We start from the raw sequence: 66,717 nt of genomic DNA, 5'->3' as shown, positions 1-66,717 counted from the left end.
TCCCGGCCGGCGCGCATCCCGCCCCGTACCTCCACGTGACCCGCCCCCGCCAATGTGCGCGCCGCGCGCGCGGACCCGGATCAGGAAGCGCGCGGGCTGGTGATGGATGCTGCTGTCCCACTTCAGCCGAAGGGAGGGAGCTGGCGCTTTGGTCCTCCAACCCCCCAACTTTGAGTGCCGCTGGCAGTTCGGGGCCCACAGGCTTCTGGTTCTCTCGCATGCCGGGACCGAGCCCTACGCCTGCCCTGGTCTAGGCCTCGGGGCAGCCATGCGACCGCGGCCCAGCGCTGACCTCGGGCCCCAGGCTTGGAGTCCTCCAGAGTTCGAGGCCGCCTAGGGGAGGGAATGGCGTGGGGACCAAGGCGAGGGGGGTGATATTCCGTTTTTCATCCTGGCCCCGGAATAAAACGAATGGAGCCAACAGACCGGTTTCTCACCAACTTATTCCTTCTCCACATCGTGCTCACCGCATCCGCGCCCGTTGTACCTTGTTTGAGAAGTCAGGCAGGAGCCAAAAAGGGTGGGTGGGTAAGCAGCTGAGGGAAATCGGCCCCTAGATTTGAAACAAGACTACTCCAACACAACCGGATGAGCAGTTTTTTTTTTTTTTTCCTTTTAGAAGCAGAATTGATTTGATTATTTCCCTAAGAAAAACAAGAATTTCCTAATAGCGTCTCATTTGATGGAAGTGTCAATTCAGAATTAAATATGCTCGAATGTAGTAGGTGCGATTGTGAGAGAGAAAGTGGCCCAAGGGTGGGGATAGAAGCGACGATGCCTTCACAAAATCCACCATTGAGACCAACAATTTCCTACTTCAGAACAATCTCCAAGCAAAAACAAGCTAAGGATAGCACAGGCATTGTGCCGACGGGTCTTTTCCCTCTAAGAATTTTGTTTTGTCGTCGGGTGTTGCTTTTCCAGGCTGTATCTGACTTTAAAGTTATATTTAAAAGATAATCTATAATTTCTGAATTGCTGAAAATTACCATATTAACGATGTCAGTAGCTCTGGAAAGTGGAGAGAGAGGGCTGTTGCCTGCCATTTGGTAATTGAAATTTGATGGGTAAACTAATTACGCCATTATTAACAAATAAATTACTTATTAATTCCACCGAATGTTGATCTTTGAAGTAAATACTGATGCCTTACTCGAAGTATGTACTTTCCCTTTCCTTTTCTGAGTAATAGACACACCTAGATGCTCTTTTAAGCCTAGATTAAAGCAGTGCAAAGTACCATAGTCACCATTCTAAAAATACATTCATACTGGCATGCAAAGCAAGTATTTTTCAGCTGGTGCACCTTGGTTGATTTTTCAAAGAGCAATATAAACAGCCTTCTCACAACAGTCTAGAACGCAGACAAGGAAAGTTACAGCCTAAGCCTGGAGACACTTCAAAAGGAATGTCAATTCTATCTTCATTTATATGGGTTACTCATATGAGTTACTAAATGCTGGAATATATCCATTTGATGGATAGTCTTTAATGCCTGGCCACATAAAGCCTATTATATGGGACTAATCTTTAATTTAGGAAAAGAGGTTAAAAAAGGGATCATGTTAGCTTTCTAGCTGCAGTCATCCTGAAGTGGTACAAAGAGGTTTTCCACATTTGAAGAGAGTTGTCCATTGACATGGGGCATCCTAAAAATTTTTACAAATGAAACCTAAGCCACAGACAGAAATCAACACTGAGTGTAATCTTTAGACATCCTCTTTAGACTCAAGGGAAATATCTAGCCTGTGATAGAACTGCCTAAACTAATATCTCTGTACCACAAGGAAAAATAATATATACATATGTATACTATATAACATGAATAATATATACATACATAAAGTAATTAGCAAAACTGCTCACTGAGCTTCAGGGAAGGAAAAACCTGACAAGGAAATGTTGCCTCCCTCCTTGTGTCATCAGACTAGGGTTTAACCATGTCTGTTCAATATTATTTACAGACACTAAAACACAAAATTCATGTTGTTTAGCCTCAGAACCTTCTACCCAGTTTCTATTTAAAAGTATTAAGGAGGCTCAGGCACTGTTTTGTATATGGTTAACCTAAACGAGTTAACTGCACCTCTGTTTTGTGTGGCTCTATTCCTTTAGGAAGATGGGCTTACACAGAATCCCCCCAAGGCCTGTAACTTGTCTTTGTGGTTCCTATCATAAACACAAATGGAGCCAGGACCACCAAGTGTTATCTCGCACACCGACATTTTGACATTTTACTGCAAGATTTATGGCTGTAATAAACAATCTCAGTACCTTTTTTGATCCTTCCACAATCTCTCTTTGCAAGCCATAGCATCATTCCACTGAATGAAATAATCTTTTGAAAAAACAAACAAAAAAATCTCTTGCCTTCACACGAGATTCAAGACACCAACATAAAGCCAGGAAGAAACTAACTCAATTAATAAATAAACTGAAGTTTACCGGCAGAATCTTGCCCAAAAGAAGATGGGATGCCCTGAAATCAAGCAGAGTGGGAACATACAAATCTTCGCACACCAACTGGCTCCAGTCCCAAGCACGGTGAAAGCGTTATCCTTTTCTTGGGAAACTGGTAAGCATATGTCCTCATTTCCATGTGCAGGGATAACATATATTCCTAACGAAAGCTTTCTTAAAATCCCATTAAGTGAAATAACTTTTCATCATGTCCTCAAATCCCAAATGGAGAAGGGAAGCAAAGGGAGTCCGAGGGAGAGGGAGGGTGAGAGGGAGGCAGTGTTTTGCAGCTTAGTTTGAATTTGATTTGAATTATTTTGAATATATTTGGAACAGCCTTCCCTCTTGAATGCAACCCTGTCCTAAGTTTCAAAGTGACCGAACAGTGACACCGTGTGCATTTTGTTTCTTATTAATCTTACACATTGACAGTCTTTGTTAAATCACAAGGCGCGCCCTTCACCAGCCGACATTTTCATATTTGTTAGACGCGCTGACCTGAAGTTCACCTCGGCCTTGGACTTTGCGCTTCTAAAAGGTCTATACAGTGCCTTTTAGAGAGCAGGGTGCTTTGCCCAGGTTACTCCTTCTCAGGGAAAATCAAGGCTGGGGGCGGGGGTGAGGGGGAAGCAAAGGAAATGTAAACGTTATGGAATGTATTGACTGTATTTGTCCTTTGTTCTCTAGAGCTAGAGTCCCTCAGACTGACTGTTCGCTATCTGAAGCACGTCTCTGGAGCGCTCAGGAGAAAGACTGAATTTCAGAATGCCTGATGGTGGCATTTGAGGGCTTCCCCTCCACCTATACTCGATAGGATTTTGGAGAAGCAATACTTTATCAGCCATTTGATAATCAATTGTTTGGGGGTAATTTCCTTAACAGTAGTTTATACTAATGAACACAACCCAGGCGTAAGGCATAAGAAACTCATATTTGGATTAGATATAAATTTTAACCAGGGTTGTGTCAGAGGCCTAAAGATTAATATCCCCCAAATTAAAAAAAGTAAGCACTCTAAAAGTGATAACTTCTGCAGGTACCTTTTCTTTGACTTGAAAAACTAGCTAAGAGGTGTCTGTAGTTTTTTGAAGCTGACATGTTCCTAAGGTGTGGCACGTTCTTAACCAATAACAAGGTTTTCTAAAAGAGACACATAATTGTCTTTGTGAGGAATACAGGGGGTTTCTGCTTTCTTCATCTCACTGGCCCAGATGTGGTGAAGTGCTCGCTGCTGTAACAGCAGTCACCACGGTTGTTCCCTTTCCTCTGTTCTCATCTGGCATAACCCCATTTGGCTTCAAGCTCTTGGCCAGAGTGAAAACTTTACACATTGCACAGTGGAAACAATCTGACTACTTCCAGGAAGGCAATGTTTGGGAAATATTTGCTTTATACCACTGAAGTTACCTGGCACCAGCAAATCCAATCAAGCAGATTATAGTGGGATGATCTTAAATGTCCCTGCAAAGATCTATATTCTGAGTAGTTGAATTAGCTTATCTCCAAAGTTAAAAGAAAAACCTAGAGGAAAAAATTTCATCTTTCTCTTCTGCTTCCCTTCATAGATTACTTGAAGATCAATACATAGAAAAGGAAACCATGTCCCCCAGAAAATAGATGCTAATAGCACCAGCACTTAAGGTTAATATAGGTGCATGAAAAATAAAATATTGTTTAGCTCTCCAGCTGCAACGCACACACGAGGCATGGTTCCAGTTGGCTTCCCTCACACACTATTCCCTTTCTTTCCTATTCTCCTGCCCTCCCTCCTTAGCTTGCTTCCCCTCTCCTTAGCTTTTATTCCAAATGTATTGTTAAGGAGTATTTTCTGGAGAACAGAAGTCTGTCACAGTGATCTCATGAAGTGATCTGGCATTTGTGGATCTCACCTTCCAAATGGCATATTATTTACAGTTTATTCACCCATAAATTGTAGCATTTCTCTTCCGTTCAATGTAGGGGTAACAATAAGCATAAAGAAAAACGTTTGACAACAGGAATGTTTTCCTGGTACCAATAAGCACTTTCTCATTGGTGGGGAGGTAGGGGCTTCCACTTTCTTTCTCCCCTTCCCAGCTCTTAGCATTTAGTGAGTGGAAGTTTCAGAAAGAAAGCATTCTGTGCTTGAAAATGGCAGAGGATACATTTTGCAAGCAGTGCCTGTGTTTGCCCTTGTTTTCACACACTTTTTAGGGATCATTATAGGTACTAAAAAGGAAAAAAAAAATTAGCCCATCAACATCACAGTTTTCAAAGAGAGGAAGTTTCCTTCTCCATTCTTTTCCCTTTGAAGGTATGATGGAACATTGGCAACTTCCTACATAATTTTTTTAAAGGTCCACTGAGTTTTCAGCTTTTTTATTTTGAGACAAACCCACAAATTCCTGGATTCTCCAGCATCTAAGTGTTGGTGTTTCAATAATCTATGCCTATTTACCTGCTGCTGTTCCCTTAGAATGGGAGTGATAATTCAAGATGAAATACAGCATGTATTACTCTTGAAAAGAGGAATTTTCTATCCTTTCCTTCGTAATTGAGGTCATTCAGCCACTAGGGTTCACCTGGAGTCCATACCGTGATACACGCGTCACTCCGAGCCATTTTATCTTTTGTGCTGATAGTCAAGATCGCAGCTCTAACATTGACATCAAACTCTGTCTGGGCAGATGACTAAGAGTGCTGCACAACGTAAACTTTTGACCCTCAACTTTTTGACCTGCAGTTACAACCACAAAGATCCACAAATCTATGCCTCTTCTTTCAAGGGAAGTGCCCTCCACAACCGGAGGAGCCCAGGGATGCCCTGCTTCTGCCACTGCCTTTTGGAACAAGAGGGCGAATTGGATATTTTTGTGTGTTTTTAACTGTATTTCCTGTCGAATCGGCCTCCTGCCCCCTTTTGTCATCACTTAAATAGGAATGAGATTATTTTAAAATCACTCATCATTACATTTACTAGGAAAATTTGGAGCAGAAGACTTTTTCGAGGGGACCCTCGCAAAAAGTGAAAGAAAAAAGAAGATGGGGAGAAAACAGGGAATGGAAGCTGGAGACTTTTCCTTTATTTAAAAATAAAGACGCAGCCCTAATTGTTGGGAGAGCTGGCCCAGGCAGGAGAGTTGACTGTGAACTTGTACTAAAGCGTGCTCTGCTGGCGATTCCTAGGGTGTGCAGATTTATCTTCTCTGCATTTACTTAACCCGGCAGTGAACTGCACGGGCGTCATTTGTTAGGCGATGACAGACTTCACCTCCAGCAAGGGCTGCTTCACAAAATCGCAATAATTACCCAATAACCTTCATAACAAATATTATTATTGAAAAGACCGGTTTGTGGGGAGGGGAACTAGTGGGGGAAAGGCAGCTTTCTTTGCAGGAAAAACACCAAATAAAACAGACCTAGGCAGACCTTCCAGTCCTGGGGTTTAGAATGGCTAGGACTGTGGCTCGCCTCTCCTATGTGGGTGGGAGCCTAGGCAGACCCCCTCAGCCCAGTCTGGAAGCCCCGTGTATAGTTTTGTCATTGTCTAGAAAAACGTTCTGCCTTAGAAGCCAAAGGGATGGCGCCCACAATGTTCTGCACTCTCCATGGTGGGCAAACCTCAGACAGACACCAGAGTGAAGGTGGGAGAGAGGCTTTGAAGGGCATCTTTTAAGCTAAAAGAATTGTTTTCCTCTTTAATAGCCTATCTTTCAGGATGTAATTTGCTCTCCCCTCATTAATTGTTTGGATATAATACTCTTCACGTCTCAACAACTGAACATGACTCCATTTCTAGTAGAAATTTCTGCGTTGTTCTCTCAGAATGCCAACAATGAAGCAGGGGGAAAGAGTTGGGGGGTGGGAAGGAATCTTGGCATAATGTTGTGAAATTAGACCATGGAAACCCTAACAAACCCCTAAGTAAGTGTGACCAGAAGCTTCCTATTATATTTATAGTTCAGGAAATATTGTCTCTTCAGCCTGTAGAAACAAATGGGCCCCGGCACATTTCCGATGCCTTCTCCTTTTACAAGGCTAGGATCACAGACAGACACTGCAGCCATCGGCTGAGGCTAGATGTCTTCATAAAACCCTCAGTGTGGCAGAGATTTTTTTCCTAGGTAAGTTCCTCTGCAAAAACAACCCCAAGAGAATGCACAAGAAAAAAACAACTTTATCTACAAAACAAGCAGATAACCAGCCATCCTCTTTATGATGCTTCCTATGAAAATAGGAAGAAAAAAAATTCCTCCGATACCGCTCACATAGGTCTGACTGGATGCTCTATTTTTTAAAGTCGTTTAACCCCATGTGCGTTGGCCTGCTCTCTTAAACTCTAAAGTTTTATGATAATTACAATAGACAGAATTAAGCAAGCTGACAATATTTATAGCCCATATTTTTTCTTAATGCATGGGAAAGATTTCCCCAGACTGTGTGATACTGGTCCAGAGCCTTTCTGCCCATTCCCACACCCCAGGGTGGGATGTGATCACGAAGTGGTATGGACACTTCCTCCAGGCAAGTTACCTAAATGAACCTGTCAGGAGCACTATCCCTCTTTTTTCTGCCAATAATTTTACTCACCAAGAAATCACTCATGCAGGATCACCAAATAAGTAACTAAAGTAAAACCTTAACCCAGTGTTTTCCATTAAAGAACCCGAAACTCAGAGCAGCAGAACAAAGATTCCAGAATTCTCACAAACACATAAGAGAACCCAAACAAAGTTAATATTCTGGTTCTGACTAAGATACAGACCCATCTCCCTAAGTGCTGAACTATCAATGCTCACTTTAATAGGTTACACGAAAGGACTTCAGAGATTTGCCTTCCCACTACTCAAAAGGAGTGGGACTTGTGGGAGGGTTTCAATTTTTCAAAAAACTTCTGAGGTTTTGCTTTCTGGACCTCTGAGTTTGGGGACATCTGTTGGACTTAGGTTGAGTGAAAGTGGCCTCTGCACAAGAAAATTTGTGGAAATTCCAAATTACACATTAAATGTTTGCACTTGAAGGACTTGACTTTACAGTCAGCACTTGCAGAAAACTTCCCTAAGGAGAAAAGCATTTGGAGACAGAATATCCCAATTTCTGTTTCATTTCTGGACTGGGGGATTTGGCTTAGTTCTTCATCCAGGATGGGGAAAGTCTACTAAATCCCTTGTGGGTCCCCATTCAGAGAAAAGACCCAGGACAGGCCCCAGGGTCCCCAGTCATGGCTTTGCCACTGAAGAATGTAGGGGGTTGGGTCCAGAAAGGGTGGCTGAAACCAAGCTGCAACTGTACCCAGGAAAAATTTATCTCACCCATTGGTGCAATATTGGGAACTGTTGGAAACCATAGATTATGTAAATTTCCTGGGATCAAACAGAAAGAGCAGCTAACAAAAGAAAGGCGGAAGTCTCCTACTGACAAACGACCAATTTCTCCCCTAAGCTACCCTTTATGATGTGTGAGGAAAAACAACCTAATGGCTCTGGGGGCTTTTAAGTTGGGCCTTGAAGACACTTCGATTTCCCCCCAAACTTCAGGGCACAGTTTGCAACAGAGAGTTTGCCTGTATGTTGAGGGGGAATAAATTTCTCTAATCTTAAGTGTTATCTAGGGAGATGGCTAAGTTGCCTTTTGAGGGTCCTGTGCCTGGATGGTTTAATCCTGCAAAGGAGGAAAGGAAAAGGAAAGAAGAGAGGGCGAAGAAAGGCGAGGCGGAAGAAAAGAAAGCGCTGTAACTCCTTTCATTTAGACTGGGGATTCAAAGACTAAAGTTAAATCCGGCCATAAAGTTTATTGCTTTAGACTCACAGGCGGGTGAGAACAATCTCACCGAAATAAAAAGAACGTGCAGGCAAACAAGGTTCAGGGCCTCATCCCGAGTGTGTGTCGGGGGGAGGGGATACTGAGCCCTCCCCTCAGGTGGGGACCTGTGGTCCCCAGCGTCCCGCGGATGCCCGCGGCCTGGACTCGGCCTGGCAACCCTGGGGCCCAGCCTGGAGGTGTGCCCCGCCGGCCCCTGCCACCCTCGGGCTCTCCCGAGCCGGCCTGCGACCCGGCCCCGAAGGCCGTCGCCTCGATTCAATGCTGCCAAATGACCCCGGCCCGCGAAGACGTATTGCCACAGCCCCGTAAGGAATCCCGCCAGAGTTCTCCTCGGCCCTGCTCGGCCTTTTCTTTCAAACTCCCCAGCGCGCCCGGCCGCAGCGCGGCCTCGGCGCCCGCGGCCCGCGCCCCCCGGGGCTCCCAGCCCCCACCCAGGGCTCCGCAGACCCCGCAGAGCCCGGGCCGCCAGTCCCGGGATGGAGGCGACCCTGCCCAGTCTCCGCATGCAGGCCCACTAACACACAAAAATCATCTTTTTGCACGCTGGGGAGAGCAGCGGAAGTCATTAACATCCGCGCTGGTGCAGCAATTAAAGTTAGGCCTGGGGATGCGGCGCGGCCACCGGCGCCTTGCACCGTGGTGCCTCCGAAGCTAGCTCCTGGCTCTCCTCATTTGAGCCGAGGGAAAGTCTGCTCTCCCCTTTGGAATTCTGAGGCAACCCCAGAGTTAACTGAACCAGAGAGAGAAAGAAAGATGGAGAAAGAAAGTTTTCAGAGTACAAATAAACTTGAAAGCGCTCAGGGGACGAGCTTACCTTAACTCGGAGGTAGCCATTTTTCAGAGAGTTTTGAGAACTTGTGGTTTGGACACTTCTGGACCTAAAATTGACAATTTGAATGACCAGGCAGCACACGTAGCCTGCAAAAGAGTCAAATGGAGTCCAGCGTCAGTGAGATTATATGTTATGTGGTATATAATGTTGGATGTCAACTCCCCAAAACCATAAAACTTACTTTAATGGCCCCACGTGACGTTTTATAGCCAGTGAGCCGATCTGTCTGTGCTATGGATGATTTTACGATCTAATTCATAGACAAAACCCTATTCATTTGGCACCCAAATGTCATATAGCCGGAACTGGGGCTTATAAAGTTTACTGTTTTATAACTTTTAAAAGGAAAGACGGCATCAGTGTAAGCAGTCGGTAAATGTGCAAATCTCTAGTTGCTGCTTTAGCTGCTCTGAGGAGTTTCCCACTCGAGCTAGGATGGGGTAAGTACCTTCCATTTGTAGCAAATTAATTGTAGCAAAAGAAGCCAACTGGGTTCAGGAGGGTGAGGAGTGGGAAAGGGTGCTTGGGTGGTTTAGGGGTAAAGGGTCTGGGGGCCACAGCTTGACACAGCAGCCTTTTCAGCAAGTGGAGGCCTAGGATGGCCTTCAGAGAGAGGCAGCAACTGTGTGGGCCCCTGAGGGCCGCTAACAAAGCCCTAGGTATTTTCTTTTTCTTTTCGTACCCAGCCAGTTAACTTGGTTTCCTCAGAAATGGGCAGGTCAATCTCGGGCTTTGCAAGCACCTAAGGCTTTTCTACCTCCTGCCCTGAACTCTCTGCTGGGTCAGAGTTAGGGAGGCCGAGGGTCAGGCTGCTGATTTGAGGTCCCCTTGCACAAGAAGGCTGCTCAGGTAGCCAGAGACTCACTGCCTCCCCACATCAAACAGACAGAAGAGCAGAAAGAGCCGCTTGCTATTTGGCACAAACCAGACCAAGAGAACTTACAATAGAAAGTTTATTTTTTGTTTCCAGTCAGTATTTTTTCCTTAAAAACAAATACCAAAAAAAAAAAAAAAAAAGCTGATCACAGTTTGCTTAAACAGCCAGACTTGGACAATATTTGTAACTTTGTTCACAAAAACATACATCACTGAAGCTGCGCTTATAAGAGCCACTTCCAGAGTTCGTGCAAAGGGTCCTACAAAGGCACGCAGGGACACACCGCTCAGAGTCACAGTTTTCGTCACAGAGTCACTAGTCACTACACGTCGAACAAGTTAAGTTGTGTCTCATCAAGTCACCTCTACAACAGCATTAATTACACAAGGAATATAGGTAGTTTGAATAAAAATATCTTTAACAGCTTGGAGCTATTGAGACAGGGACACTTCCACTCACATGCACAGTTAAACAACTGGAGTGCAACACACAACATTGGCACTAAACGAGGTCGAAGGGGGACTTTTTGTGTGTTTTTTCTCTTTTCTTTTTTGTTATAGTTACTTCAAGTAACACAGCTTGCTTCATATAAATAAGTTAAAACATCTATTTTTTTTTTCAAGACAAAGCCATTCAGGACAAAGAGATGAACAGAAAGCATATCTACTTATACAGGCGCTATAATGGCAATAAACAGGCTCATGATTAAAAGATGAATTAGAGCAACGAGAACAGGGCTTCTTCACAGAAGGAACACAAGGGAATTTCAGAAAGTCACCTTAGTACTGACACTACGCGGGATCCGCTAATACTGCTCAGTACTTTAAACGCTCAAATACTCAGGGGCGGAAGGCCCCTCCCGCCGCCGCCATGCTCATGCTTTTCAGCTTATTATCTTTTTTCCACTTCATTCTCCGGTTTTGGAACCAGATTTTAATTTGTCTCTCCGAGAGGCAAAGAGCATGTGCTATTTCAATCCTTCTTCGGCGGGTCAGATAGCGGTTGAAGTGGAACTCCTTCTCCAGCTCCAGGGTCTGGTAGCGCGTGTAGGCCGTTCGGGCCCTTTTGCCTTCCGGGCCGCCTATGTTGTCTGCAACAGAAAAGTCAGCGGTTTAGCCACCCACTCCTCAGCCTCTGGCTACCAAAAAGTCTGCCAGCTGGAACTGCCAGGGTCCTGGACAGGGAACAGGGGAAAAAAGCTCAACAAGTCCTCCCTCCTCGGGGGGGGGGCCCCCCCCCCCCCCCCTCCTTCCCTCTTCCTTCCTAGAGAGAAAACAATACGGTTTGGACTCTGGGAACAATCGGCCTATCCGAGGTTGAAGCCGCTCCCCGGAGGATCGCCCGGCTTTTCCCCGTCCCTCTCTTGCCCTTCGGACCTGCCTCTGGCGTCCCGAGGCAGGGCACAGCCCTCTCAGGCTGCCCGACACTCAGACACCCACCAAAGCAAGGCCCTTTTCTGTGCGCCCAAGTGGCCTCCAGGTCACCCTCAAAGTTCCAGCCCCGCGAGGCGCCTCCTATTCCAGCCTGCACGCTTGGGGCGCCTGCTTTCTTTTTTTTCCCTTCTTCTTCCCTTTCCTTTCCTGCTCTTCCTCCTGCGCCCAAACTTCAGAATCTCGCCAGCTCTCGCCTCGATGATCCTCCCCTCCAAGCCCCTTTTCGGGGACTCTTAATTAGTAACGCTGTTTCCCCAGCGTAGCCCTCCTCATAAATTATCCTCCCTGACAAGCCCGATTCACGGCCCCTACTACCATCCTCTACCCCTCTGCTCCCAGCTCGACTGGCCTGACCCGTCAGTGCGTTCCGAGGCGCTGGGGTTCGATATGTTTTTGTTTTTGTTTTTGCCCCTCTTTCAACGTCTAAACTTGCCTGGCCAACGGCTCTCTTCTCCCCCACCCCCCATTCGTGAGCGCCCAGCGCTGCAAAGAGAAGGAGGAAGAAGGAAGGCAGGGGAAGGAGAACGGCGGGGAGAGGCTCCACCGGGCTGGGAGAGGGGAAACCAGAAGAAAGACCGGGAGAGAGAGGGCGGTAAAAGAGATGGGAGGGGGACCGAGAGTCGCACCCCCGCGGCTGGATTTAGGAAAAGGCTGGCTTTACCATGACTTATATGCAGCTTGCGCATCCAGGGGTAGATCTGGGGTTGGGCGGGTGGCGCCGGGCTCGGCTCGCTCTGCGCGCTCGCCTGCTCGCTGCTGGCGGGGGCGTCCTCCTCGGCTCCGGACGCCGTGCCAACCCCCTCTCTGCTGCTGATGTGGGTGCTGCCGGCGTTGGCCGAGGCGCCGCTGGAGTTGCCCAGGGAGTTTTTCCCGCCGTGGTGGCTGTCGCTGCCGGGCGAAGGGGCCACGGCGGAGCAGGGTAGCGGGTCGGGCGGAGGCGAGTGCGTGGACGTGGCCGGCTGGCTGTACCTGGGCTCGGCGGGCGCCGCGCTGGCGCCGGCCGCGTAGCTGCGGGCGCGCTCCCCGGAGCCAAAGTGGCCGGAGCCCGAGCGGCCGACGCTGAGATCCATGCCATTGTAGCCGTAGCCGTACCTGCCGGAGTGCATGCTCGCCGAGTCCCTGAATTGCTCGCTCACGGAACTATGATCTCCATAATTATGCAACTGGTAGTCCGGGCCATTTGGATAGCGACCGCAAAATGAGTTTACAAAATAAGAGCTCATTTGTTTTTTGATATGTGTGCTTGATTTGTGGCTCGCGGTCGTTTGTGCGTCTATAGCACCCTTGCACAATTTATGATGAATTATGGAAATGACTGGGACATGTACTTGGTTCCCTCCTACGTAGGCACCCAAATATGGGGTACGACTTCGAATCACGTGCTTTTGTTGTCCAGTCGTAAATCCTGCCTGATGACCTCTAGAGGTAAACTCGTGCACTAATGGGGGAGTTGGGTGGAGGCGAGAGGGGTGGCGCGCGCGCCCCAGGCGCGTGCCCGCCGCCCGCCGCCGTCGTTCAGTTGGACTCGAGCGCCACCCGCTGGAGGCAGAGCGCATCGCTCCGCTTCCGACCCAGGGCTGCGAGGGCCGGGGTCGAATTGAGGTTACAGCCCATTATGGCAAAATTATTGCATTTCCCTCGCAGTTCCATTAGGATGTACCAATTGTGAGGCCGTCAGCTGCCGATCGCGTGCCCGGCGAGGATGCAGAGGACTGGGGGAAGATGGTGACTTGAATTTTATTTACAACAACTTTATTTCCCCGCTGTGTAGCCCCTCTTGTTTTTGTGGCGAGATTGGGGTCGGTTCTGCCCGTCGTGCCGACAGCTCTGAAATTTGAAAATACAGATATCACCTTCGGGGAAGCGGGGGGTGGCCATTTAGCCAATTGGAGAAATAAATCCTACCCGCAGCAGCAGTTACAATTATGGCTCTGTTTTTTCGAGCGCGTGAGGGGCAGTGTTCCTGCCGCTCTTAAATGACAGGCGTCTATTAAAGATAGCTTTTGTGTAGTGTTTCTCCGAGGCGAGGTCAAATTTCATACACTTTTATAACCAGAGTCGATTTTTCTTGCATGTAAATATGGTTCTCCTGTCATTAGTTTGCTACTTGATTTGCTTTGAGTATCCAGCTTGGAGAATCTTCACCACCCAGTCCCTTTCCTCCAGCCAACCCGGCCCCAAGTCGGAGGGTTCTCCGTGAACCCAGAGAGTGGGCCCAGGCTCCTCACAGCCACAGAAGCTGTTTGGGGCTGGGGATACGTGGGCCGAATTGTTAGGGTCTTGCTTAGACCTCCAGGAGTAAAATGAGGGCCCTAATGAAAGCATTTTGTGGCAATGCCTAGTACCTCCGTGGTTATCTTTCTGGGTTCTGAAAGACGAAAGTAAATCACAAATATAGCCTGAAGGCGAGGCGGGGGACTCTCCCCGCTGGAGGCCAAGCATCTCAGGCGCCCCTGGCACGTTTGAAAACCAGGACTCTCGCGGCTCCCATGGCTCTGGGCCGTCTCCTTAGGTCCTGAAAGCTGTTGTGGTGGCAGCGCCGGCGCTATCGGAGGCGGGGAGCCGGAATCCGGAGCTCAGAGCCTTCGGGGAGCCCAGTCGCTTCCAGGGCTGTGAAGTTCCATCCGTGCCCAGGTTGGCTCGGCTGGGCTAAGGCTGTTTCTTTTCCACGGAAGGTTGCGCGCGGGGCTGAGAGACAAGGCTCTCTCGGTCCCCCTTTGTTCCTAGCGCGTCTTCCTGTCTGGGGACGGCCTGGAAGGCCACGGCAGAGCTGGGGCCCCAGACTTTAGGCCCCCTCTTCCCAGTGGTCGGGGTTGATTTGGTGATCAAGATCTCTGGGACTTGGCGAGGAACTGAGGCGGAAACGCCCAGACACCAAAACGGGCTCGGTCCCCGGGTTCTTTCCTCTCCAGCAACCCCGCGACCCGAGCTCAGGGGCGTGCAGAAGCGCTAATACAAGAGCCGGGGACGGATTCGGGGCGGGCCCGGAGATCCGGATCCGGCTTGGGCAGCCTGGGAGATCGGGACTGTGTGTGCAGTGCGCCTCGCTCTACCGCTGGGATTGGCTGCGTGGGATTTTTTTTTTTTTTTTCTTGTAAGAAATAAATGCTGAGGCGTTTGCAAAGCGCCGGGCTCCCCTGAAGCTTCGAAAGCCCCCCGGATGAGAGCAGGCGGGAAGAAAAGTTGGGGAGCAGGCGAAGGCAAGGGGGCAAAGCCAAGGGAGGTTGCGGCGCGGGCCTGGTCCCTGCCCAGGCGTCTATTCGCCTGCCTTTGCCTCAGCGTCCTCCCCGCTGGGTTGTGTGGAATTGATGAGTTTATTTTCCTTTTTCCACTTCATGCGGCGGTTCTGGAACCAGATCTTGATCTGGCGCTCGGTGAGGCAGAGCGCGTTGGCTATTTCGATGCGGCGGCGCCGCGTCAGGTAGCGGTTGAAATGGAACTCCTTCTCCAGCTCCAGCGTCTGGTAGCGCGTGTAGGTCTGGCGGCCTCGGCGCCCGTGACTCCCATACACAGCACCTGCGGGCAGAAATGGCCGGACGCCAGTAAGCCAGGATCCAGGCAGCCTGACCAGTCAACCCTGAGCCCCGCGCCCTGGCCTCTGGGGCTGGAAACCACCTGCCTCTCCCACTATGTCTGGGGCCAAAAGCGGACTGGATGGGAGAAGATTATTTCATACCAAGCGAGATATTTTCCACCTAAAACGACTTAGGGTGGGAAATGATTGTTTTTGCAAAATCTGCTCAGTAAAAATATTACAAGAAAAAAGAACAGAACAGCTTTCTTAAATCTGGGCACCTAAGTCTGTTTTGTGGGGGTAAAGTGTGTGTCTGGAAATGATGGGTATGGAAGCCTGTGAGTAGTGTACACACTCCGAATTCACACACTGACCTCTGTGGAGTTATTACTGTGGTCAGCACTTCAGGACACAATATACTTTCTGGAAATTTTTAAATGGTCAGCCCTCTTCGCAAATGCCTTCCCATTGTATGGCCCTTCTGAGAAAAGCAGAGCTCTTGAAAACACAAATGAATTTTAAAGCAAAAGACTGTAAGTTTTAAAATCCGCAGTAGGCTTCGTCCTTCTCCAAGAATTCCCTGTGGAGTTTTTGGAAATCAGGGGCAAAGAGATGGAGATATGGGCCATCTGGGGCTTCTAGAATGTAGGGCTGTGATGGGCTATCTATTCTGATGCCAAAAAGACCCATGGGTTGGGGACTCCCCCAAGTTGAGTGTGTGAGACTCAGGCAGGGCCTCAGAAGGAGGCAGAAGTTGGCTGTGAGTGAGCAGTTGAGTGGAGGGGGGAGGAGGGAAGGGAGGAGACAGCGAAAAAATCCTGATGCTGGGGATGTGGCCCTCCAAGGCTTTGGGGAGACACTGCAAGGGTCCAAACGAGGGCCTCTTTCTAGATGGGTTTCTGAAGGGCAGAAAGGTGAGGAGACAGTGAGGGAAAGAGGCATTCTCAGAACGGGTGCAGAAGGCCATCACGACTACGGGGACTGAGCTGGGTATTACCAGGGTGCAGGGTGGGCAGGCACACTCTCCCATCCAGCCTTGCTCTCTCTTCAGATTGCCCCTGTCACTGGGTCTCACATAGCATGGAGTGACCCCCCCACACACACGCTCCCCTAAGGTGTCACCTTACATGGGCACTGGGGCCCTGCCTTCACTCTTTCACAGCTTGATTGTCCCATTGGGAATGGGTTGGGTTTTTTATTAAAAAAAAAACAAAAAACTCTTTTTTAAAAACCAAAGAAACTTTGTTCATTCTTTCCTCCTTTCTTTCTATGTCCTCTTTCTACTCTGTCTCCTCCTTCCTTCTTTCCCTGCCTCCTTCCCCCTCTCCCTCCACTCTTTGAGGGGCTGCAGGGAAACACCTTACCCGCGCAGGAGTTCATCCGCTGCATCCAGGGGTAAACAGGGCTCGTGTACTTCCGGTCGGTGCCTTCGTCATGGAGGGCTTTGCCCGGCACGCTGCTGCTGTCGGGTTTGTACTGCTGCTCGGGAGAAAAGTGCAGGTAGTCCCCGGGGCCCCTCTGTTTGCCACTGCCCGAGGGCGAGGCGCCACTGAGGTCCTTATCAGAATAGAAACATGAGGCCCCGTACTCGTAGGATGCCCGGTTGCAGGCCAGGACCGAGTTGGACTGTTGGTAGAAACAAGGTGAGGTGTACGTCTTGTCCGGGAGGCTCGACGTCCCGTACGAGGCCGGGAAGGGCCTCAGCGCGTCATAGCCGGCCGGATAGAGGGGCAGCTGGCCCAAGAAGGAGTCCTGGCCGCTGGGCAGGCTCCCGGGGAAAGTGGGATTCACAAAATAGGAACTCATTTGCGCGCCCCTCTGCAGGACTGTGATTTGTTGTGTATTAGTACATCTGGCTATAACTATTAGTAGTCATCGAACTGGTTTGTTTCTGGATGGCCGAACGCCAAAAGCGACAGCAGCAAATCGCACCAGCTGACGCGGCGGCGGCCAATGGGAGCGAGCGCCGGAGCCCGCTCCCCGGGGACCGCGGCGACCGAGGCAGCAAAGTTACAAACAGCCCCCAGTCCGCCCGCCCGCCGCCCGCCCGCCCGGCAGATTGATGGGCGCGCACGACCAACCCGCCGGGCTCTCTCCCCCAACGCCGGCGGCGGGCACAGCCCGGGCAGGGCCGTGCGGATCGGCCCGTGGTAGGGGCACCGGTGTCCTGGCCGCCGCAAAGGCCCAAACAGGCCCGCTCTTTCCCCCTTCCCTTTTGCCTTGTTGGATTTTGCTGGTTTTTCTCTCCAAACAGGAAACCTGACAGCCCCGCGCCGGGAGGGGCGGTGACAAGGATGGCTGTACCCCGGCGGGCCTGCCCTACCGGCAGGGCCCTGAGTTTGCCCCTCCCCCTGCACTCCTCTCCCCGTGGGTGCGGGTTACTGAGATGGAGAAGGGATCTGAGAAACCAGGCCTTCGCCCCAGTTCTCTCCTACGCCTTAGGAATCGGTGCATCATCTCCTTCTCTCTTTCCTCACTCCCACCAAGGGCCTGGGCCTCGCCACCAAAGGGAAAGGCTCACCTCGAGCCAGCCAGGACTAGGATCAGTCTAGTCTCTTCCCCTGCTGGCCCCCTACTCCCACGTACAACATGTCTCCTTTGAGTCCTCCTTACAATGGCCAGCGATTGCATGGCCTCAAAGTGCACGCACACACAGGCACACACACACAAGCTGTGAGCCCCGCTCTGGCTGCCTCTGAACCCAGGAACGCAGAGGCTGGAAACCACTGGTTTCAACAAGAAAGGAAACTACAGAGGAATAGCTGTGAGACTGAGTTCCAAAGCCAGCCCTAGGACCTGCTCCCCTCTTGCGCTCCGCGCTGGCTGGCAGAGATGAGACAGATCCAGATGTGGAGTCTCTGCCCTCATTTCAGAGTTGCTAGTGACCCACGGAGCCTGGCTCAACCCAGCAGAGAGGGCAGCTCTGCTGACCCAAGGTGGTGGCAATAACGAATATGATTGGTTTCTCGGTCACCTGTCCAAAGGGCACTGTCCTGGATATCCCCTTTTCCTGCCTTTTCTGGGACTTTGGGGGAACCTGCCACCCACTGTGGCTCCAGAACCAGAAACAGTTGTCTCCCCAGCTCCAGAAATTATCTGAATTGCGTTTACCACAGTCGCAGGCCTGGCCTTCCCCAGACAGGACATGAAAAGCCTGTCCTGGACTGTGCTCTCTTGCCTGAGAGCTGTGCCTTCAAGATAGTTGACTTTTACAGCGCATAGATCAATCTCATTTTGTAAAATGTGGTATCTTTCCAGTGGCATTTTTACAACTGTATTTGTTAGGCTTGTAAAACCCTTGAATTAGCTTTAAAGTCCTCAATTCTGTGGAGCTTGAAGAAAGACTTATTTATATGATTTGGCTGAATTTCCGGAGAGTGTTTATAAGATCTGTAAAACTGGTGAATACAGGCTGATGGGGTTCAGAACTTGGAGGGGGGGTGACAAAGGCCCCCTAGGAATCTGGCAACGACTTCCTTAATCTCTTCCTTGCTTTTCAATTTTTTCCTCACTTCCCCCAAGGAAAAAATTTTGAGAAAAAATTGGGCTCTGATTGGCCTCCCCAGAGACTACGGTGCATCTTTGAAATCAGCTGCTGCCCATTGGATGGGGGCTGCACCCAGAAGCCTTCTGCCTGTGCCCCAATCAATTGAACCTGGGAAAGTTTCTCTTTTGAATATATAAATAAGGGCCTAGTAAGAGAGGATATAATTTTAACTTGCCCTCAAATTTCTTTAGGAAAAGGATCTGATAGGTGAAAATTAAAACTCGAGAGTCGAAATTTTTAAAGGGATTTTTAAAAAGCTGTGTTAGAAGAAAATGTTTGAGTTCTTTAAACAACGCCATCAGATGACAGTGATTTCAAGCAAGTTATTAAGACAAAAATAACCATTTGGAGATGTTGATAAATGTTTATATTTATCATTTCTGCTTTATTCCTCTAGGTTCCACATAGTGTTGGGGCTGGGGGCAATTGACTACTATTATTAGTATCTGTTATGGTTTGACCTGGATTCTCGATGTAATCATTGTCTCGATCAACAAAATATTTGATCTGTCAGCTAACAGCAAAAACAGGGTATTTCTAGCTTCTGTAGGCACTAAGATGGAAAAAATATATTACACTGAAATCTCTAGGTGTTAGCCAAAGCTGGTACATATCATGTTGGCAGCTGCTCAATTTATTTCTCCAACCAGCATTAGCTGCATATATATATATATATATATATATACACACACACACAGAGAGCGCTCCTTTCAGGCAAGAATAGAAGCCCCAGACGCTGGAGGGAGCCTCTCCTGGGAAGGTGAGAATGGCCACCAGGGCTCTTTCCTCGGTCAAAGCCACACAGAAAACCCACTTACCTTTCAGCTGCTCTTCAAGACGGACGGGATGAGGAGCAGAGCCTCACACTTCGCCCTTTCCCTGGGCTGCCCACTGAGCTCCTCGACCTCCGCGGGTGTGGAGGGAGGCCTGCTGTCGTGCGGCGGGCTCCTTCGGGGCCCCCGCGTCCACTGGACTCGCTGGCCCAGGCCAGAGCCCATAGCACACAGGTGCGGCTTCTGCCTGTCACAGGCCCTCCCGTGGAGCCAAAGTCCGCCTTCCTTGCCATAGCCAGTCAGGCCTGCAGGCCCCAGGACTACTAGTGATAGCTCCAATTTCTAAATCCCAAAGCGGGCGCGCGTTTCCCGAAACCAGCGTGCACCCCCGGGGCGCCTTGGAACGCGCAGTTTGGAGAAGCAGCCATGACGTGCCAGGCGGCCTGTGCGACCAGTCTCCGTGGTTGCTGGGTGGGAGCAGGACCCGAGTCTAGTCAGGCGTCCAGCTCCCGTCAAGGGCGGTCAAGGCGGGGGAGGTTCCCGGCCAGTCAGGCCCTGGGAGGCCGCCCTTGAGGTCCTCCCTCGCCCCCCTCTCCTAGGGTTGCTTGGAAATCTCTGAGGGGCCCGCGCAGCAGTCGCGCCAGGCTGCACGACGCGGGGCTGCTATTGGCGTCGGTTCCGGAGACGGCCACAGCGTGGCAGCAGCGAGCGCCCGGCGCGGTCGCAATAAATTATCTGCCCGCGGCAGCCGCAGTCAGGCAGCCCACGGCCCCGCGATGCAAATACGCCGCTTTATCCGCTCCAGCGCATCCCGCCCCACCCCCAACGCGAGTGGAAGTCCCCATCGTCCACAGACCCTTCTCAAGTATCGAATGCATACCAAGGCATCATCTTAAGGTGGGGAAAACAATAACCACCAAAATCAAACAAATAAACAAAAAGAACTCGGACCCAGAACCGCAGGGTCATTTCGCTGTCCCAGGAAGCTACCGGGACAAATCTGGCCAAGGTTCACCTAGGCCAAGTCAGCTTTGCGCCACGGCGCTCCTTCAAGCCCACGCCCGCTGCACCCTCCGCGCCTCCTCCCAGGCGGCTGCACAGTCCTCTCCCAGCTCTCTCGGGAGATGCGGAGCGCCGTCGCCAGTCAACCCGCTGCGCCGAGGTGGTTGGGGGGGTGTCCCCCTATCGCCCAGATTCGGTTTGTGTCCTTCCTTCAACCTTAGCTGCGGCCCCTGCCACTCACAATAACCCCACCACATCCTCTGCACCGAAACTTCCCGCCAAGCAACACCCAACAATTAACCCCGTCCTCTCCTTCAACACAGAATTCCACCCACGAACCTGTTCCCTCTCCCCGCGCGCTCCAGACATCTCTCTCATCGGAAAACCACGCGAAGCGAAGCAGGCACTCAGCAGAGGACTCTGGCTTAATTAGTAAGTTTTTGGTTTTCTGCTTATTCTACCTTTACTCTCTAGAAACCACTTCCCAAGGAATAGAAGGTACTGCCTTTGCCTGTCGATGAATTCACTTTGCCCTCCTCTCTTACCATCTTCCCACCTCGGGAACTGTCTCCAGTTATTGGGGGGATTCAACCCTGCCAATTGGGTCATGAATGAAAAAAAAATCCAAACCCGGGAGGCAGGCGCGGAACGCAGGGTGCAGGGTCATTTCCTTTTGGGGGCTCTGCGAGGTCGCTGGGGAAGGGGAGAGAGAAGCCGTCAGCTGCTGCTGCCCCATGCCAGGGAGCTATGGCATGGAAGGAAGGAAGGCACCGACTGCCAAGGTGAGCACGCGCGGGAAAGGAGAGTGTGTGTGTGTGTGTGTGTGTGTGTGTGTGTGGTAGGGGGTGCGTGTGTGAAAGGTTGACTGGGTGGGAGAGGGTTAGGTCTGCCCCTTTCAGCGCCGCCCTGGGGTGCCCTCTCCCAATGCCACCGGCGCCCGCTGCTTTCTCACCACCTTTGCTCCTATCTCCCCACGTGTCTCACCTTCAGATGGCGGTTCCCAGAAGCTCCAGTCCCTCTGACAGCTGTCGCTTGGGCAGCCCGGGGAGACGAATTGTCCTTCGTGGTGCTAGAGGACGCAGGAAATTAGCCAGGTTGCGAGTTGCAAAGCTGCCGCCGCGGCCCCGGGGACTGGGCACATCCCACCTCCAGCGGGAGCAGCCGGGCCGGGCCGGGCCGGGGCCTCGTCTCGCTCGCCATCGCTGGACAAAGCACAGCTGAGCCTGGCTGGAAGGCTGAGCTCCGAAGCAGGCAGGACGGAGCGGAGCAAAAGAATGCGGCTCTATTCTCGCAAGGGAAATTATAAAAAAGTTCATGTTCACGGTTCCCATCCACATGACCGACAGCGGCCAATGGAAGGGCCGAACAACTCATAAAGTTGTATTGCAAAGTTGTAAATTTTCATAAACAACAACGGATTTATGACCCTTTCCCCATCACTAAGAGGAGGCAGCTCCTACACCGGCGCCATCTTACCACCGAGGCGGCCCCGACTCGGGGACGCAGGTTTTACAGACCCAGTTGTGCCAGGGGTTTATTAAAAGAGTAATAAGAAGCCGGTCCAACCCAAGCAGGAGACGGGAGTGGAGGTCTTCGCCCGCCGAGCTGCCACTGTTCTGCGCTGTCCCCACCGCCCCTTGCCCCTTCCCCAGCCCCTCATTTTTCCGCATCCAGAGGCCCCTGCAAGGGTTTCGCAGCGGGGTCTGCGGCCAGTGCCCCTTCTACCCCTTAGCTTCATTGCTGGGTTCTGGGGCCGCCTCGCTTTTCTTGAATGTGAGGCTGGGGGCGACATCAGAGGCCCTGAATCCTGCGTCCTTTCCCGGGCCTGGGGAATTCGGAATTAGTCGCAGGATGATATACCTTTTGAACCCACTCTATAACCTTAGAGGAAAGGGTGGAATCCATGGAGAGTTTGGGGGAGGTTCATAGAATAGACTATAATGTATCAATCGAAGATTTCCGCTTTCAAGGGATCTAGAAGATGTTTGTATACACACCCTAACCAGCCAAAAATCTCCAAAGAAATGTACAATTATGGACACACGGAAATGTGTGCACACAATTATGGACACAGAAACACATACAATTGTGGACTCACAAAAACACACAAAGAGGTACACATACACCTATATAAATCTCCATAGCAATCCACGCGAAAAGAGATTCAACAGGCCTATACGCTAATACATGACACCCAGCACTTGAACCCTATCCATCCTTCCATTTTTGCTGTCCCAAAGCCCCTTTAGCCATACAGACCTAGCCAGGACTTGCTCTCCAGACATGCTTCACCCTTTCTTCCCCAGCACACTGCAACTCCCAGATAAGGCAGTCCACAGTTCTTTGTCATCAAGCATCTTTATTTTTCTGTTACATAAAACACTGTTAACTGAGCAAGACGGGAAGTGTTGGAAAATGTACCTTCCCGTTCCTGGAAGCCCAGGCTAGAGCTGAGAGGGATGAGGGGGACACAGGACAACACAGGAGATGAAGGGCACTGGCGAGGGCATCAGTCCACTCACCAGCTATAGAGATAGCTCAAGACAACACACCATGCTACAAAGCCACCCCATTAACACATCCTTCCCAAGTCAGGACACTGCCTTACAAATGAGCTCCAAGACTATATAAATGACCAAAAAAAAAATTTTCGTTTTCAAATATACAATATTTGCCATTGCAGGAAAAGTCAGGATACACATATTCAACATGGCTGGACAGTGGGACACAGGGGCCAGGGGTGGGGCAGGGAGGCTGGGAGCATCTCTGCAGTCCTACTAAGCAGAAGCGAACCCAGAGGCCCAGGCAGCGAGCTTGGGAATGCTCCAGAAGGAAGGGATGATGGGCCTGAACATGAGGTGCCCAGACCAAAGAGAGGGATTCTAGATTGTAGCACTTAGAATGCTTTGGAATAAATATATTATTTTTCCATTTAAATAGAAGCCAATGCCCTGGTCCCCGGATCCCAGAGCCTTCTCGGCGCAGCCTCAGGGACCCCAAAGGCTACTAGCCGGAAGCAGCAGAGGCCTGGCCAAGGAGGGGGGAGGGTTCGGCACTAGGTAGCAGGCGAGCCAGCGAGCACAAAATAGGTAGTTTGGGGTGAGTAGGTAGTACTGCGAATCAGGTCCTTGCCGGTACCAGGGGAGGTGCTGGGGGTCTGACAGTGTTGGGACACTTCTGGGCTTCCTGGGAGTGGAGGCCCTCTGGGGCTGGGCCCATAGGTAGTTTGGGAGTGCCTCTCACGGAGGAGGCCTGTGCTAGGTAGTATTTTAACCGTGCCAGCACGGAGCTGGTCGGCCTAGGGTTGGGGGTGTCTGTTGGGGGTCCTCAGAGGCAGAGGGGATCCCCAATGGGACCCAGTCTGGTGACTGTTCAGTCCAAAAAATTTTGGGAGCTGGAGTGGGTAATGGGGTAGATTGGGTTCAGGTTAGGGAGTGGGTTTTTTTTTTTTAACATTTTCTTTTTATTGTTTTTTTTTTTCACTTTTGTAAATAAAATCAGTCTCTAAAGACGCTTTCCAGACTGTCTGGGGCAGCCGGGCCTCATTCCTCCTCCTCCTCGTCCTCGTCGTCGTCCTCCTCGTCGTCGTCCTCGTCGTCGGCCTTGTCCGCGGCGGCGGCGGCAGCGGCGGCTGCAGAGGCGGCGGGCGCGGCACCCTCGGGGGCGCCGGAAGCGGCCGGACCCTCCTCCTTATGCTCTTTCTTCCACTTCATTCGGCGGTTCTGGAACCAGATCTTGATCTGGCGCTCGGTGAGGCAGAGCGCATGGGCGATCTCGATGCGGCGGCGCCGCGTCAGGTAGCGATTGAAGTGGAACTCCTTCTCCAGCTCCAGCGTCTGGTAGCGCGTGTAGGTCTGGCGGCCCCGCTTTCGGTCCGGCCCTGTGAGCAGACACATGGACACATGGACACACGGACAGACAAGCCGACAGGGACACAGGCCAGGGCATCAACCCGGCTGCCATTCAGAAGCGCGCACCTCAATCCGGGCCCTGACCCAGGTCCGAGTCCCCCTCCACCCTGCGCCCCCAACCTGAGCTGGGGGAGGAGCGGGAGTGTTAGCGGAAGACCCCGACTGCGGGGCCAGACGCGCAGGCAGCTCTGTGAGGGGGGAAGGCGCAGAATCCCAACTTTACAACCGCTCTTTCCAGCCGGCTAGGCTTCCACAATGTCCTGCTTCCCCCTGACAAAGGGAAATTGTAAATATAGAGTGTGGGCAAGTGGGAGACGCTGCGCTTTTGCCATTCAAAGGCGAGCCAGCCGCTTCCCCGCCTAGCTAGGCAAGTGGGATACCCTCTCCGGCGGCCCTCACTCCAAGGGCGCCTTTCCTCCCCAGCAGCCCGCGCCCCCATCCCCAGACCTTCCTAGGGCACTGGGCTCTCTGCCTCCACTCCCACCCATCCGTCCCTCCCTGTCTTTAAATGGCCCCTGGCACAGGGGCGCGTGAGGGACCCAAAAGGGTTTGGCTCTCCCTGCTTTTGAGAAGAAAAGCCAGGCTGAAAGGAAAAGGAGGAGGGAGAGAGAAGAAAGGGAGGGAGAAAGAGAGAGGATACGAGAATAGCGAACAAACCAACTTAATGTTGAGATTCCAAGGCAAATGGAGTTAAATAAATTTACGAGGATCGAACCCATTAATTGGGCCATAAAAAGTTTTATGAGCCTCATTTACATACAATGCTAGGAGCTCTCCATGCTATGGCGCCTCGGCTCTAATTAAAACCAGAAAGGCAGCGCCGCCAGGAGTCACGGGGCCGGCGGCTCGCAGCCGCCCCGTTCCGCGCTCCGCGCCCCCAGCCCGGAGCTCCCAGCTCCCAGTCCGCCCGCCCCCCAGGCCCGCCTAGCGGCTGCGCCTACCTGAAGACCGCATCCAGGGGTAAATGCGGAAATTGGCCTCGGCCGAGCCGTGCAGCGCGCCTTCGTCTGCCTTGTCGCAGGCGCCTTTGGCGAGGTCACTGCAGAGCCCCGGGATGTTTTGGTCGTAAGAGGCGCAGGGCAGGTTGCCGTAGGCGTCGGCACCCAGGCCGTAGCCAGACGCGAAGGGGTTCTGATAGAGAGGGCTGTTGACATTGTACAAGCCCGGTACGGTCGAAGGGAAGGCGCCGGCGGCCGCCCCGTAGCCGCTTCTCTGCGAGTTGGGCGCAAAGGAGCAAGAAGTCGGCTCGGCATTTTGGAACAGAGAAGTCCCCGCCGTATATTTGCTAAAAAGCGCGTTCACATAATACGAAGAACTCATAATTTTGACCTGTGATTTGTTGTCCGGCAGCTTTCAGTGTCGGTTTTACGAGGTAGCGTGATATATGATAACATTACACCCCCAGATTTACACCAAACCCCATTTTCTTTTGGACGGAGCTCGCCGCAGCACGTGACCGCCCACATGACCGCCTCCGCCAATCTCAGCCGCCCTCACAGGTGGTCTCGCTCGGCTGGGCCCGCGGCAGCCTAGAATGGAAGGGAAAGAGGCTCAAATATGTGGCCAACGAATCTGTCCGCGCCCAGCCGGCCTGGCGCATCCCGCGGGAAAAGGACTCCCAAGGCGCCGCGTGGAGGCTCCGCGCGCCGCCAGCCCGGACCCCTGGCCGGCAGAGGCCGCGTGGAACCGGCCGGGCGCAGTCCCTTCCTTGCGTATTCCCGGACGCTGGACCAAGCTGGCGGGTCCTCCCTGCCCCTCTTTTCTGCCCACTCACCCAACCCAGGGAGGGTCTCTGCGCTCCCAAGTACCGGCCCTCTACTCGGTGGCCAAGCGGACAAGTTTCAGCTCTGGGCAAATAGACTCTTTGCTTACGTTCCCCGTCCCAAGTCCAGTGGGCCAGAGGCCGAATTAGACTCCGATCCAGATGGGGCCGGCGCAGCGTCGCTTTCAGCTGCAGCAAGAAGGCCACCGCTGACTGGAACCATGTGGTTGGAATAAAGTCAAGTTCTCCCAGCTTCCTTTCCTTAATCGGTGGCGCACTGTTTATCCGCCTAAAGGAAACAGTGAAATATTTATCTATTAATGAGCCTCATTTGCCAGTAGATTTATTAACGTGAGGTTTCCCTCCCTCCTCCCGAACACCGCTGGCCCGTCAGGCTCTGTGCGTTCTCTCCTGGGCACCTGGCTGGCCTCTGGCAGCCGAAGACATGCGCGGACACTCTTTTGTCCTCCTGGAACTCTTGGTTCCTCTTCGCTCAGAGGGAACCAAATCTCTTTCGCCCAGCCTGTTGGGACCTCAGGCTCACACCTTTCCAGGTGCCAGTGTTACTATAAGGTTTCTGGTAGCCTTCACTGGGGACATCCCTGGGCCTTGGCTACCTTCTCTTGGGCCCGGATGCCTGGGAGCCAAACATGCTTTAGAGCCAATTTGAAGAGAAGAGAGGCCCCAGGGGCCTGGGGACCACAACCCCTATGTTTCTCCATTTCTTTTGGAGACCCCCTCCCCTTTCAGACCTTTTCCAAAAGGCCACCCAGCTCTGGCAGCTTCACCTTTCCAAGGACTGGCTTTACTTTTCCAAAACTGAAGCACAAAGTAGTCTCACTCACTCCCACCCAGGGCCCCCACTCTAAGACCTTACTTTCCCAAGCTTCCAATCTCCGGCACAGGGTTGGAGCACCCTAGAGGGTGGTGGGGTGACCCTTCCCCTATATGCCTCATAAACTGCCCAGACTGCGATGGAAGCCCAGCGGCCGGGTCAGTACGCCTTTTACTGCTCAGCTCGATTGCGCACCATAAACCCGACCTCACAATGGAATTGCCCCGGAAATTCTCCTCAGTTATAGAGTTTGATTCCTTGTGTACAAAGCACTTTCCATCACTTTCAGAAGGTTCAGGCAGGCTGTCCCGTTCACCGCACACTTTCAGGGGGTCCCAGAAGCACAAAAGGTGACAGGAGGGTTCATGCTTGGATGAAAACGGAGTCCCAGCTCTGGCCTAGTGGACTGCCTGAGGCATAGGTGGGGAAGTGGGGGCTGTCTGAGCAGGTGGGTGCCTGGTGGTTTCCCCTGGGGGCACAGGGGCCATGGTGTGGCAATAGCCAGGGATGCCCTTTATGGAGGACCAGGGTGACAGTGTGTCCCCGTTGAGGGATGGAGGGGGTAAGACTGGTAGGAATGAAAAAATCAAATATTCCAAATAGCATTACTTTCTGGCAGGAAATAAAAACCTAAGAAAATTAAAGAAAGACCAAACAAACAAAAAGCTGAGATCAAAGAAGCGGAATTAGACAGCTTTAGACCAATAAATTGTTCCTCGGGTGACACAGAGCAAGATGCAAAGAGAAAGACCGGCTCCGCCGCCGCCGTCTGTCTAGACTCCTGGGGCTGGAGCAGCCAACAGCTATGGCGTTTGTAGTAGAACCTGCCCTAGTGGGGCGACCCGACAGACCGAGGGGGAGCAATTTCTGGGAGCGCAGGAAAGGGCCCGTTCCCAGCCAAGGGGTCTGGGAGCCCGTGCCACAAGCTCATCCCTGCCCGAGTTTTGTTGGGAGCAGGTCCAAGCCGTCCTGGCAGAATGCACTGATCCTCCTCCCGGGCCAAAGAGGATCCAGATACTGCCAGCAAGGCCTCAGTCTTTCTGGGCCCAAGTCAGCCAACCCGGCCGAGCCCCACGGGTGCTGAAACCTCCCTTTCGTTTCTGAGCTTCTCTCTCCTCTCTTGCCTTCTGCAGCGACGTTTTAAAACGGAAAAGCCAGACAACACCAGGCTTTCAATGCGGCCTCTTTAAACGTGTGTTCTTGAGCCTCCGGCTTTCTATTTATTTGGCCGAACAGACACATGCGCTGGATTAAATGTGATAATATTCACACAAATACTTGTTGACGCTCAACCTGAAGCAGGCCACGTGAAGGCGGGTTTCTTATTAGCCGAGTGGTCTTTAGATAAAGACATTTTCCTAGGGCTCTCCTGGAGCTGGGGTCCTACCTACCTAGCAAAGTGTTTCCCTTGTCTCTTTACCAAACAGTCCTCAATATTGAAATCCAGCTAAGAAGGTAAACTCAGCTCTGGGGCGGTGAGTGGAGCCTGCCAGGAGTTGGGCGGCTGAAGATTTGCTTCTATAAACGTTACCACACGCACCCCGCGCTGCGCTCGGGTTGCGCGCCTCTTATGCACCCAATGCGCAGTCTTCCATAGCAACCCGGACAACGACTCATTCCTGACGAGTGCAGAGGCGCTCCGGAGGACGCGGGGTCCCGTCTGCGCGCCTCCCGGACACCCGCCGGCCAAGGGCAAGAGAGGCCTTACCCCGGGCAGTCCACGAGGCCTCTGAGTTCCCGACAGGCTTGCACCTACCTGAGGCCTCCGTGACCGGTAACCACCGATCTGCTCCTTCGCCGTTTATTTAAAGTTACATAAACCGAGCTTTGTATCTGCGGCTTGGAGACACGGCCACGGGCGACTCGGGGAAGCTATAAAACCTCTTTCACCAAAGGCTGTGAAATCTTATGTATTAAGTAAGGAAATATAATGAAGGCGTGTTTGTAATACCAACGTGTGTATATAAACAGAAAAGGGAGGGGAGAGAGACACACGGATAGTGACGCCCAGGAGACGAAAAAAAAAACGCAGTACCGGGTTTTACAGCGTGTACAGCGCCGAGAAGTAGGTTGTAAACATTTTGTGGGCTTGGCGGAGATTATTACAACCCAAGTAAACGCACTGCGTGGCGTATTCACAGGGCTCAGGAGTGCTTCGGAGGGGTTCCCTGCTTGCTTTTGCATTTTCCTTCTGAAACCATTCTGCACCCGGGGCTGATCCTCGCAAACGCAGAAACGCACCCGGCCTCCTGCTGTTAGGGTCTGAGGCATATACCCCCGCCCAGGGTCGAGGGTAGGCTCGAATGGGATTGGGGTTCCCTCCCTCCCGCTCCTCGCCTCTTAAGCTGGGGACGGACGCCAGAGTAGCCTTGGTGCGTCCACTACCCAGGAAATTCGGAGGAGAGAGAAAGCAAGGGCGGCTTTCACCACGTGAACTCCTGTCCTGGAGCTGGGATGTAAATATAACTATTTTAAATATCATGTATTTTAGAATAACCAAAGCAGTTCCTGGTCCGGGTCCCAAGATTCCCCATCCTTCCAGACACACACTAGACAATTACCAAGAATGCCTTTACGCCCAATTCTCAGCCGCCTGATTGTACCGTGACGTTTTTAAGGCGGCCCAGTCCCGGGGTCCTGGCTCGCCTGCGAGTGCTGACTCTCCCTGCACCGGGACGCAGCCTTCGGGGGGGGTCTCTCGGGTCGCCACAGGACCCTTGGCCACTGTGTATGCCCTCTGCGCGCCCTCTGGAGGGTCACCAGGTCCACGGGCTGTAGGCCTTAGTCCTGGTGTCTGTCCGCCGGTCGGTCGGGTTCTCCGAGTGTCGTGAGGCCCCGAGGCTTGTCCCAGGGTGGGAACGGTCACCCTAGATCGGTCCCCGCGATTGGAGCTACCGCCCCGCAGCCTCGGGATAGCGGCAGCACCGCAGCGCTAGGCCCCCTGCCCAGGATGGGGAGCGGAGCGAAGAGGGCGCGACCTGTGCAGGTCAGGCGAGACCCCGCCGCTTGCTTTTTTTGTTCCCAGCGAGGCTGCTGGCCAGGCGTGAGCGGAACCGAAAATATACGACCGCCGTTCGCTCAAATCTGGGCCTCCCATTCCAGAAGAGCTTGCATCAAGTCGACATCTTAGGAACTTCCCGGGGTCGCGCCGGCGGGAGATGGCGGCGCCGGTGCCTCTTGCGTGGAGCCATACTGCCATCTGCTGGCCGAGCCTTGACACTGCAGCCCAGCCGCCCGGTCTGAACTTCGTCAGCAGCCTCCGCGGGTCGGGGGTACCACTTTCCAAGCCGGGCAAGGGCCCATCCCCGGGGGGTCTGCACGGAGCCCGGAATCTACACTGCCGAGAGGGCAGTGCCCATAAAAAAAAAGAGAGCTGTTTCCGCAGCCGGTTTATCGGCGGCAGACAGAGCCAACAAATGAAAGGGCTTTGGTGGAAAATCTTAATTGGGGCTGGACAGTTGTAAATCCATTAAGGGCCGAATTCCAGACAGTTCGCAGACCCGGCCTTTATGGCACACCCTCACTGCCCATTCTTTGAAGTTTCCTCTGTCTGCAACAACAGAGGGCGTCCCAACCTGGCGGCAGGGTGGGGGTGGGGGTGAGCGGACGCCCCATCCTCCGTTGTCCCCGTTCCCCTTTTCCGCGCCCAAACACAGATAACTGCAGAAATCGAGGGCAGTGGGGCGGGGAGGCAAGAAAAGAAAAGTGGGGTAGGAGGCTGAACCCTCCGCCACATCTAGAAGGCCCTCGGGCCTCCAAGTTGTGGCCGTTCCCCCCGCAGCCCTTTACACCCCATAAACGGTAACAGCCCTCATTTTCTTTTATGGCGCTTGGGGCTGGTCGGTTGCCTGGGCTCTGCCTCTGTCAGGACTTGTGCTTGGGAGAGGTGTTCGGGGCGGGCCAGCCTGGCAGGATGCGGGGGGCGGGGGCGCAGGCAAAACCCAGTCCCCTGGGAGCCGCCACTGTCCGTGCCCGCGGCCACGTTGGGGCGGCTGGGCTTCAGATTCCCTCCTGGTAGAGGCCTTAGGAGGCAGCTCTCAGTCCTGCCACTGCCTTCCCAGCTTCCCCTACCCACCCCACCAGGGAAGATCCAGGGTCCCCCCCCCAGTCGCGGGGGACCCGGGTTTGGGGAAATTCTTGGGGCGCCAAGACGAAAGAATGGTCATTCCCAGCCACTGGACAGCCGTAAGCGACATCCCAGCCCCGCCAACTTCTCTGAAGCCTCCCCGAAGTCCTGCAACCGGACACAAAGCCGGGAGCTGGGCCTCTCCGCCCCTTGTCCACCGTTCCTCTGCTCGCAGCCTGCAGTCGCCAGGCAGCCAGCGGGGGAGGGAGAGCGGAGGGCCGCCTGGGTCTGGCTGCTGCAGGTTCATGCTCCCAAGCCAGGGACACAAGTGAGCTCTGTCCTTCCTTTTAGCCGGCCTGCCACCCCCCAGACTACCCAGGCTCCCCTGCCCCGGAGAAGAAGGTGCAAAGAGCTGACCCGCAAAAATTAGAAAAGAATCAATATATTTTATTGGCAAAAAGTTAAACATCATTTTAACACAACAATTTGGTCAGTAGGCCTTGAGGTAACTATTGCAAAATATACAGTGTGCGCTCAGCCTGATGGAAACCCCAGATTCATCAAGGATACAAATCTACAGTAGCCCAATGGCGGTTTCATAGTGTATAATTTATTATCAATAAAATTAACTCCATTACAATAAGCATTCATTTTTTCCCCAATTAAAATTAAACGTAAACCATAGGTAGTAACCATCTGCACATACGTAGTATAGCTCCAAATTTCCTCACTGTTTGGTGCAAAAACAGTATTCAAGCTTGTTTACTTTTTCTTTAATATGTGGATTATATATATACAATGGACAAGATAGATCTAGAGAGCATGTAGAAACTAAAATGTCCGCATTTCAAAAATGGAAAAAACCATGAATCTATGCATCCTGGAGAACGCTTTCTCTTTTTGTTTTAAAATTTTATGTCACTGGGAAATCCTTACAGCTAGTTTACAATCAAAGGTTAACAGCCTAGTTACACAGAAGACATATTCCACTACAGAGCTATACTCTAGGCAACTGCTTTCTCCCCTCATAAACAACCTGAGTTCAAATCGAATTCTAGCTTTCACAATCACAAACGGGTGCATCACCCATCACAGAAGTTTGAGTCACAAAACATAATTACCACAATAAAACACAGTATTCAAGTATCTGGGCAGATCGCTCTGCCGCACAAAGAGCAAATTAAATTAACTACACACAGTCTAAAAACTATACAGCCCGCCGTCAATAGTTGTGCATTATAAAAAGGTAGTTTTTTTGTTTAAGTCAGGAACAGGTAGATTTTTTTTTTTTAATATATACAAGCTAGCATATAGAACCATCAGCGCTAATGCCCCCGCCTTTTTTTTTTTTTTTTTTTTAATCTTATAGAAAATGGAAAGCTTACAATACCTCCTCCATCAAAGTGGCAAGCCAAGGAACCAGCCTGAACAGGGTTTGCCTAGGACAGGAGGCCTGGAGTTTCCAACCGCCTTGTTGGAGGCCTAGGTGGAGGCTGGGGTTGGGTGGGGTGGGATGGGGGTAGGAGAAGGGGACGGGCAATTCTTTCTCTCTAGCTCACTCTCTCTTTTCTAAACGAACTCGAGTCACATCACTCGTCTTTTGCTCGGTCCTTGTTGATTTTCTTCATTTTCATCCTGCGGTTCTGGAACCAGATCTTGACCTGCCTCTCCGTAAGGTTGAGCAGTCGGGCCACCTCGTACCTGCGGTCCCGGGTGAGGTACATGTTGAACAGAAATTCCTTCTCCAGTTCCAGCGTTTGGTGTTTTGTATAGGGGCAGCGTTTCTTCCGCGTGGAGCGAGCGTGGAGCCAGTTGGCAGCCGGGTTACCTGCGGGTGGGGGACAGAGAACGGGGGATTTAGGAGGTGAATAAGCACACCCACCCCCCTCCGCTGGGGGCTAGGAAAAGTCCTGGGGTCTTCAGCCAAAGTGCAGGACGCTGCTGAACTGGTTAGGGAAGGCAGCCGAGCCTCGGATACAATGGAACCCTGGCAGACAGACGCAGGGACGGTCACTTACAATTGCACGCCGGTAAACCTCGGCTCCCCCACCTCACCCCACCCCACCCCACCCAGACCCTTCTTTCTCCTCTGTCCTCCTTTCCCCTCCTCTGTTTCCTCCCACTCTCCACACGTTGTGTAAGAAGTGAAATTTGCAAACAGATCTCTTTCTTGCCACACAGGAGGAAACCACTCTGCCATGTGTTCCTTAGCAAGCTTAATATTCTATTCTCCCTCTCACTGATTCTCTTTCCTTCCCACCTTTCCATCTACTCTCCCCATTCCTTATTTTGACCTCCCTGGAAGGCTGTGGGAGCTGGCCAGGCCGGTATGGCGCCCCTAGGCACCCCAAGGCCGTAGATCACTTCTCCAGTTTATTTGAATAATCTAGCACGGGGACTCTCGCGTCCCGGTCGCCTGCAGCCGCATCTTAGGCAGGGTTTACGCCGCCACTGGCTGAAGCAAGAAGTGGAGAGAATCGGCCGTCTTCCCCAGAGTCCCGGGTCAGGCTGCCCGGGCTGCAGTTGCTACCGCCGCTCCCGGACAATCTAGCCGCACAAAAGGCTTTCTCTGACGCGTCGCTTTCGAAGAATCTCGCCCAGAGTATCTGTCTTGGTCCCGGGCAAGCCAAAGAGAGGGTCACCAGGTCTCGGGTCGTCCCGCAGCGCCTGCCCCGCCCCCTCTCTAGGCAGCCGCCGCCTCCCCTCCCCCGAAGCCCGGCAGGCCGGCTTGTCACTGCTTTCTGGACTTGGGGGGCCCCATCCGAGGAGGCTTCCCAAACAGCAACTTCTGGCTCCCGGCCTTTGCTCAGGAGGCTCCCAGCGAAGGCGAATTCAGGCTCCGAAGAAAGCTGGAGGGCCGGCAGATCCGGGTGGCCGGCGTGGAGGCGGTGGCCGGCCTGGAAGGAGGAGACACTTACTGGGATCGATGGGGGGCTTGTCTCCGCCGCTCTCATTCTCAGGATTGTTTTCGGAGAAGGCGCCTTCGCTGGGCTGTTTTTCTCTATCAACTGGAGGAGAACCACAAGCATAGTCAGTCAGGGACAAAGTGTGAGTGTCAAGCGTGGGACAGTCACCCCTTCTGGCCGACAGCGGTTCAGGTTTAATGCCATAAGGCCGGCTGGAGGGCAAGCCCGCGAAGGAGAGCGCGCCGGGCGTGGACTCCAGCCAGGAGCGCATGTACCTGCCGTCCGGCGCCGCCGCCGCCACGGGCGCCTGGGGGTGCACGTAGGGATGGTGGTGATGGTGATGATACACGGCCGCGGGCACCGCGTTGGCGCCCGCCGCGTGCACCGGGTTCCACGAGGCGCCAAACACCGCCGCCTTGGACTGGAAGCTGCAAGGGCTGAAGTCGGGGTGCTCGGCCAGCGCCGCGGCCTGCCTGGGGGGCTGGCCCAAGGCTGCCGGCGCGTAGCGGCCCGCTCCCAGCTCATCCGCGGCATCGGCGCCCAGCAGGAATGAGTCCACGTAGTAGTTGCCAAGGGCCCCGGTGGTGGCCATCGCCGTGCCCCGCGCCTGGCCCGCCAGGCCCGACCCGCGGAAATTATGAAACTGCAGATTTCATGTAACAACTTGGTGGCACCAGGGGGGGGGGAGTACAGTCACCTAATAAGTTGCCGGCGCCCGCGCCCCCATTGGCCGCGCGCGTCACGTGCCCGCCCGGCAGAACAATAACGCGTAAATCACTCCGCACGCTATTAATGGCCCGGTGTTTTGCAGTCATAATTTTTATAGCAAAAGCCATATGTTTTTATGCAAAGGGATCGTGGCGCTCCGCGATCGGGTTTGTTTTAATTGTGGCCAACGAAGATTAAAAGATCAAATCTGGCCTTGCCTCTGTACTCCCTCCTCCCCCACCGCCACCACCAGACACACACTTCTTAAGCGGACTATTTTATATCACAATTAATCACGCCATCAGCAAGACGCGGGTCCCGCGCGCGAGTGCGGCCAGCAGAGCCCCTCACATAAAATTAGACAATAATTGAAGCCATAAAAAGGCAGCCAAATCGCATTCTCGCTCTACTGTATTTAAATCTATATTTATGATATTTCATAAGGAGTTATTGTTCAGAAGCCACACAGGCTGGTGGGAAGTTGGGAACGACCAACAGATTCGTTTGGCTCCTCGTGACTCGCAGCTGTAAAAATTTACGAGGACTTGGAAAGGTTAAATTAGACTGTTGTGTTTGGTTGGCGAGCTCCCTGTAAATAATCCTTGCGGTCCCTAGAGATGCGAGTTTACCCGGGGCTGGTCGAGAAAAGTCAAATTCAACGCAGTATCCGTCCCAGACTGAGCCACCACCACCTCTGCCGGAGCGCGCTGGACAGGGACAGGCCACCTAGAAGCCAGCACCAATTGTGAACTCCCCTCGGGCATCTGCCCGACTGGAGCGCAGGGCGCCCGGGCAGCTCCCAAAATCGCTGCTGAGCCTCCAGCGAGGGGCCCCACCGAGGAGCGGCCAGGGAGAGAGTGGCCAGTCTACCGTGGGGCCACGGATTCGAGGACCTGATTGTGCCGCGCGCTCGGCTCCATCCCCGCGTACACGCACGACCAGCGCGCCCCGCTCGCGGTCCGCCGGAATCACTATCCACACCCGGGGCGGACCCAACAGGCGTCCCAGCCGTGTGTTCCGACCTTGGAGGCCCTAATGCTGAGCTCTGCAAGCCTCGTCTCATTCCCTGAACCCGAACTGCGAAAAAACACGAGGCAGGATCAATGAAAGGCGAGTTTGCTGGCGAAAAAGCAGCTCCGCCTAAGAGACCCCTTGGCTCTAGTAACTGGGAAGCCGTCACCGGAGCGGTTAGCCTCTGGGCCCCCGTATGAGTCCTTCTGGGCTCCTTCCTTTCTGACCACTATCCCAGACCCGCCTAGGTTACCCACCCGACCCACGGCTCGGCAGTTACCAGGCCCAAAACTCGGGCTGCAGATCAAGTCCAGGGCTAGAAATTAAAACAGGGAGGGGCACAGGGCATTTATTTTTAATCCTATTTCTTAGCTTGGCCAAATTGAGGAAGGTATTTCTTACTCCTTAGCGTCTTTCAGAGGTAAAAGACCTCGGCCTGTATGTTAATTGGGAAACAAAACAAAACCTACCCCCAATCCGAACAGAAAGAGGCGACTCCTAAAAAGGGGTAATTAAATTCACGTGTGAACATTGTGCCTGCAAGAGTGTGTTTCTCATTAGCCCTCTTCCCTGGCGGGGAGGGCGGGCGGGCGGCATCGGTCGCTTCCATCTTCTGTTTTTCCTTCATCCTCCCCAACAGTTCCAGTAATCCCCCCAAACCCTGATACATCCCTGTTCCAGGCGAAAACCCGCAAATGCCAGGCTCTCCCAGAGAATGAGGCTGCGGAGCCACGCAGAGAGCCACTGGGTGCCCCTTCCTCTGCTCGCGCCGGAAGAGGGAAGTGGCCGACACAATGAACTCCGACGTGGCCGGTCCAGGCCGCCTCAGCCCCCTCCTCCCTAATATTTTCCTTTCCTTGTAAATTCCTCCGCCGTATCCCCACCCCCACCGCAGCCCAGGGTGTCCTAAATATCGACCCCTTAGATTTTCATTAAGAAAAATTAACTCTGGAGGAAACCTTCACTCCTAATTGTAATTGTCTGCAAACAAGCTGGACACGCCTGGTTGCCTTTTCCTTTTTTTTTTTTAGGTAACCAGAGAAGACACCAATTATTGTTAGTAAAATATGTTTAAAATAAAACAGGCTATGTTTCTTTAAATAACCTTAGACTTTCCAAATAGAATGGCTTCTAAATAATTATCTGGCGTTGAGAATTAAACAGTCCTTACTGGTGCCAGGAAAAGGGGGAAATCACAAAACTAAATATTATTCCTATTTAGTCCACAGGTTTGGGGAGAGAATATTCAGGCTTTTGTGTTTGCTTTTATTTTGGAGGTGAAAGAGATTATGTGTGCATAAAGAAACAATAAATGGGTGTAATTACAAACTGCCTTTTCTAGCCTGAGAGTTCCAAAACCTTGGCCTCCAAAACGAATCCACTACTCAAGTCCTGAAAAATGGCAGAGAGGAATTGAGGAGAATATCCTGTGACAGCCTCTCCAATAACAGGAGGGCAGGCTGGGCAGTGAAAATATTTTCTGGGCTGCTGGAGCTGGGAAGGGAAGCGCTGTTCCTTGTGCTTGCGCCTGAAGGCCCCTAGGCGTGTTGGATTCCCAGGGGTGGAAATTGTTTTCAGTTCCTGGTAATGAGAATGGCCCCACTGGCTTCAAACCGTGGACTACAACTTGGAATGCGGACTCAGCGTCTAGAATTTAGGCCTCCTTTCCCCTATTATTTGAAACACACTGGCACTGGAACGGTTCCCTTCTCCAGTACAGTCCCCACAAGGATGTCATATCTAACATCCTCTGACCCTAATAGAAGCTACTGACAAGCAAACAGCCAATCTTTGCCCTACCGGGGCTCCCTTATCGCGATTAACGCCGGAGCCTGGACCAGCAGGCCGGGAATGCAGAGGAAGCTTTGTGGCAGTTCCCTGCGTGTCGTTCCACCGAGCCTGGCTGAGCCCAGGACTCAGCCTCATCTCCCCAGTGAAGTCAGCGAAGGCCTCCTTGCCCTCGGAATGGGCACACAAAAACGACGTGAATTCCCCCCAATCAGATCGCCTAGGCTGCCGTTCAGGACCCGCGGAGTAGGAACGCCAGGCCGCCGCCATCCGGTCGTGATCATAACCGAGGCCTTGCCTGGGCCACAGCACACCACGCCGAGATCCACAGCCCTAGACAGCCGCGCCCCTCCAGCTCTTCCTCAGCAGATCCCCACCTCTGCTTGAACGCGCATGGAAAAATGAGACACCCCCCACCCCGCTCTCCCCAAACAAGCCCTGTATCTCTCCCCCGGGGTTCCTCCCATAGGAATAGTTGGGGAGGAGACAGAAAGAAAACTGGACATAGACTGAAGGCGGAAGAAAAAAGGAAGGAGTAAAGAAAAACAGAGGAAGGAAGGAGGAAAGGAAAGAAGAAGGAAAGAGTCAAGGCAGCTCTTGGGAGTAGACAGAGGTTTACAGAGAGAAGGGTAAGTGACAAGGCCAGTATCCCAGCCCCCGTCTGCGCTGTCCGCTTCCTAGTTTAGGCTGAATCTCCACTGGCAAAGCGATCTTTCCTCATCTGGTACCCCGGATTGGGCTGAAGGTGCCCCGGCCTTGCAAGAGAATGGCAGAGTCCCTGGCCAGGCGCAGGCCGGCAGCTGGAGAGGCCCAGGACAGAGGCGTGCGCCCCTGACCTTGAATGGCCCGGGGCTCAGAATTCCTACCACGCCCCTGGCGTCCGCGAAGGAGCAGGTAACCTGACCGTACCTGCTCCAGGCCAGGTAGGGGGGTGGGGGGGGATGAGGCCGGCAGCCTGGCAGAGCGTTGAGGAGGCAGGGTCCAGGCTCCTATGCGGGATAAGCCGAGGTTGCCACCGCAGGCCTGATACGACCAGGGGTTGGATGCCCCGCCCGGACCGGACCGGCCTCCGCGCGCACAGGTACCTGGAGACGATTTCAACTGAAGTAATGAAGGCAGTGTCGTGCTGTCGAGAGAAAGGTGGATCCCAACAACAGGAAACTACCTAAATCACCGACCAGTTCTGTTGCTGCCCGCTTGGAGCTGCCTCGCCCGCCGCCGCCGCCGCCGTTACTGCCGCCGCCACCACCGCCGCCAAGTGAGAACCCTGCGATCGGGCCTGGCCCCTCGCCAACCTGCGCCCGCCGCTGCCGCTGAGTGCCCCTGGGGCTGCCGTTAAGGCATCGCGGAGGAAGAAGCCACCGACCCCGGTAAGGTAAACCTGGGAGAAGGAAGGTAAAGGAGAGAGGAAAATGGAAAAAGGAGAGAAAGCCAGAAGAGAGGAGGGAACGAGCAGCGTGCGCGCTTGTTTCCCAAATCTTGCAGCGAGGCGAGGCGGCGCGGCGCCGAGCGGCGGCAGTCCAGGGCGATTCGCATGCGCCAGGGACAGCTCGGAGCTCGGCTCCCTGTCTGGCCTCGGCTTCCCGCGCACGCTCCCCGCCACTCGCTCTCCCCCTCTCTCCCTCCCCGCCAGCCGGGGCGCGCGCTCCCGCGCCCCCTCCCCCCTGCTGTCGCGCCCCCCACACCCCCGCCTCCCGCGAGCAGGAAACGCGTGGCCCCGCCGAAGGCGACCAGGTGGGGGAGGCCGTGCTGGGGGCGGGAGGACCCATGCAGCCCCGCCGCGGTCTACCTAACCGCTGCCGCGGACGCTAGTGACCCGCTGTGGGCCCATCCTGCTCCCCGGAATCCGAGGCTGGGGGTCATCGAGGACCAAGAGACCCACGAAATAGCCAGCCTCTGCGAACCTCCCAGGGGGCTCCCGAAACAAATCCTGTTTGGCTTCCTCTGTCTATGCAGCTCCCCTCTCAACTGAAACCACTGGTCCAAGACAGCCACAATCCAGATATACTAGCAAGTCATAAAACTGAACAAAAGCCGACAAACCTTACGGCACCAGGGCTATAGGGCCCAGACAAATTACGACCGTCTAGGTAATATTTAAATAGATGCCTAAAGTAATTGCAGGGGGCGCGGGCTAGTCCTCCTGTTGTAAAAACGGTGGACAGGATAAAGTGGAAGGTGAAGATAAGAAGTCAAAAAAAGAGGTAAAATTAAAAAGCTTCATTCCACAGCTTTTATTCTTCTATAAGAACATAAACATCATCTTTTTTTCCACGCACAGCAGCATTACAATATTAATTTATTCTGATTTAAGATTAGAAGTAAATAGAGCTAGAACTAACATTTATAATAATGATAGAATGCATTTGCATAAAACAAGATTGGCAATTTTTCATAATAATAGACATTTATACAGATTTGTATTTTATAGTTTTTTCTTTTTCTGCACCTACAGGTTTGACCCTTTTATGCATGTAACTTCACAGTATAAAGGAAACCCAGCAATGTCTTCCTTCTCTAGTCTATTCCGCTTGCTCCAGCCCTCCTCGGCTTCTGTGAATTTTGGAAAGAAAAGGGGGGGAACGGGGCCAGGGAAACCTCTGCAGACTAGGGAGAATTGTGGTGTGCTTGTCTTATGTTACCAGTGGTAACAACTATTTAATGACAAAAAATGCACTAAATCTGCATGTATAAACAAAACTACATTCTGTTATTTATCTACAGCCAGAAGGACATGGAAATTCAAAGTAACTGAAATAATTTAGTCCCTCAATGCAAGACCTTACACAAACTGGAAGAGACGTTTCCTTCTCCTGGTCATTTCTTCTTCTTTTAAAGCTGATCTATCTTACAGGGGAAGGAAAAATGAATCTTTCTTACTTTCTCAATTTTACCAATCAGCCAAAGTCAAACCCTTTTGCCAACCTGCATGTACATTTCTGCAAGCCCTTCTCTTTGCCAAGGAAAAAAAGAGAAAAGAAACCCAAGGGCCTGTGCCCCCTGATTAAACACAGCCCTGCACTCCAGGCAGGCAAGCCCGGTGGCGGCTCCTTGCACCATTGACCTCAGGCCAGACACCTCAGCTGCCTACAATGGGACCTCCGCCTTCCGGCTAGGTCGCTGGCCCTGCAGGAAACCAGCTGCACCCGGAGGACAGAGGCCATTTCAAGCAGTGGAACCCCGAAACAGCAAACCATCCCACTCACCACTTGACACTTAAGACAACATCTCTCTATAGAATTTTAGCGCGATATGGCTTTTTCCCCCAGAAAACAACAAATAAACCAGCACCAAGCAAACAGACAAAGAAACAAAAAGAACAAACCAGCCCTGCACAGATGTTACGGCCAGCGAGATGGCGAGTGTGGGAGGGAAGAATGGGGGGCTCCGGCACAGGTGCGAGTTCCTGGGCAGAGCCGAAGACAAGAGGGAGGAGAACGGGTCTCTGGACGCGAAAAGAACCACATTGCCTGGAGCTTCATCAGGAAAAATTAAAGTTGGCTGTGAGCTCCCGGATCCGGTTTTCTCGGTTCATTTTCTTCAGTTTCATCCTGCGGTTCTGAAACCAGATTTTAACTTGTCTGTCCGTGAGGTGGACGCTGCGGCTGATCTCTAGGCGCCGCTCTCGAGTAAGGTACATGTTGAACAGAAACTCCTTCTCCAGCTCCAGCGTCTGGTGCTTGGTGTAGGGGCAGCGCTTCTTCCGGCCGCTCTTTGCAGTGAGCCAGTTGGCTGCGTTTTCGCCTTTGGAATTGCCTGGCATTTGAGAGAATAAAGAGGGGAAGGTTAAATCGAGGCCATGCGGGGTGCACGCAAGGGGGAATTCGGGTCGTCTCTACAGTATGAGGGATGCCCTAAGTCACCCAGAGAGAGTTATCCCTCCCCCCCCTCCGCCCCTTTTAGTTTGCCGAGGGAGAGCAGTTCCTCCAAAAGTCATGTGTAAAATCGAGTGGGCCTCCCATCTACACCTACTCTCTTACATTTTCCTCCACTTTTCCCCCCAAACACCTGTTTTAGCACAAAGCCGCCATGCGCTTGCAGAAGGAACGGACTGGGAGGGCAGGCTGTATATCTTGAACTTAACGCCTTTTTTTTTTTTTGCCTCTCGCCCCAAGGCAGACAAGCATTTCCTGCAACCCCCAGGCCAGGGGGACAGGGGTGCCCACTTGGAAGGGGGGGCGGGCAACGTGGCTGTGTCTCACTCCAGCCCCGTGGTTACCTAAGGCCTGCTGAGGAGAGGGAGAAGGGCATAGCTGGGAGCTAGAGAAGGCACAAAAAACTGATTGGGGTCAAGGGCCCTCCCTCACGTCTCTCCAGGAGCCAGGGACGTGCAGTCTGGGCGGTTTCGAGTTCCAGGGGAAGAGAAATGACCCCTCTCTGACTCTCAGATCAGGGCCCAGGCGTCCGGGACGGATCTGTCTTTTCTTCTCCCCGCAACGAGGATTCCCGCCCCTCAAGCAAGTTTGAAAAAAGCAAGGGGGATCGTAAACTCGAACTTCGCCGGTTAATGGGCTTATTTATTGGTGCTGGCGGCTGCTTATTTTGGATGCCTTACAAACATCCGCGCTATCTGCGGGCGAGCCACTTTCCCTCCCTCCCCCTCCCCCCCGCGTGGGCCGCGCCTTGCAGGCTGGGCCCAGACTCGGCTTTGGGTGCTCCGGGGCACGGAGAAGGGCATGCACAAGAGGGGAGTTGCTCCCCGGTGTCCTCGGCTCCAGTCGGAGTGAGGGGAGGCGAGAGCAAAGAACGTCTGGGTGTGGGGCGCTAAGCCGGGACATGAATTTTTTACTGAGTCCCCACGCCCAAATATTAAAAAAGCAAGTTCACAAGGTCAGCCTGCCTGAAGCTCGGGCCAAGGCCGGCCGGCTGCTGTGCGGACTCCTGGCTCTCTGCTCCTTCCCTTCTCTGGGTCTGCCTGTCTGCCAGCCCGCCTGACTGCGGAGCCCTTCAGCGCGCCCTGCTTACCCAGGGAGTCCTTCTCGGGCGAGGCTTTGCTGCTCTCGGAAGGGGCCGGGGAGAGCTCCTCCGCGGCCGAGGACGACGCGTGCGCCTCCTCGTCGCCCTGCGAGCCCCCGCCGCCGCCGCCACCGCAAGCCAGCGTGGGGGGCGGCGGCGAATCGAGGGCTCGCTCCTTCCGGGCTGCATCCACCGAACTGGAGGCGAGCGCGGGTGGCGGGTCGAAGCCGCGCCCCGGGGGCTGAGCGGGGAACGGGCCGGCGCCGAGCTGCGGCGCGCCGCCGCCGTAGCCCTTGGCGGTGCCATAGGCCTGAGAGAGGCGGAAGTAGCCGGGCACTGGCACCCCGCTAGAGGTACCCAGGGTGCAGCCGTCGGGCGGCGGGCCCCGCGGGAAGGGGGCCAGCTCGGCAGCGGCGGACGAGCCTTTGGGGCATTTGTCAGCCGAGTCGTAGAGGCAGTAGGAGTTCTCCTCTTTGATGTTCTGCGCGAAAGAGCACGAGGTGGCCTGCGGCGGGGGCTGGGGTGGTTGCGGTGGGGGCGGCGGCTGGGGCTGCTGCGGCGGCGGCGGCCCTTCGGGCTGCTCCATACGGCACGACCTGGGCGCTTCCAGCCACAGGTCTATAGGCGCCGGCGCGTAGCCGTGCGCCCCGGGACCCAGGCCCCCGCTGCCACCACCGCCGCCCGGCGACGCCGCCTCATTGCGCTTGCCTCCCAGAGCCGGGAAGATCCCGCAGCTCTGCAGCCCATAGGGCAGGTCGGCGGCGGACGGCAGGTAGACCCCGCCGTGGGCGTAGTAGCCGCCGCCGCCGCCGCCGCCCCCAGCGCCGCTGCCACCACCGCCAGCCTCGCCTCTGCCGGAGCTGATGAGCGAGTCGACCAAAAAAGAGTTCGCGGCGGGGCTCTCCGAGCATGACATTGTTGTGGGATAATTTGGCGAAGGGAGCAGATAGCCCTTTCTGGCTGACATTTCTTGTGCAAAACATGCTGAATACGATTAGCAATCCCCCCGCACCGCGGCGGGCGCCCGCAGCCAATCCTGAGCCAGAGTTTCCGCGCGACCACTCCCAGTTTGGTTTCGTAGGCGCGGGGCCGCTCTCCGAGGGCGCCCTCCGAGCCCGCTATTGATATAAATATGTAATCTGTATTGATGGGCCGCAAGACGCACACCCGATACCTCAACCCAAAGGCCAGAAGCGACGGGGGCTGCCCCAACGTGGCTGGTGGGGGGCTTGGCCCCTGGGCTCGCTCCGCCCATGCCCGGACGCGCGCCCTCCTTTGGGGTCTGTTTGAAGGGCCCCTGGGCCCCATGCAGTTAACAAGTGGGGTGTTTATGGTGCGCACCCAGACCCTCTTTGGGGGCTCCCTGTTTTAATTTTTCGAATCAGCCACCAGACTTGGGTGCACTCTTAAAACACTAAGGGGGGGCCTCAGTGTCCCGAGTTCTTCCCATTCAGCCCCAGACCCGGAGCTCTATCCCAATGTGGGGGACCCAGTCCTAAAATCATCAGGATTTTCAAAGTTTCCGAAATCCAGAGGAGATTGGAAGCTGGCAATAGCCACTTCTTTCTAGCATCGCTCACCGAACTTTCCCCAAAATGCAGTCCCCTGGCCTCTCAGCCCCAAACCCGCTCCACTCCTCCTCCGCCCCTGGGTTGATCCGGTTAGGATCTTTGCCTATGGTGTGCTCACCTGGCTTGCCTTCTCTGCAGCTCCTGTTGGTGAACCTTGGTGGGCTGGCATCAGTGGGGGGGGGGGGTCGAGGCGACTGACAGCTTTGGCTGAAAGACTTCCCCACCCTTACTCCAAGGCCAGAGCCAGGTCCAGGCACCCCACAGCCACATCACCCTTGCAGCCTCCAAGCTCATAAGCCTTTTGTGGGGAAGTGAAAGAAGTGTTGATCTTGAGGGTCTTTGGCTTTCCCAGAGGGGAAGACCCGGCGGGGGAAACTTGGGTGGGGTAGGCCAACCAACACCTCTGCCACCCAATTCTCGAATTCTCCCTTTAGCTTGGCATTCGCACGCGGAGGCTACAAGAACCAGTGTCACCACACTCCTGCCTCTGTCCCCTCCCCTTCTCCCCCCTCCCCTCCAAACCCACGGATGGGGCAGCCCTCACGCCCGTGGTGTGAGCATTTTAACGAGGCCCGCGGTGAGGAAATCCGTTCCCTGTGAGGCCTTGTTGGGCTTGTGGCCCAGTTATAGGCGCGTTCGGAGGCCAGGCCCTTTGCTCAACAGACACCCAGGCCTTCTCCTTCCCTGGTCGTAGGGACCGCGCTCTTGGTGAACTGGAAAGGGCCGGCCCAGGGCGCTACCCCCCAAGTGTGGGCCTCACACATGTCTCAGGAAACGCGACCTTTTCCGGCCGGATCCAGGGAGCCCAGGAGGTCGCTGCCTTGTCCCGGGCCTGCGGGCTAGGGCTAGGGCTAGAGCTCTCCAGGATGCCCCAGGCCTGCCCGCTCCGCCAGCTCCGGCCCCTGCTGCGGGCTTGACGCCGGCATCCCGGGAAGCAGACCGCTCAGGCCTCGGCGGGCAGCGGCGGGGAAAGACCCTTGCATTCCGAGTGGTTTGCCAGGCACTTGGCCTTGTTCTTCCCAGTATGAACCCAGTCGGAGGAGGAAGCCGAGCCTGAGAGGACCCAGAGAGAGCGTACGGGAGAGCAGGGGGCAGAGCCCCGGCGCTGGCTTCTGAGATGTAAGCACGCAGTTGCTGTCTCTGCCGGCAGCGGCTGCTCCGCTCGGCGCGCAGCACCCGGAGGCCGCGCCACTGCTTGCGGTGCGCTCCAGCCACTTCTACCTCTGCGCCCCGCGGAGACCGGCTCCGCGGACTGGGCCTCTGGGGTAGAGAAGAGAGGAACAGAAAGAGAAAGAAAGGAAAAGAGGAGAGGACAGAGGGAGAGGAAAGAGAGGTAGAAAAGGAGAGCGCCAACTCGCTCCAATTCGACAGGATTTTGAGGCGGCAGTAGCTTCGCCGCCGAATCAAGTGAGAGCTCGGTGCCGAGATCAGGAAATGTCCTTCGCTCTCCATATTGCTCAAACGCCTCAAACGCACAAGGCCAAGGCAAATTTTCATCAGGCTAGGCCCACGAGGTCAACGAACTTGAGGACCAGAAGTTTCAGAGTAAGGCAGCCTAGGACCTTTCCCCAGATGGGCTTGGTCCTTACCCAGCTTGTCAGGAGGGTGAAACTGACTGGGATTGTTGTGTTCAGCAGTGCTACTGGGAAATGCCACAAAGCCAAGGACTGGCTGAGAAGGGGGCTTTGCCCCTTAGTACAGTTCATGCCTATCAGGAAATTTCTGCCCAGGGGGAAGTAGGTTCGGAGCATAGGAGAGGGTCCCTTGAGAAGAATGAGCCCCAGCAGGCAAATGGGCCAGGACTGGGTGCTTTTTCAGTTAAAATTATGCAAAAAGCATCTTCCCAGGCCACAGGTTCAGAAGGGCCAGTGGCCACAGGAGAAAAAATGCTCGCGATAGTGGAGGCTAAATAAAATAAAGTGAAAGACAATGATCTAAGCTTGTCTTTCTTAATATTTTTGAAAGTTGGACCCCCTTTGGTAAATCTAAGGCCATGTTCTGACTCTTACCCTATGAAAAATGCAAATCTGTGCATTCCCACAATTTGACCCAGTCATTTCCAGGGAATTCACAGACATCCCCCTCCCTCCCCAAAGCCTTTTCCTTGTGGGAATTCAGTAGCCCTGCTAGTTTGACTTGTAAGACAAGCTGGGTTCCCGGCTGTAGGCAGCTCAGGCCCTGTCTAGTCAGAGCTCTGTAGGGTGGCCAAATGGCCTTCTAGGCTAAATGGGATCCAAGAGCATGCACACTCCAACCAAGGTTACAAATATCATTTTGATGCCGTGTCTTATGAGAAGGCCACCGCAGCTGAAGAGCAGAGAAGGCGGAAAGCCGGCTGTGAGCTCACAGACCATGGCATTGGCACTTGAGTCTTCACGGACCTTTGGGGAGAGTTGGATGTTTCTCCCTAGCATCTTTTTCCCCCTTCTAATAAGCCAAATGGGATGTTGAGTTGTGCTGTTTCTTGCTTGGAAAAAAAAAAAAAACAGAATAAGTAAGCCAGTGTGGGATCTTCTCTCTGGCCCAGGTCTGCCACTCTACCTCTACTGCTGAGCCGAGAGCGAGAGTGAATGGAGAGCCTATGGGTGCACTTGGGACACAGACTGGCTTGCCCGCTGGTTTGGACAAGAAGATATCCACATAGCAGAAGCTCAAGTCAAATGCCTGCTGCCTTCTGAGTTAGTCTCGGAGCTCCCAGCATCCCCGACTACCCCCAAGGCTCCACACTCCCCAGACTGTAACACCAAGGTGTTAGCTTCCTCAATAAAATATTCCATTTATTGATCATCTCAGCTTTCCCAGGGTTCCCCACCCCCAAGAAATTAAGAAAAGCAATTCAATGGTCGGCTTCTGGACATTCTCTCCCTCTCGCCCATTTGCCTCCTTTTTCTCTTTCCTACTCTTTCCCAGCTGCTGAATTTCTCTCTTGGTGGTCAGAATGCCTTTGACTAAAACTCTCTAGTGTCTGCCTGCTTCAACCAGGCCTGTGCAGTTGCCGGGGCCCACATTTTATTTAGGAGTAAATATTGCTCATTTCTACCTGGTTCATTACACCCCATTCAGCTATGGAGCTGAAGTAAATGCCAGGCTAGTGAAATAAGCCCTCTGTTGAGAATTACCCTGCAGTTTACAGATAGTGCATTCCTTCTCCTGAGTAGGCCCTTGCAAACTACGAGAAATAATAAACTGTTATAAAAAAAAAATTCTTACAAAGAATACCAGGTATTGAGATTGAGATAGCCAGTAAACAATTCGTATCTGGAGGTTGCTCTCAGCGCTTTCTGGGCGCAGTGTTATCTGATCGGCTGTGGAGTGGAGATGCAGCCCCGGAGAGGGAAAATAAATGCTACTTTGACATATTCGGCTTTAACAAAAATTCTGGACTTTTTCAATTCATGTATTTACCACATAGTTTAAATTTTGGAAGGAGCAAAGACCTGATTCTCCCATTCGTCTTTAAGAATGTCAGCATTTTCAGGGATACAGTATTTGATGTGTCTTCTTAGAGTCAGTCTATCCCTAAACAACCTGCTTAAAAGTTGTTTTTAAATCCAACCACTGAACTGGCCCTTCTCTCCTGATGGGGGAAGTGTTGGAGACTTTTTTCGTACATGCCTCACATACACCCCTCAATTGCAGTATCCTCAGTTTTGTCCATCATAAACTGCCTCTGGCCTGGAAGCGATATTAGGAAACGCTCAGGCTGCAAAGAGCACTGTGTGGACGCCCACTCCTTGCTTTATTCTGGCACAGTTTGAGAGACCATACTCAACAAAGACTGGTGACTGTGATCGGCAAAATTATACACTCATATAGGGCAGCATCTACTTTCTCTGAGATTCCCCCCACCCCACTAACCCATGCACGGTATATTTGTAAAAAGAAAATAACCATTTCAAGAAACTAATAAAAACACACTGGAATAAAAAATTTAAATATAGAAAAAGAGGGAATTTGAGTTTGGCTTCCGAAATGTAAGTGACATGATTATTTTAAACTTGTTTTATGATAACTCTGATGGAGAGATTGTTTGATCAGAGTTTATCCTCACTTCCAGCCTTGGGAAAATATATTTACCAATACAATTTTTGCACATTTGCAAAATATGCAAAATATCTCATTTTTACATCTAAGAAAATTGCTACAAACCTCCAGCCAGGTTTATAGCGGTACAGTCCAAATAAGCAACACAGGTTTCTCTGGCAGCCTCAAAAATATAATGCGACTTCTCCGAATCGGCCTTTTTTGGAACAAAGTTTACCTCCAGTCTGTTGGGCAAACCTAGAGAACGCACCTAGTAGGAAATCAGCTACTTCCCTGACTTGTGCCCCAGGGAAGCCCGCCCCAGTGACCACAGTCGCTGACCACTTCATTGTTTAGAGGAGAAACTCTGTTTTCCCCAGTCCCGCCATCTCCTTTTTTTCACCCCCTCTTTTTTTTTTTTTTTTAACCACCATAAGCCGGTATGCCAGCACAGCCAGGAGGATGCTCCCCATCCCTGGTTCATCCCGTTCTGAGTATTTCTACAAAATCTAAAGATCGCCTCAGGTGAAATGCTGGCGCAGAGAGTTAACACCGTCAACTTCTCCAGTGGGGCCTCCCCTGCTTTCCAATCTTAGGGAGCGATGGGAGAAGGGGGGTGGGGTGGGTTGAGCGCCTATAGCGTCACCCCAGAGCTCACACACCCAGCCACTTTCCCCAGCCCTGCTCAGACACCCGGCCCCGCTCCCGCCCCAGCCAGATTGAAATTGCTAAACTTGGGGCCTCTTACCTTGACACATTTCCGAAATCACTGCCAAGGGACAGCTAGCTTCTCCGCGCCGCGACGCCTGCGAGGCCTACAGAAGGCGCGTTGCTTTAAATTACAACACCAACCACTTCTTGAAGGTGAGCCCCCCTTTTTTTGATACAGAGGAGAGCGGGACAAGTGAAATAAGGTAACGTGCTGCTCTTAGTATCAGAAGCAAACAAAGGCCAAGAATCGCGCTGGGGTTCCCCGCTCCCCGGCGGCTTTGACATTGATCGGAAGTGCGCCATCTCGTGGCGGCCGAGTGCCTAGACCCGGCCCGAACTCCAGCTCGCAGCCGGGAGAGGAGAGCAGGCTCAAGGCAGAGACATGAAGGAGAGAATGTGCCCAGCCCGCTGCTAAAGAGATCTCATTTTTACATCTAAGAAATTGCTGCAAAACCCCAGCCGGGTTTATAGCGGCGCATTCCAAATATGCAAATTGGCCGGCCCCGGACGGGTTTACGACCACATTGTCACAGCCATCGGAGTATGGGCTTTTATAGGGCTCAGAAATCAAACCCGCGCCCGCTCGCTGCCGCCCGCCCTCGAACAGTCCTCCTGGCTAGACTCTCCCTAGCAACTTGTGAGACTTTCGTTAATCTTTAACCGTCCCAAAGGAAGTCTTTCCTTAAATCCTGGGCTTCCCTGTCCGCTCCCTCCCTGCCCCGGCAGGAGAGTCCTTGTTCACCTCTGTGTGTCTGTCTATCAACCTAGACATTCATCTCGGGGTCTGTCCCATTCCTCTTTGAGCTTGATTTCCCCAGTCGCGCCAGTTAGACAAACACATAAACAAATAAACAAAGCGGGGGTCTGGGGTCTGGGGCCTCTCTCCAAATTCCATCCCCTCTGCTGCTGTCTGATCCTGCCTGGGTGGCTAGGGAGAGAGAATGGGATGGGGTGGGGTGGGGTGGGGTGGGGTGGGGTGGGGTGGGGTGGGGTGGGGGGCAATGGGGGTGGGTGGGGTGGGGGGTGGAGGGTGGAGGGTGGGGGTGGGGTGGACAAACAAAAGGCACTGGCCTTTCACCCTGCCCCTCAAGGTTATGGGTGATGTCCAAATTTAAGGCAGAAGTTCAAAGGCAGGAAACAAAGAAAACCAGCATCTTTCTTTCCCCAAAGAGAAAAGGCAGCCTCAGCTGGGAGCTGGGGAGAAAGCTCCCTTAGATACTCCTGTGAGTCTGCTCTTTGTACCCAGACCAGTCTCCCCCTTGCTGAAGGGCTCCCCAGGGCACCCTAGAGTTTCCATTTCAGGCCTTCTAGTCTGGAGATGAGTGAGCCCAGCCTGGGATCAGACCCATTGGCCACCTCAAGTCCCAAGGCTTTCTCTCAGGGCTGGGTCAGTCTGAGGAGATGAAGCCCCATATTCCTGGCCCTGGGATACCCCATTCTTGAGACCCCACTTCCCCAAAGGACCTGGCCATTCACCTTGACTTCCTAAGCCTGGCTTCTAATGGAGTTAAACCCTGAATAAGCCACCTCCCCACCTCCTCAGGGGCCTAGTAACTTGCCTCTTTCCTAAGGAGATAGTGGTGCTGGGGTGGGGGGTGGGGGTGACATTTGGCAGTAAAAGGCGAGTAGGGAGAGGAATGTCACACCAGGACCCAATACTCAAGTTTCCACAGTATTTTCCTTGTGCCCCGTCGCCTATATACATGCTGCGACTTATGCGGTGGGCTAGAACGGAGGACAGGGCATTACTCTCTTTACACGCAGAGCCACCAGACGCTTCTTCACATGGGGAGGCAGAGGAGATTTAATGGGAGGGTGTCTACCTTTCTCAGCTGAGGTCCCCAGACCCTGACTGGCTGAACTACCTCAGAGTATCTCCCTAATGCTTTTCAAATATTGCAAAAAATTAAAAAGACCATTCCCAACACCCTTCCCATCCCCTCCAATACCCCAAAGGCAATCAACTAATGGCAAAAAAAAAAAAAAAAAGTATTCAAACAAAATAGGTTATGGTTCCTTTATTTACAAGTCTTTTGAACACCATCCCTGTATGAAGCGTACATTCAAATATTTTTAGCAGTGAGTGAGTTTAACCGTGGAACACTGTAAACAGATAGAGCCTTTAAATATTCTCTTCATCATCTTTCCCCCCCCCCTCTACATTGCATCTTTTAAAATTCACTTTGGTTCTTGCAGGGAAATATATATATATAATATAATATTTATCTTTTAAAATAATTCCAAATCACTCTTGAGCTCTTGGAAGGTCACCGAAAGCTTCCAAGCTCAGTTCTGGGGTGGTGAAGGGCAGAGTGTGGCGTGGAAACTGGGTGTTTGGGAGACTCAAGCCCCTTATAGCTGGGGCTTGCTGGCCAGGCCCACCGCTTCACTGAGCAAATCCAAGCTTGAATTAAGTGTGGCATAGACTTTGCCAAATTGCCGCACTCCACAGGCATTTCCTGCAGGGATCCGGGGGCCAGCGGCCTGGGTGCAGCCTCTAAGCTTTTTGATGTCTTCCACCTCAGGGAATGGTCTGCTCTGCCACCAGGCTTTAGGCCTAAAGTGGCAGGCCAGACGAAGACCCTCGTCGGTAGGAAAAACTAGGTGGGTTGCAGAAGGCAGTCAACTGCTAGAAGCTCGGGCCTAGGACAGTTCGGTGAGTGGCTAGGAAGAGTGGAGAGCCCGTGATGCCACCTGGGATGGTAGATTAGTTTTCCCCTCAAGGATCAACAGCTCTCTCCCACCTTGCATCGACCTCTTAATCCAGTCATCTTTCACATTAGCTTTGGAAAGCAGCCCCAATCCAGACATCTAGGAATCCTCCCCTTTCCTTCTTCTCCTTTTCCCAAACTGAATTGGCTTTGGCGATCTTGACACAGGGGTCCTAGAGGTGACCAGGCTCCATGTGGAGGGTCCTGGGTTGGGATCATTTTCCCTGGGGGGCCGGGAAGGGGGCCCAGTCCCTGATGGAGACCACACCCAGCCCATAGCTCTAGCAGTCTCCAAAGGTGAACCACCAGAGGCCCCAAACCATTCATTCTCCTTGATGCACAACTCTCTGAACCCAAGTATCATTAGAAATCTTAACCATCAGCCGGTGGCCTCCTTCCAGGCTGTCTCCGTGTATTGCCTTTTCTCTCTTGCACATCTCCTTTCTTGAAAAGTCACCACGTGCCTTGACCTTGTCAAGGGCAAAATCTGCATATAATCTCCCGTGTATGAAACCCCCCACCCAGGTCCAGCTGGCTGGAGCCTTTAGAGAAGCGGATTGGCCGAGTAGTACTGTAAACGGTCTCTGTTAATTTTTTTTTCCTTCATTCTTCTGTTCTGAAACCAAATTTTGACCTGACGGTCAGTGAGGTTGAGCATGCGGGATAGTTGAAGACGTTTCTCTTTGTTGATGTACACACTGAAGAAGAACTCGCGCTCTAGCTCCCGGATCTGGTACTTGGTGTAGGGGCAGCGCTTCTTTCGGGTTCGTTGGCCACCTGTGAAGGCCGAAAGAGGCAGGGAGTGAGCCAGGTGTGACGGTTGCAATCCATCCCAGGGCTCCAAGTGAAGGGAAAGGGGTGGCCTCAGGGAATGGAAGCCCTGCCGCAAGCCCAAGCAAGGTCCCCCAACTAGGTCCCTGCCTTCAGGCTCTTACTGCCGGCTGGGGGAAAGGCTGCGGGAGGAGGCTCAGCTCCGGATAAAAGCCAGCTCCTTAGATAGGCCCCCAGGGAAGCTGCTTACTCTGCTCCGGAGCAGAAAGGAGGGTTCCTCACTGCAACAGGCGAGTTAGTGCCGCGGAAACCGCTTTCAAAGCAGCGAGTGGGGGGTTGCCGGCTGCCTCCAGCCCGGCCAGACTAAACAAACAGCCGCCCACGACCATTTCACCTTCCAGCACCTGGGCGGCCGAGTCCCGAGGCAGTAAAGGCGGCCCCAGCCCCAGACTTTACCGGCTACGGCGGGATTCGGCCCTCGTTAACATCTGGGGGCAGCTGCCGGGTCTTTGTCAGCTTAAGTCCTGGCCATCAGCTCCTGCCTCCCCGGCCAGCCCCCTGGCTTCCGCGGGTTGGGGAGGGGGTAGCGGAAGCCCCCTACCCCGGGCCTTCCCTAAGGACCAAGGCCACCCAGCCATCCTGGTGCTCTGGCAGGGCTGGGGCGCTGTCCCCGATAGGCTGGAGGACAGAGGGGTTTCCCAGAGCTGCGGGCAGGCTCGACTTGCACCCCTTTCAATAAAACGCCACCAGAAGTAAAGAAAAAGTCCGCTTTTGACAGATTGAATAACAATTGTAACATGCAGTCGGACAGAAGGCAGCACACGTAATTGCCACTGCGCCCAAGGAAAATGGCTTCCTTTGGACAAAAAGGCCAACTTTGGGTTAATTTGTTTCTTTTAATATATTGCTCGAGCTAAGCGGGCTATTTTATCTGTTAAACACGCTCCTAGCGCCATCGTTAAACAGCGATGCCTTTGAATCCCGGCCGGGACTGGAGTCCCGGCGCAACACATGGCTTTTATAAAAATCTCCGGATTACCTCGCTATCAAAGGCTCCCGAACCCTTGCAAGGAGAATTTACAGGCGCCCACCTCCGGCTCCCCAGCCCCGAGCTGGCCCCGAGCGGGGTCGAGCTGCTAGGCTTGGGAGCCGAGAAGGGAAAAAAAGGGGAAAAGGGAGGTTTTTTGTGTTTTGTTTTTTTTTTTTTTTTGCAGGCATGCCTTGGCCGGTGGGTATTTCACGGCCAATTTCAGCACTCGCCACGTGATCCCGCCTTTTATAACAAAGTTTTGTTGGGGGGAAACCTAAAGGCCCTTCATAAACCTTATATGCTTATAAAACAGCATATAAAAATTTAACAGCGGTGCTGCGCTAGATTTCCAACTCCCCTTTCATAAAGCGCAGGGCGCGCTGCCTTTTATACGTACTGGAGCCGCCGGCCTTGTCCTCAGTGTGGCCGGAAGACGACTCGGGGCTGCTGCTGCTCTCGGGGCGCCGCCGCCGCTCCTTTTCCTCCGCCGCCGCCGCCGCCTCCCGGCAGCCGCCGGCGCCGCTGTCCGAACTTGAAGTTGCCGGCGTGCCCGTGGCCGCTGCCGCCGCCGCCGCCGCCGCCGCGGAGGTCGCCGCGGCCGCCGGGGGCCCCTTCTCGGCGCTCTTGTCCCCGGGGTAGTCGGAGGAGGCGAGGTTTTCCGGGGTGCCGTAGGCCGTCTCGAAAAACTGGTCGAAAGCCTGCGGCAGGACGCCGTTCCTGCCCACGGTGCTATAGAAATTGGACGAGACGGCGGGGGTGGGGTGGTGGTAGACGTTGGCCGAGCTCTTGGCCAGCACGTCGCCAGGCACGCCGGCCGCGCTGGGCGCCTGCAGGCAGTCTCTGTGCACGAGCTCCTCCGCGGAGTAGCAGTGGGCCAGATTGCCGCGGGGGTGCCATTTAGTGGCGGGCTCAATGGCGTATTCTCTGAAGGTCACTTCGCGCACGGGTTGGACCTGGGGCAGGTTGGAAGAGTAGGAGTATGTCATTGGGCGCGAAGACGGGGTCTGGGGTAGAAAAGAAGGGAGGCTGGAGAAATCTGGACCCGAGACGTAGTAAGTACAACTTGGCAAATACATGTTAGAGGAGCAGGGACCACGCTCATCAAAATCCATCATTGGGCTACCTTGGGCTCTCCGCAGTAGCCGAGCTTAACATGATTCTCCACTGCAGCTGCCTCTTTGAAGCGGATCCGTGAAGTAGAAATTTGGAGACGTAAGCTGACGTGGAAATCTATCCCCATCCTTAGCAGGGAGGTGCTGGTCATGTGACCCGATGTTGAAATTGACAAGCTGCGAGCGAGTCCGTTTTTTTTTTTTTCCCCTTTCCTTTTCGCCCCCCCTCCCTCCCCGGCTTCCTTTCTTTGTAGCCACCTCAGGGGAAGCAACAGATCGTCACTCGGTGTTCTCACCGAAAGCACGTAATCGCCGGTGTAACTCATGTTGGCTGGGGGGCCTCCCGGCGCGCAGCGAGGCTGGGTGCTACCCCGTGCCAATTGCTTGTGCTCAGCTGCACGGTGCTGGCCCTTGAGTGCGCCGAGGGCGGTGAGAGAGCTCAACTGCCACCCACCTCTCCCCGGGTGAGGGATGCCATAGGCTGGGGGGTGGCCGGGTGGGAGCTCGTCGCTGCGTGGCCCGTGCGTGGTCTTGGAATCTATCCGCCTGGAGGCTCGCGTTCGCACCTCCTTCTGCGCTGTCCCCCTCCCACAGGCTTGCTCTGGAAACCACCTCTGCCTCCGATCCTGGTTGGACCCCCTTCGGGGCCAGGGTTCGCAGCCGTGGACGTGACTGCCTCGTGGCTTGCCCGATTTGCACGGTGACTTGATTACACGCTCGCATTCATGGTCACTTCCGAAGCGCTTTAGTGCCTTCCGTCCCTAAACCACCAACAACCAGGGCGGCTTCCCCCGCGGTTTGTCAGGGATCCGCAGGTCCCGGAAGGGCCTTCGTCTCACCCGGGATCCACCTCCCTTTCATTCTCCCTGCCGGCCTCCTCACCCCCACGCCCTGACCTTGGAGAAACCCGCTCCTTCTCGCTGTCTGCCGGGGTTCGGAGGGACTCAACAGAGCCAGAGACGCGGGGGCTGCGCCGCTGCGCACTGATCCGCCCGCCGGGTCTTCCGGAGCTGAGGACTCGGGAAACCATGCGGTTGAGGCGAGCCTTGGGCGGCTTCACAGGCGCTGACATCCGAGGAGACTACTCCTGGGTATGCTGCACCTTCCCGGAGCCCACATCTGAGCTCCAGAGCTGCAGGGAGAGTAGGGGGCAATGAGCAGGGGGCGAGGGCCCGGGAGCCGTGGCTGAGAAAGAGGTAACGCGCCTCCTTTCCTCTGCAAAGCTTGAGGGCCAGGGATGTGCAGGGCAGAAACTCAAAAGGACCGAGGCCTTTCTGCTACTCATCCCACGGAAGGGACACAATGCCAAAGAAAAGAGATGTCCTTCCGAAACTCCCAGCACCTTGGATGAAAAGAACGCTTTGAAAACGCTAGGTCTGAACTAAAGATACAGAGGTCATGGCGGCTAGGATGAGTCTAGGTTTTCTTGGGAAGAGGAAAGACAGAAACTTGAGATGGTGAAAACTGCTTGCCATCCTTCAGGACTGAATGAACAATATTTGGGAGAAGCAGAAGAGGAGGGCATAGAGCAGCCAGGCAGGGCCAGGAGCTGGGAGGGGCCCGGCTCTGAGGCCTCCCCACACCTATCTTCTTGGAAGGAGCTGGATGCCGCTGAAGGAAAGTTGAAAAATGAAAAAGGATAACCTTTTCCCTTTCCCCATCCAGGAAATAGCTGAAGGTATTTATATATCTTGGGGAGATTTAGAGTATAAATTCTAAGATCTTTGGTATTTAAGTGTCAACATCGATTTATTTATTTATTGCTGAGCTGACTGTAACTGACTCAATAACAAATCTAATCATGTATTGCACTGGAAAAGAAATTTCTCATTATGTATTTTCTCCATATGATGGCCCACCATTGCATTTGAATACCCGCTGTAAATATCAATAATATCGGGTAATTACTCTGTAGTGGAGTAAACTAATTTATTAGCATTCATGTTTATGTGGCTCCTACCCCTCTCCTTTACAGGGGTTGCGTATCACAAATCAAACTACTGGGACACATTGGTTTAATGAACTCTTTATTCAGGATTTGCTGCAAGAACTTCCATGCCCCTTGAATCCATGAGCTGAACTTAAAATTATTTGTGCATCTTCAGCTTGACATATTTGTCCACAAAGGCTTGTGCAGAGGGCAGTATCGGTGTGAGTGAGAAGGTCTGGTAGGAAACAAGGTCGTTTGGGAAGGGTAGCTTGAGACCTCCTAAAGCTGGGGATCACAGTTGCAGGATTGCCCTGCAGCAAAAAAAAAAAAAAAATAATAATAATAATTTCTATTTCCATCGGAGACCAACAAGGCAAAATATTTATTTCTCTACAGCATTTCTTTCTTGAAGACTGAATATAAAAGGGAGAAGGAGAGGTTTTCAAATAGCAGTATTTAAGTCATTCGCAGGCTGATTTTGGCTCTTTCCAACTCTCTCCCAGCAGCCCACCCAGTCCCCGCCACCCCGACCCTCGAACAAAAGGAATGCTTGAGGGGTTTCAGTGACTTTGCCATAACAAAGGCGCCACCACTGCGGGGCTTGCCCCGCCCCTGGGTGAAGGCAAACAAATTCTTGCACTTGTATTAGGGCTTTTAAGACTATAATTGAGCCCGGGGGCGTCTAGGAGAACCGAAAACAGTTCTAGACAGACCTGGGGTTTTATAGCAGTGTTGGCAGTCAACTTCAGCTTGTGCCTGAGCAGACCGGCTGCGGTGGCTGCGGGGGACGCCAGGCTATCAACCCTGGCTGCACACAGCCCCTCTCCCAATTAGATCAGTTTTCCCCTTGATGCCAGGGAGAGGGAGGGTCACCGCAGAAAGGTCGGTATAGGGACCTTCTCTTCCACAGAACCAGTGCCTCCCACTTTCTTGAGAGCTGAGCTGAGAGGGTGCTGGTCAGTCTGGATCCCATGGGTGTCTGCAAGAGACAAAGGCAAATTCCCGAGGAGAGGCGGGGGTAGGGAAGGTGCTCTGGGAGCCACTGGCAGAACTGAAACGGGGTGCAGGTAGGGTCTTGCAGCCTGGAAGGGGGCAAATGGGGGCGCTGCTGTGAAGATGGTAGAGAATAAAAGCTTTTGATGTCAGAAGAAGGGAAACTGCCTGGAGCTGTGAATGCTTTTTAGTTCTTCAGCAAGGACAGGAGGGGGTGATGAGATCCCCAGTGCTGCCCACAGTTCCCAGCTTTGCCTGCTTCTCCCCCTCTGGCCTGGAATATACTCATCCTGTGAATGTTTTTTTGGGGGGGAGGTGTTCGGTGTTCGCAGGTGGGAGCAGCTCTGAGGATCAGACCAAACCTTGGGGAGGCAGAGCTTTGGGTCCTTGTTTTTAACTTTGCTCTGAGCCTAATTGACTCTTCCACTTTGCAGGAGGCCCAACAGCCAAGTTGAGCCCACCCGGCTCAAGAGAACACCCGATGGGGTATAAGCCCGCCCTGGAAGGCCAAGTGCGAGTTGTATTTTTTTTTTTTTTTTTTGAGGAGTCCAAGATGGGCACGGCTGTGACATTGGCCCTGGAGACTGATTTCCCACGAGCTGTTCTTTCTCAGAAGCTCCACTGTGCAGGACCATCTCCAGAAAACACTCTTCAGCGTGTATTTCCTTTTATCGTCAACCCGGAGCCCCATGGCAGCTAATGTGAGAGGCCAAAAATGTTTTGGAGGAAGAAAAACAAAGGCAGGAAGTGGCGGCAGCCTGACGGTGCGTGTGTGTCTGCGGAGAAGGGAGGGAGCCATTTCAATCTCTTCTTGTTTTTCCAAACTTCAAGGTCTAGGCAGCCCTAGCAGGGCCGGCCCGTCGCTCCCAGTGCAGCGTTTGGAGATGGCCACCCGGACAGGAGAAGGCTGGCGCCCGAGCCAGCCTCGTCAGGCGGAAACGGCTAACGAGGCGATTTGCTCAGCAGAGCAGACCAAGTCTTTCCAAACTTCATTTGATTTGGCCCTAAAAGTCAGGGGTTGGGGGATTCTGCAACGCCTCCCAAACCTTCCTCGGCAGGCGGGCTGAGTGCGCCTTGCCGGAGATTCTTGAGCTCTGCACTCCACTCCACGCCTCTTCCCAGGCGGGATATGGGAATAAAGTGTGTCCAGGTGCATCTACCCAGCACTGCCGCCTCCCCTTCTTCTTGCAGCCGAGGGGTCTGGGAAGCAGCCGGAGGGTGCCTGCTGGCAGTGCCCAGGCTGGGTAACCTTGGCATGGTCAGTGCGCATCAGGGCAAAGTGAGCCTTTTCACCGGAGTTATCCTGTGTGTGCATGTGTGTTGGTGGTGGTGGGAGGGCGGAGAGTCATTTCCAGCATAGTCATTCAAGGGAGATGAGCAGAAAGGACCGTCACTTGATAGGCAGCCTAACAACTGTTCACTCCAAGGGAGGATAGAACTGGGGGGCAGGGAGTGCCTCCAGACTCTGGGCTTCTCATCCCTAACTGATCATGCTCCTATGTTGCCTTCTCTCTTTGGGGCTGATTTGGACTCTGGCAGCGGCTCATTGTCCCTGAATCTGAGAATGCGAAGTCTCAGCGCCTGCACTTGCAGCCCTCAGACTGCTCAGTGCATAACCCTTAAAATGAATGCCAACAGCAGGCTTCCCGCTCACTCCATTTCCTAACCAGTGTCTGTCTCTATCTCCCTGCAGCTCCTGCTTGCCAGTCACCCGTCCTGCCCCTTTCCAGCCAAGTCTCCCTTTCTGTGGCCTCTTGCCTCTTCTGATACTTCCCCTACGCTGAGCCAGAGCTGATGTGCCACTGGAGGGCACTTGGTTCGGAAAACAGTTTCTCTGGAAGCTGGTTAGGTTCCTGATTCTTCTCCCAGTTCAGGCTTCCACCAGGGGTCTGAATTGGACCTCTCACCTCCTTCTTCTGAACATTCTATTTCAAGGCCCTACCAGGCTCTTTTTCTCTCCCTCCCTCTCTCATCAACAGTCCCTTCTTCTCTTCTTGGAACTCAACTCCTGATTTTCTAGGCCTGGCAATCTTGGATGGCAGCTGGCCTGGGAGGGGGCAAGGCCCACCTGACAGACCAAAATTCACTCCCAAAGATCTCTGGTTGTTTGTGGATCACATAAGGTACCTTTTTTTTTTTTTTAAATTCTGATCTGAGCCCCTACCATCCTCTGTTCCCAAATGTCACACCTGTTTCTAGAAAACCATAGCAAAGACTGTGGCAACCCTTGCACACTGCACACAGGTGCAAGAACCAGCTGGAGGACCCAGGATGAAAATGGCTATCAAGCCCTTCACAGGGCTGGAGGCCAGGTCCCCATTTGAGGGCTTTCTGTGTCCAAGTGGGAGATACCCTGGAGGTACATCTATCTGTCTTTCTTGGTAAAGCCCAGGAGATCTAGAATGTGTTCTTAGGAAATGGTCTATTGGCAGATCATGGCCAACTTATCACATTTCAAGACACTCTCTAGAGGAGATACTGAGGCTTCAATAAAATATCGAGACCTCCTTCTGTCACTAAGGATGCTGGGGTTAATTTCTCTCCTTGGCTGGGAGAGGCACCTGTTCCCCCTTCCCCCAAGCTCTTCCTCCCTTCCCTAAAGCACAGGAACAGGTAATGCCTTGAACTTGAACTTACAGTTGACTCTTTTTTGACTCACAGTTTAAATCTCCAAGGTCCTTAAACATCTGAAGAAGTCCACATCCTTCCCGAGACTACTGAGGCATCAGGTTTAGCAGGGGGTCTCAGACAACCAAGCAATCTGGTTACTATTTAGTGTGTCCCAAAGTGATGGGAGAAAGAGAGTTACTTCCTTTGAGAACTATCTTTATTTTATTGTTGTGGACTCATTAAAGATTTTTTTTCCCCTACTGAATGGGAACAGATGAGGGGGGTGGGGGCTGAAGGGCAAAGCCCTGGTTCTCAGTGTCTGCCTTCCATTCTCCCTGCAACTTTGCCCCAAACGGGGTTTCCCCAGCCAAGTATATCTGTAATAAAGAGGACAAAAGGCAGAGGGCAGCTCAACCCAAAGGCCAGCTCTGGTCCTGGGGTGGGGGTTGGAGCATGTCTTAGTCTTGATCGCTGTGGCTCACAGGAAGCTCCTATACCCCAAGCTTCAGCGACCACTGAGGGCAGCTACCACTGAGGGCAGCTCCCCCAGGCCCTTAGGTTCTACTCAGCCTGAATCCATGGCTCATATTCCAGGCTGGAGAAGAGCTAACCCCTGACTCCTCAAACCCTGCCCTAGGAGTCTCCCCCATGGGCCCTAATAGTTCTGTGATGCTACCTATTCACGGACAATCCTTCTGCCTACTGTCCCCTGAAGACCCTGCTCCACACTTGCAGCCCTAGGGATAAAGCCCTGCTTTTCTATATGCTGTGAAAAAAAGACAAAATCAGTCATTTACACGGCCTCTTTGATTCATCTGGAGCAATAAGCTCAGAGGAGGACCAGATTTAAGCGACTGACCACTAGGTCTGAAGTCATGACCTGCTGCAGGCAGAGGGAAGGGACCCCCACCCCTCTTCAGCACAATGAAGGGATTGTGGGGGGTGGGGCTGGGAGTCAGAGAGTTTTACCTTTGGCAGAGTGCACCTCACTCCGTGGTCCATATTTTAGGCAGGAGAAGAGGCGCATGCAAGTTCTCACCAAAGGCCTGCCTTGTACTGAGGGGGGAGACCTGGACTCAGGGGCCTCAGGAGAGGCTCCCAGCAGGCTCCTTCCCCATCCTATTCTCCGCCCACCGGGCCTGCAGGCCCCTGCCAGATTCCCTCTCTCCCAGAGGTCAGAACTCAGATCCAGCCGCATCCACTCGACTGAGCTTGCAGGTTTTGCCTCTCACCCCGGCTAGGCCTCCGCAGGCTCAGTTCTTTGAGACTCGACGGGAACAGAGCCTGGGCCACCTCTGGCTGCGCGAACTCCGCTTCAATATGGCTGGAGGCGAAGGAGTTTGTCACCAGGAAAGGGCTGCCTCCAGTCCGCGATCTCCGGTTATCAGAACCCGCTTGCAGCCGGCCGGTTGCGTGTCCTCTGCCTTCTCGCGGCAACCAGCCCTGTCCGTGGAGACGGCGGTGGCGCAGAGGACCTGACCTTTCTGGAGCGAGAGGAGAGCGCTCTCTAAGCTGCCAGGAGGGGGGTTCTGAGGTTTCCAACTTCTCCCACCCAATAGCAGCCCAGACACCCACGCATGCCCCTCAACCCGGTTTCCCCCTCCATTTTGTGCATTGTCCGCAGACCCGCAGCCAGAACAAAGCCCTCAGCAGTGGTCTCTCCATCGCCTTCGCGAGCTCTTGTCCCTATCTCCCCTGGGCCAAAAGGCTCGGAGCTTAAGTCGAGCGGTCTAAGTCCAACCCCCACCCCCGCCCCCCGCCTCCCACCCCAGCGCCCTCTTCTTTCCCTTAGCCCCAGCCGCCCTCAGCCAGAGCCAGGGTACTACTCTGCATGCCAGCCGGGCCCCTGCGCGTGCCAACCTCCCATGCGCCCCGTCCTGGCCTCGGACTGCGGGCGGCCCCGGACCTAGGACCTACAGCCGAGTCCAGCGCGGCCGAGGCACGGGGCGCAGTGAGGCCGAGCTTGCTTTCCGGCCCCAGGGCGGAGACCCGAATTAGGCCGCCTGGGTCCGCAACGTGCCCGGCTCGCTCTGGGCTCCCTCGGATCCCACCCCACCCATCAGGCCGAGGCTCAGAAAGCGGAAGTATTTGGTGGAGAAAAACAGTTTCTTTTAAGCCGGTCTCAGAACCCCTTTTAGAGCAAATGCTCCTGTCAAGTTTTATTTCCCGTTGCAAACCACCTTCCACGCTGCCAAGAATTAAGACCGGGAGAGATTAAATACCCGATTATTCTCGTGGGGAGGAAAGGGCGGGAGCGGAGAAGAGGGACCCGCACCAAGACTTTCGTTGGACTCGGTTTGTCCGCATCAAATAACGCCCAGCGAGACCCGCGAAGGCCCGCGCGGGCGGCGGTGACGTCAGCCTGCAGCTGCGGGGCGCCGCGCGGGACTGGGGGGCCCGGGCCGGGACCTCGGCTAGCGTCCCACTGCACGCCCCCTCCGGCCACTGGCCGTCCGGGCGAGGCAGGCTCTCTGAAGCTTTGCGCCTCCATTTTGAGGAGAGTGTTCCTAGCGACGCGCGGAGGATTCTGAGCCTCCTTGGCCCACGAGGGGCGCGGCATCGGGTGGCTTCCCGGGTCCGCTGCGGCGCCTCTCCTGCGCGTCCTCGGTCCCTGCACCGAGGGAGGGGTAGGGAGCGGCCCCCGCGCCGCTGCGCGACTGCCCGCCAAGGTTCGCACATCCCCAAGGCCTCGCCGTGATGACCGCTTCCCGGTGGATCCAGCTCTTCAGCGGCGCGACGGAGCCAGGCAGAAATGAAATCAACTGTGTCGAGGCCTTGGCTGCTTCCACGGAGTTTTTCTGTGCCAGCCTCTTTTTTTTTTTTTTTTTCCTTCCCTTGAAAATCAAATTAAAAAACAGCAAACACCTTTCAGACATTGGTCGGGCTCTAGGTAGATGCGCTAGGATTGGAACAGCCGATCAGTAAGTGGGTATTTTCATAAAGAATGAAGCCGGCTGTTATTTACACGGCGGCCTGGCGGATGAGAACTTAATTATTGTGTGCGTGTCCTAAACCGAAGCATAAATCTCCCCAGGCCTCTTGGATAACGTTACATCTCTGCTTATGAAAAATGGGATGTGAGCAACTCGCTGCACATTTCTCTGATTCTCCAGGTCTTGGGCTGCTGACACGCATTCGATCAACTTTAAAGGAATGCGCATAAATCAGCGAGCCCCTAGCGTCTCCTCCATAGAAGTTCGCAAATCCGGAAGGGCGCCTCTGAACCCACCCGGTCTGGCGCTTAGCAGTCCCGGGCAAGCTCCGTCTCCGCTACGAAAGAAACTCGGGAATTCGCAGACGGGAGCGAGAACCCGCATCCTCACCAAACCCTCCAAACACACTCAGCAGGATGTAATCCGCACATATACGGTGAAATCTGTCATTAGCTACCTGCACACATATGTTATCATCCTCAGCTGAATTTCACTGCCTCACGAAGTTTTAAGAAAATATCTCAAATAGGTCGAATTTTTAAAAAGAATAATTTTCTCACCCTTTCTTGAAATTTTTAGTTTTCTGTTAAAAAAAAAAAAACCACCAGTTTAAATAGATGGCTTAAGCTCTGTATCAGGCATAAATAGTAGTGAAATGCAAAGTGGCATTTTACAATCATCCACTTAAAATACCTTAATAAATTTGACAGTATTAAGAGCAGATGGAAAGAGTAGTTTTTTTAAAGTCCCATATTTACAATTAAAAAAAATGGTAACATGACAGTCCATTACAGGATTAAAAATCATTGTTAATTTGATAGATGGAAATGGTGTCTAGTTGTTTCCATATTATAATTTCTTACTCTGAAAGTGTATCCCTTTTGGGGAAAAAAAATATACTTGAATCAGGGATTCAACAACACTATCCCAGTGTCTGGCATTATTATTCCCATATGGCGGCTGGCACCCTCCTGGATGTCTATTTTCTAAAGGTTTAGATTAATTGGTATTTGGGTATTAGGGAACCATCACACTCCATGCTTACTTCAGGTTATCCGGTAGATCCATGAGAATTTTAAGTAAAAGGTAAAATCAACATTATCAATAACTGTTTCAGAAGAGAGAGAAAGAGAAAAACAACCTCTGAAATATCTTCTGTCATTAATTTCAAAAACTGAAGGGAGAAAAAAAAGAAAACTACTTTACCCAGAGTTCCTGCAGTGGCGATGGCTTGTGAAAAGGGTGGTATTCCTGCTGCAGAGCTGCTGTTGGCCTTCTTCCTTGGCTTGAGGCTCAGAATATTTCTTAGATCTAAAGAAAAATATCCCCCATCAACAGAAGAGTCCCCTTTGGAGCTGTTCGTAAACACACAGTTTGATCCAGCTTTGAGGGGATTTTCCACCACTTTAAACATTTTGGGAGAAAGTTGTTACTTTGCCTTGGTGGCAGCTCATTTAGAAATGGAGTGGTGTAGAACAAGATGTGGGGAGGTTGATTTGAAGCACCATTTTCATTTGTTTCCACAAGTGGAGTGAAAATCCTCAGGGCAGCAAACCTTGATTGCACTTCACAAGACCATTCCATGTGTGCGTTTTAAGACCATGCTGTTTTTAGACAGCTTTAGAGATTCTTTCTATAATTTTCCATCTATAAAAGAGTTCTAAGTCTTCAGGTTGGAGAAGTTTCTGTCAGCGTCAGCCTAATTTGTTGTCAACTGATATTATTTTCCATAAAATGATGAATAAGATTACTCGGTTCACAATTACTTTCGTCTTAACATAAAGATAAAATTCACCTCATCTCAAAATTTTGCATTCTAAAGATCTTGGTTCCACCAACATTTCAATGCATATATGCACAGCATAGCATGTTTTTGACAAAAACATCACCTTATATGTATATTAAATATAGAAACATACATATGTATTAGTTATGACTCTAAACACGGCATCCAATGTGTCATTAGGGGTCAATAAGTAGTACATATGATTGTTATTGCCAGTATAGTTTTGATGGTGGTTGTTAATATTAAATGTATATATTTCTTCCATAAATCAAATGGCAGCTTAGAAAACATCAGTATAAGATTGCACACCACCCAGGCACAGCACTCGACTCGGAGCTATCCAGGATAACTCTCCTCCTGCATCCATATTATGGTCATTTTATAGATATGAGATCTTTAAGCTCTCCATACTGACCTCTTAAGAGGTGAGTTTCTTTGAATTTCTGAAATGTAACTCTAGAGCTCTAGAGTTAGCAAGGCATCTGAAACTTTTTATTTACCGTATAGATCCCTTACAGCTCTAGTTAGGATAGTAGACCACCTTGGAGGGTGAGGGCCAAGAAAGAAAGGTTATTTAAGAACACCTCTTAGACTGTAACAAAAATGTACAGCTTTAAAGCAGATCTGCAGAAACCTGATGCAGGGGAAGCTGCTATGAATACAAATCAAACTTGGCCATTAAAGAAAAGGAGCAAAACTTCATCATGTAAGGTACATTTTGGACCTCAACATTCAAATCACCTTAAATTACACCATCTTAGGGCATCAGTAATTAACGATTCTCTATCTGTACAGATTCTACAAGTATATATACAAGCACACACAAGCAGTAATATGCAAATGTATACATGTATACACATATGATATATATTCACATATATACAGGCACATGTATAACTTACATATATTCAAATTTGCTCCATCTGGTGCCAAAGAAATGAGTACTAAATCTCTAAAACTAGGAGTCAAGGAGGTAAGACCTTTTGATTCCCTTGAAGCTGAAGAATTACAAGGAAGCTTGTCAACGCGAGGTGGCGCCCTTGATCTACTAATCCAGCTGAGGCCAATTCATGAGCTGTCAAAAGTCAAGGTCACAAATTGTCTTTTTTCATCAAGGTCAAGGTTTAAGGCCTTTCCTAGTCCTGTCATTTCAACAAATATCAAAACCTGCCCTTTCAGACACATGCAGACCCAACAGCAGATTTTAAAATACGACAGCCTGGGCATCACTGATACTAAACAACTGGTTTTCATTTTCCACAGGGAGCCTGGGAATTTATACTATCTCCTCCTCCTTTCTTTTCTCTTCTTTTCAGAATACCTGACACTTTAACCTTCTTAAAGCACTTATCTAAATTTTTAGGATTTTAGTTGTGAGGGATTTCTCCCTTTGCTTAAAAAATTTGTAGCAAAAAAAAAGCTGAATAATAATAGAAAAGAATGGTCCTTGGTTTGTATAGGACAAACCACCGGCTCCTTTTCTTTCTGTGAAGTGCATGTTTAGCATAGAAAAATAATGACTATTTCCTTCAGATTTTAATGACAGTGTCTATTTTATTAACATAATTAATACCACTATATCAACTATCTACAGGTCTAAGGCTTTTTAAAAACTATTATTTTTAGTAGAAATATTTGAAAAGCAGGTGCACAAATACATTTTCACAGTGTGCTGAATGTCTTTATTTACAAGATAGCATTTTATAGTGAATATGAACAAAATGAATGTGCTGGTTGAAATAACTGCTTGATTAAAAATGTGCTGTGAAGATGAACCCCAAAACTTTCTAATGCAGTCTCATAACACAATAAACAAGGAAAAAATACTAATCCCTTAACAGATCAAAAATATAGAATGTAAACATCTAAATGTTTTAGGGGAATGGATTTCCGTTTTGAGTTTTCTAAAAATAAAAACAAAATATTTCTCTAGCCAATGTTTGTAAATATTGGGAAATATCAATCAATTTATGTGAAAAATTAATTGTATTCAAACCAAAGGCCACCATGTTAGGGTGGGACCTCTCAGAAGATCTGACATAAAGTGAATTCTGTGAATTATCTGATGCTTTAAATATTTTTAAATGTATCAAATGCTTTGAAAAGTAGATTATATTGGGGCAGAAAATATTGTCCAAATGCCACAAAAAAAAAACCTTGTCATAAGCAATTAAAAATTATTATCAGAAGGACATTCCCAACCCGGGGTTCTCCTATGGCCTCAAAGGCTCACTCCGATGGTTGTATTTACTCCCAAGACAAACGATCCTCGGAAGAGCTTTCTCTCCCTTTGCCCCTTCATAGTAAATAGTCCAAGATCATTATTTCAGTACCTTCTTCTCCTTTCCTTTCT

The 66,717-nt window shown here is 52.4% G+C and overlaps 7 protein-coding genes and 2 long non-coding RNA genes across 13 annotated transcripts in view; 2 read left to right on the top strand and 7 right to left on the bottom strand.

The window, feature by feature from the left end:
• Nucleotides 1–10,066: 10,066 nt before the first annotated feature.
• On the bottom strand, nt 10,067–14,920 carry HOXA5 (homeobox A5). The gene is made up of 2 exons (XM_040259739.1): nt 12,066–14,920; nt 10,067–11,061 (listed from the first exon to the last, which is right to left on the bottom strand). Exons 1-2 carry the CDS (start codon nt 12,958–12,960, stop codon nt 10,811–10,813), a joined length of 1,146 nt encoding a protein of 381 aa, XP_040115673.1. The 5' UTR covers nt 12,961–14,920; the 3' UTR covers nt 10,067–10,810.
• HOXA6 (homeobox A6) lies at nt 10,563–19,144 on the bottom strand. Its single transcript, XM_040259738.1, has 3 exons — nt 16,283–19,144; nt 12,066–14,920; nt 10,563–11,061 (listed from the first exon to the last, which is right to left on the bottom strand). The coding sequence occupies exons 1-2, from the start codon at nt 16,722–16,724 to the stop codon at nt 14,661–14,663; spliced, it is 702 nt and encodes a 233-aa protein (XP_040115672.1). The 5' UTR covers nt 16,725–19,144; the 3' UTR covers nt 10,563–11,061; nt 12,066–14,660.
• Nucleotides 19,145–19,162: 18 nt separating this feature from the next.
• Nucleotides 19,163–21,320, top strand: LOC120877437. Its single transcript, XR_005724337.1, has 3 exons — nt 19,163–19,225; nt 20,564–20,672; nt 21,231–21,320. It is a non-coding gene; the product is annotated as an uncharacterized LOC120877437 (long non-coding RNA).
• A 1,259-nt stretch (nt 21,321–22,579) lies between these two features.
• HOXA7 (homeobox A7) lies at nt 22,580–29,897 on the bottom strand. Of its 3 annotated transcripts, none has more exons than XM_040259735.1 (4): nt 29,310–29,897; nt 25,926–26,202; nt 25,093–25,680; nt 22,580–24,120 (listed from the first exon to the last, which is right to left on the bottom strand). In XM_040259735.1, the coding sequence occupies exons 3-4, from the start codon at nt 25,469–25,471 to the stop codon at nt 23,783–23,785; spliced, it is 717 nt and encodes a 238-aa protein (XP_040115669.1). In that variant the 5' UTR covers nt 25,472–25,680; nt 25,926–26,202; nt 29,310–29,897; the 3' UTR covers nt 22,580–23,782. The 3 variants fall into 3 exon arrangements, with proteins under 3 accessions (XP_040115669.1, XP_040115670.1, XP_040115671.1); XM_040259736.1 differs by having other exon boundaries at nt 26,024–26,202; nt 29,310–29,862; XM_040259737.1 differs by lacking the exon at nt 29,310–29,897 and having other exon boundaries at nt 26,024–26,314.
• A 1,343-nt stretch (nt 29,898–31,240) lies between these two features.
• On the bottom strand, nt 31,241–38,271 carry HOXA9 (homeobox A9). Its single transcript, XM_040259733.1, has 2 exons — nt 33,733–38,271; nt 31,241–32,642 (listed from the first exon to the last, which is right to left on the bottom strand). Exons 1-2 carry the CDS (start codon nt 34,310–34,312, stop codon nt 32,404–32,406), a joined length of 819 nt encoding a protein of 272 aa, XP_040115667.1. The 5' UTR covers nt 34,313–38,271; the 3' UTR covers nt 31,241–32,403.
• A 1,175-nt stretch (nt 38,272–39,446) lies between these two features.
• Nucleotides 39,447–43,338, bottom strand: HOXA10 (homeobox A10). The gene is made up of 2 exons (XM_040259727.1): nt 42,193–43,338; nt 39,447–40,983 (listed from the first exon to the last, which is right to left on the bottom strand). The coding sequence occupies exons 1-2, from the start codon at nt 43,148–43,150 to the stop codon at nt 40,709–40,711; spliced, it is 1,233 nt and encodes a 410-aa protein (XP_040115661.1). The 5' UTR covers nt 43,151–43,338; the 3' UTR covers nt 39,447–40,708.
• Nucleotides 43,339–48,320: 4,982 nt separating this feature from the next.
• LOC120877435 lies at nt 48,321–58,201 on the top strand. Of its 3 annotated transcripts, none has more exons than XR_005724334.1 (2): nt 48,321–48,641; nt 57,470–58,201. It is a non-coding gene; the product is annotated as an uncharacterized LOC120877435 (long non-coding RNA). The 3 variants fall into 3 exon arrangements; XR_005724336.1 differs by lacking the exon at nt 48,321–48,641 and adding an exon at nt 53,974–54,052; XR_005724335.1 differs by lacking the exon at nt 48,321–48,641 and adding an exon at nt 54,354–54,576.
• On the bottom strand, nt 50,492–54,339 carry HOXA11 (homeobox A11). The gene is made up of 2 exons (XM_040259732.1): nt 53,398–54,339; nt 50,492–51,976 (listed from the first exon to the last, which is right to left on the bottom strand). The coding sequence occupies exons 1-2, from the start codon at nt 54,113–54,115 to the stop codon at nt 51,744–51,746; spliced, it is 951 nt and encodes a 316-aa protein (XP_040115666.1). The 5' UTR covers nt 54,116–54,339; the 3' UTR covers nt 50,492–51,743.
• A 5,577-nt stretch (nt 58,202–63,778) lies between the features above and the next one.
• HOXA13 (homeobox A13) overlaps nt 63,779–66,717 on the bottom strand; it is a 5,649-nt gene continuing 2,710 nt past the window's right edge. The window contains exon 3 of the mRNA XM_040259879.1: nt 63,779–66,717. This exon is cut by the window's right edge and continues 779 nt beyond it. The gene's annotated coding sequence lies outside the window, so the exon portion shown is untranslated.

The sequence above is a fragment of the Oryx dammah genome, unplaced genomic scaffold, assembly GCF_014754425.2.
Source record: "Oryx dammah isolate SB20612 unplaced genomic scaffold, SCBI_Odam_1.1 HiC_scaffold_18, whole genome shotgun sequence".
Taxonomy (NCBI): domain Eukaryota; kingdom Metazoa; phylum Chordata; class Mammalia; order Artiodactyla; family Bovidae; genus Oryx; species Oryx dammah.
This window is presented reverse-complemented; position numbering and strand designations above follow the sequence as displayed.

Bases quoted from the DNA above. Each gene is read 5' to 3' on its own strand.
- HOXA5 (XM_040259739.1), bottom strand. From the start codon at position 12,960: ATGCGCTCTGCCTCCAGCGGGTGGCGCTCGAGTCCAACTGAACGACGG. The intron at 11,062-12,065 runs GTAAAGCCAGCC...TTTCTGTTGCAG, and splicing joins CAAGCTGCATATAAGTCATG to ACAACATAGGCGGCCCGGAA.
- HOXA6 (XM_040259738.1), bottom strand. From the start codon at position 16,724: ATGAGTTCCTATTTTGTGAATCCCACTTTCCCCGGGAGCCTGCCCAGC. The intron at 14,921-16,282 runs GTAAGGTGTTTC...TTCTGCCCGCAG, and splicing joins GCGGATGAACTCCTGCGCGG to GTGCTGTGTATGGGAGTCAC.
- HOXA7 (XM_040259735.1), bottom strand. From the start codon at position 25,471: ATGAGTTCTTCGTATTATGTGAACGCGCTTTTTAGCAAATATACGGCG. The intron at 24,121-25,092 runs GTAGGCGCAGCC...GTCTGCTCACAG, and splicing joins CCCCTGGATGCGGTCTTCAG to GGCCGGACCGAAAGCGGGGC.
- HOXA9 (XM_040259733.1), bottom strand. From the start codon at position 34,312: ATGGCCACCACCGGGGCCCTTGGCAACTACTACGTGGACTCATTCCTG. The intron at 32,643-33,732 runs GTAAGTGTCTCC...CCCCACCCGCAG, and splicing joins CAAGCCCCCCATCGATCCCA to GTAACCCGGCTGCCAACTGG.
- HOXA10 (XM_040259727.1), bottom strand. From the start codon at position 43,150: ATGTCAGCCAGAAAGGGCTATCTGCTCCCTTCGCCAAATTATCCCACA. The intron at 40,984-42,192 runs GTAAGCAGGGCG...CTCAAATGCCAG, and splicing joins GCCCGAGAAGGACTCCCTGG to GCAATTCCAAAGGCGAAAAC.
- HOXA11 (XM_040259732.1), bottom strand. From the start codon at position 54,115: ATGATGGATTTTGATGAGCGTGGTCCCTGCTCCTCTAACATGTATTTG. The intron at 51,977-53,397 runs GTACGTATAAAA...CGGCCTTCACAG, and splicing joins GGACAAGGCCGGCGGCTCCA to GTGGCCAACGAACCCGAAAG.